Source organism: Vigna unguiculata, chromosome 10 (genome assembly GCF_004118075.2).
Source record: "Vigna unguiculata cultivar IT97K-499-35 chromosome 10, ASM411807v1, whole genome shotgun sequence".
Taxonomy (NCBI): domain Eukaryota; kingdom Viridiplantae; phylum Streptophyta; class Magnoliopsida; order Fabales; family Fabaceae; genus Vigna; species Vigna unguiculata.
Genome location: NC_040288.1, coordinates 4,649,710 through 4,706,520, shown reverse-complemented (window position 1 = coordinate 4,706,520; position 56,811 = coordinate 4,649,710). Strand labels below are relative to the sequence as shown.

The 56,811-nt window shown below is 35.8% G+C and overlaps 5 protein-coding genes across 9 annotated transcripts; 2 read left to right on the top strand and 3 right to left on the bottom strand.

Annotated features, from left to right (window-relative positions):
- Window positions 1-7,609: 7,609 nt before the first annotated feature.
- LOC114165124 (uncharacterized mitochondrial protein AtMg00860-like) lies at window positions 7,610-8,113 on the bottom strand. The gene has a single exon (XM_028049791.1). It carries the CDS (start codon window positions 8,111-8,113, stop codon window positions 7,610-7,612), a length of 504 nt encoding a protein of 167 aa, XP_027905592.1.
- Window positions 8,114-28,868: 20,755 nt separating this feature from the next.
- On the bottom strand, window positions 28,869-32,803 carry LOC114167222 (TMV resistance protein N-like). 4 transcript variants are annotated; one of them, XM_028052237.1, is made up of 5 exons: window positions 32,225-32,799; window positions 31,046-32,129; window positions 30,696-30,962; window positions 29,836-30,564; window positions 28,869-29,411 (listed from the first exon to the last, which is right to left on the bottom strand). In XM_028052237.1, exons 1-5 carry the CDS (start codon window positions 32,728-32,730, stop codon window positions 28,959-28,961), a joined length of 3,039 nt encoding a protein of 1,012 aa, XP_027908038.1. In that variant the 5' UTR covers window positions 32,731-32,799; the 3' UTR covers window positions 28,869-28,958. The 4 variants fall into 4 exon arrangements, with proteins under 4 accessions (XP_027908038.1, XP_027908039.1, XP_027908040.1 ...); XM_028052238.1 differs by having other exon boundaries at window positions 30,867-30,962; window positions 32,225-32,798; XM_028052240.1 differs by having other exon boundaries at window positions 29,050-29,371; window positions 32,225-32,803.
- A 9,866-nt stretch (window positions 32,804-42,669) lies between these two features.
- On the top strand, window positions 42,670-46,526 carry LOC114167008 (TMV resistance protein N-like). Of its 2 annotated transcripts, none has more exons than XM_028051903.1 (4): window positions 42,670-43,305; window positions 43,408-44,557; window positions 44,651-44,834; window positions 46,046-46,526. In XM_028051903.1, exons 1-4 carry the CDS (start codon window positions 42,719-42,721, stop codon window positions 46,060-46,062), a joined length of 1,938 nt encoding a protein of 645 aa, XP_027907704.1. In that variant the 5' UTR covers window positions 42,670-42,718; the 3' UTR covers window positions 46,063-46,526. The 2 variants fall into 2 exon arrangements, with proteins under 2 accessions (XP_027907704.1, XP_027907703.1); XM_028051902.1 differs by lacking the exon at window positions 46,046-46,526 and adding an exon at window positions 44,965-45,270.
- LOC114167011 (disease resistance protein RLM3-like) lies at window positions 45,437-48,082 on the bottom strand. The gene is made up of 3 exons (XM_028051905.1): window positions 47,540-48,082; window positions 47,322-47,433; window positions 45,437-45,726 (listed from the first exon to the last, which is right to left on the bottom strand). The coding sequence occupies exons 1-3, from the start codon at window positions 48,055-48,057 to the stop codon at window positions 45,676-45,678; spliced, it is 681 nt and encodes a 226-aa protein (XP_027907706.1). The 5' UTR covers window positions 48,058-48,082; the 3' UTR covers window positions 45,437-45,675.
- A 102-nt stretch (window positions 48,083-48,184) lies between these two features.
- Window positions 48,185-49,268, top strand: LOC114167010 (cilia- and flagella-associated protein 251-like). The gene has a single exon (XM_028051904.1). It carries the CDS (start codon window positions 48,209-48,211, stop codon window positions 49,136-49,138), a length of 930 nt encoding a protein of 309 aa, XP_027907705.1. The 5' UTR covers window positions 48,185-48,208; the 3' UTR covers window positions 49,139-49,268.
- Window positions 49,269-56,811: the final 7,543 nt, after the last annotated feature.

The window sequence follows — 56,811 nt, the reverse complement described above, 5'->3', positions numbered from 1 at the left end:
TCAACATAAACACAAACACTTTAACATGTAGTCTCCAAAATGTAGGAAATGGGAACATTGATTTATATATTAGATCATTATGTATTTACGTACTTAAAATCATCTATAAACAAGATTAATCAAATATAATAATTTAAACAGATTGTGAGTTAATTATTTATCTATTATTCAAAAGCGAAAAGTAGTAATTATATAAGATTTGATCTTTATTTCTATAATCATCATAGAAACTTATATAATAAATTTACAATAGTTTATGAACTTTTTAGCAAATTATTGTATTCATGGTTATTAACATTATGTTTGAACCATATCAAAATTATGTCAAAAACAAAAAAAATGTTTTTCAAATTGGACACTTTATCTATATGTATCGTACCAATGTCATATGTGTCGATGTCCGATCCGTACCAGACATAGGGACACACCCTTTATGACATATGTCCGAACTTCATAGCTTGTAGAGGCTTTGATGAAAAAGCAATTGCTTTTGTCACTCTGAGACATCTGTTTCTTGAATGGTGTGGGACTTCAACATCTCATCTAAAATGACATTAGGCATAAATTAAAAACTAAAGAAAAAAAACTTGTATTTCTATAAGTTTAACGTGAATTCTTATAAGAGAAGTATGCACACTGATCTGGGTTCACGAGCAAAAATATAAAACATATATGTGGGACTGTCATAACGCACTTCGAGATTATATAATAAATATTAATCTTTGCAGCACTAACCTTTTTTTTTTTAAATATTAGAGTCTGTTATCTGTACACCAACTATTCTAAGTACTAAAAAACATTTTACGATATTTGTTGTAAAAAAAATGTCTTTTGAATTGTTTTTTGAAATCCTATTGATCAATGCAGTCCTTAACCGACTTCATATATTAATAATGAGCTGGGTTAACGAGTAAAAACATAAACATATATGAGTCTTCATAACCGACTTCGAGATTAAGTATAAAAAATATCATTCTTTGCAACAGTAACCTGGATGTTTGAATATAATATTGTTTTATAATGACTTATAATTTGTCATGTATTTCATCCTTAAATTTCTTATGACACTCTGCGATGAGATGATAAGTCCATAAAAAAACTTTATCATTATTGCTTTATCCTTTGAAGACTTCGCTTCAATTCCCTTGATGGAGTTGGCTTCATCATCATCATCATCATCTTCATCCTTCTTAAAATCAGAACCCCATTTCATATACGATGTGTTCATCAACTTTTGTGGACGTGACATCAGTAGAAGGTTCATTCTCATCTCCATTTCGCCCTTTTACAAGCTCAAGTCAAAACATTGATTAACGAGGAGAATCTGCACGAGGGAATGAAGCTGGAAGAACACATGCAAGCAATAACAGCTCTAAGATTGCAATAATCGTTTTCTCCCAAACATACACTGAATCTACTTGCTGTTGCTGTTTCTTGAGCTTGAAAAAGTCATTTAATGTCTCGAAACTTTTGGCCAAATAGTTCTGCCCATATTTTATGAGATTGATCCATTGGATGTACGTGATCAGAAGAATGATTTTGGAAAAGCATTGGAAGAAGTTGCATAAAAAAGTTATTCACACTACAAGAAATCTACAAATCAGAGACGGACTAATATCGACAGATTAAAAACCGTCGATAAATATAATTTACCAACAGATTTAGCGATGGACCTTAAGCAGGAAAAATATTGATGGATATTTCTGTCGATAATAATACATAAGATTTTTTGCGACGAAATTATCTGTCGGTAAAGTGACCAGACAATTGTCAACGGTTGACCGACGGATACGCGAAATTAAACTTAAAAAATATAAGATTAAACACATTCCCCCAACATTGCAAAAACGTTCATCACTTCTTCTCCTCCAAATACCATCACTCAATTCGTCGCTACCATTGTCGACCATTACCGTTGCCACTGCCGTTGTTGTGCCACTGCCACTGTCACTGTCGCCACTACCAATCGTCGCCGTGACTGCCTCCATCTAGGAACATTAGCACTGACTCATGAGTTCGGCATCTCGTTCGGCATCTTGTTCTGACGTCGATAGAGAAGCAGGGTAAGGGGTTTTTTGTTTGAGCAATCATCAAACCTCTTAATTCATCCTTAACAATCATTCTTGTGTTGATAGTTGCTTCTATTTTTGTGGCGAGAGGAAATTCGAAGTGGGCATCCGCTTGAGTCGAGGAGGATCCCTAGTAGGCAAAGGTGGGGAAAGTTTGGTTTGAATAGTTGCAGCAGAGCGAGGAGGACGACCATGCAATGCATAACACCTGTCAATCTTGTGACCTGGCTTGCCACAATGTTCATACTCATGTAATGCATAACACTTATCAATCTTGTGACCGAGCTTGCCACAATGTTCACACTTAGGACGCCTTTTTCCCTATTTACGAGAGCGAGTCCGGTCATCACTGTGAGATGCCAACACAGAAGAATCATTAACAGAAGCAGGTGTATCAATGTTGGGTTGTTCTGGTACATGCAAAAGAATAGAGCAGGTTGAAGTCAAGGTGGAAACAATCGGGGAACCCAAAATTTGATCACGAATATGTGAATATTTATCAGCAAGCCTGTGTAATGCTCCGAGCATGAAGAACTTTGAGCGTTGCTCGATCTTCGTGGTAGGGTCGGGGAAAGGAGGCAATAACTCATTGAACTCATGAAAAAGAGCATGAATTTTGCCCATATAATCAGTCATAGAGTCTTGATGTTTAGAGGAAATAAGATCTGTGAATTTAGAACAGACATCATAGAGACGTTGAGTATCATTGGTGTATAATAACTTGGCATGCTCCCAGATTTGAGCACATGTTTCGTAGAAACAAAAAAGTTGCTTTAACGAAGGATTAAGAGTACCCTTGAGAACCACACATAATTGAGCATCAATGGTTTCCCAACGGTCGTCCTCAACAGGAGTGAGAGTGGGTGCTTTCGGGGCAAGATGATCAAGATACCTTTGACTCTTAGGCCATAATCAGGCATCTGATGATCAAGTGGCATAATTAGGGCTAGTTAATTTGTCAATGGATAAGTGTACATCAACATAGTTAGTGTACATGGACGGGTCAGACACACTAAAAGAGATTTCAGAACTGGAAGAGACAGCGGAAGACGCCATGGAGGAACTAGAAGAGGAATTGGAAGAGGCATGCCTTCGAATGGTGCGCGAGAGAGCGTTGTTGCTCTGATGGCGACGATTCTGGCAGCGTTAAGGTTGCTTGGCTAGGGCGATCAGAACCGTATCGTTACCGGTTGGAACTGACACTCCGGCGACGACGGCAACAACGGCTCCAACGACAGAGGCAGTGATGACAGCGACTCCGGTGGCAGCGGCTGTGGTGACGACGGTGACTCCGATGGTGGCAATGACAACGACGGCGGCGGCAACGATGGTGGTGGCAGCTCCAGGGGTGGCTTCGGCGAAATGGCAGTGACAGCGGTGGCGGCGGTGGTTGCAACGTCAGGAGCGACGAAAAAATGCCAAAAAATACCTTAAGCTCTAGATACCATGTTGAGAAGAAAGAAAATAGGTTTTTAGTTTAATCTCCCTTGTGTATTAACCACACATATGATAATCTATTTATAATAGAGAGAGGTACAATTAAAAAGAGTAACTAAAAATAAATAGAGTAAATAGAATATATTATTTGATATTGTGATTAACAATACCTAACAATATCTTAATAATATCAAACAATATCTAACAACACATGGTCACTACTAAGAAGAAATCCTCTCCATTAGAAGCATGTCTCATGTCAAAAGCATGTGTCTCACAAAAGATAGCAACTTGGATTAGCCAAGGGCTCACAAGCTTCTAGAAGGTTTGTGCCTAAGCTAGGGTTTTTACCCTAGACCCATGTATCTCCTTAGGTCTCATCTCCTCAAGGTCCAAAACCCTACACTACAACCCTAGGCCCAAATACAAGATGCAAAAGAAAACCTAGAGTACTTTTAAAAATATTTTGATAACTCATCTCTATCCTTCGGTCCAACTTTTATTTAGATAACAAAGCATTCCTCGAGGCCTTAGTTGATTATAATAGGAAGCTACCATGAAGTCTACAATACTCTCAACAATCTTTGCAATTTATTATAGTCATGGAATAATCTTGGGAAAAATATCTATAGGAGATCCGGTGCATGAAAGTTATCTTGTTTCAATAACTTGAAAGATCTGCATGACAAACCTATTGTTTGATACCATGAAAATATTGAGACTGTTTATCCTTAGCATCAAATGAGTAATTAGACTTTGAAATTAAGTAAGGGTTACTTGTTCAGTAAAAGTTTTAGGCTTCGAGTTAATGATTATTTTCTGCTTACTTAGTTATGATTACTTTTTCTACCTTCTCTTATTAGCGATTGAGATTTTTCTAGATATTTTAAGATCATATTTTATATTTTCTGTTTGGTGAGTTCTGTGAAGTTGAAATTAGTGATAATCTTATTTTATGGGAAAGTTGATCTAATAGTCAATGTCATGGTAGAATGGGATTGTTAGTCCTTATTTTGTGCTGATTTAAATCCTTTTGTAATATATATTACCTACTACACTTAGTAATGAAATCAATTTTTCTTCTTTTTTATTACTTGTGCACTTTTAATCGAAAGCTCTCTTCTCTGTTTTTCACATTTTCTTTCAGTGTGTTTGATTTTTGTAACATTGCATCAAAAGTTTAGTTGATCTTTAAGGACATGTAAGAGGGAATGAAAACTAATTAGAAATTCATATACAATGCATAAAGGGAATACCCAAAAGAAAGGATGGCATCCAACAACATCTTTCTTCCTCCAACTTTAATATTTGTTGGTGAAAATTATGACTAAGTGGACTGCAAAGTTGAAAACTTATTTGAGAGCTCAAATTTTAGGGAATGTGGTGGATGATGGAAGTAATCAAACTCCATTACAACACAATGCAGCAATGACTCTGATAAGTTTTCCTCCCTTTTACTTGTGCACCTAAAACCTAAAGCTCTCTTATTGTATTTTTTTTTTCTGTTTTTCATCCTTTGTTTCACTGTGTTTGATTTTGTAACACTACCCAATGAAGGGCTTTTTAGCCTTACCTATAAAAGTTAACTCTGTATCACTTTATAAATGTTTCATATATAAAGTTCATTGCTGGATAATTAGTTGACTATTCTTTATATGATGTGTCAATAAAATGGACCAAGTGAAAGGAAAAACAGAATAGTGCTAGAGTTTACTTCATGAAATATTGTACCAAATACATAACAAAAGTATAATCCGAATTGATTTCACTTAATTATCATGATTACCTAAAAAATCCTATTTATGAATTTGTTCTTTGTGTAATACATAAAGTTTTCCTTTCTGCATTTTTAATGATATACAGTAGCTGATAAGTCCATTTGAATAACTGATATACTACCAATTGGTCTTCTGACAAATTTAGTGATATGGTTTATCAATGAAGGGGTTAGAGGGTGGAACTTTCTTTTTTAGTAGCCATGACAGATGGAACGCTGCAGATATATACAGATTAATGATGATCTTGTTTTAACATCTGAGGTAATTTATCTGAGGTCTATTTTTTTATTCAGTTATGTGTAGTTTTAATATCTGTGGTAATATATTTTCACCCAGTTTTAAAACCATTTGAATCAGCAAGTTAGTCTTATGAAGACATGTTTTCACAGGATTTTAGGAACATTTTAAACAACAGTTATGAAAGTCATCTAGTGAAGTTGGACCTGTTTTGAAATAGAACAATTTCTTCCTTATGGTTTTTCATGAATGAGGTTTTCTAATACTTTTGTGTGTTATGTATACAAAAGATAAATGATTAAATATGTTTTTAGGTTCATAACATCCCGTTCCCCTTCCACAATTATTTAGGTCCATAAACTAGGGAACTCGGCGAGTAATTCTTGAATAGACTCCCAAGCTGAGTCTTCTGGATACAATCCTTGCCATTGAATTAAAGCTTGAGTGTTTCTAGAACCTTCTACCTCATGCCAATCCAAAATTCCTAATGGATGAATGTTAGGCTGGTTATTATGCACCTCTTCCGGTAACGAGAGACTAGGCTCTGTAACATCTCCATGACATGGTTTCAATTTGGAAACATGAAATATTGGATGAATTTTGTCTAGTAACGGTAAAAGGGCCATAATAACGTTTTGCCAACTTTTGAATTCACGAACCCCCCACTGATACATGTCGATAAGGCCTTAATTTAACAAATACTTGGTCACCCACCTTAAAAGAGTGTTGGAGGCACTTCTTATCAGCATAAAGCTTCATTGAATCTTGAGCTTTACGTAGTTTAGAACGCAACTTTGCTAGGAGCATTTCACGGTTGGACATTTCTGCGTCAACAACTTCATTTTGACTGGTTCCCGCAATATATTGAGGTAAAGTTGGTGCAGGTTTGTTTTAGACCACTTCAAAGGGAGTCATATCGATGGAACTATGTTTGGCAGTGTTGTAGTGCCATTTTTCCCAATGTAAGTATTTTCCCCATTGCTTGGGTCGATCATGAACAAAAGCTCGAAGGTACTGTTGCAAAACCTTATTCACGGCCTCTGTTTGGCCATCACTTTGAGGATGATAAGCCGTGGACATCCGTAATTTAGTGCCGCTGAGCCGAAATAGTTCTTGCCAAAATTTGCTCATGAAGATGGGGTCATGATCTGATACGATACTCTTAGGCATTCCATGAAGTTTGCACACCAGAACAACAAATAGTTCCGCAAGTATAATTGCAGTGAAGACGGTGGGAAGCATTCCAAAGTGGGTAGCCTTAGAGAAACGGTCAACCACAACCAAGATAACAGTGTAGTTTTGGAAAGAAGGGAGCCCTGTGATAAAGTCCAGAGAGATGTCCTCCCATACTGCCGTGGGTAGGGGTAGGGGTTGTAGCAACCCATAAGGCAATTGTGAGGGTGACTTTATTTGTTGACATGTAATACATTTCTTTACGTATTCTATGGCATCGTGTTTCATGCCCGTCCAATAAAAGTTTTCACTAAGTCTCCCATAAGTCTGGTGGTCTCCCGCATGACCCGCCATAGGTGTAGAATGGAATTCTTCGAGCAACATTTACTTGAGAGGAGAGTTGGCTGTGATGAAAATTCTGCCTTTGTAAAATAAGACTCCTTGGATGATCTTGTACTCCGGATGTTGAGTTGGGCAGCGAAGGACCGCTTGATACTGGTCTTTTAAGATAGGGTTGGAGGAATACTCAGTTTGTATTTTGGACACAAGGTCACATTGGGGTACTGTAAGTCCCAGCAATTGCGGTTCATCTTCCTACATTCTACTTAGGGCATCTGCCACACAATTTGTAACTCCAGGTTTATACACAATCTCATATGAAAAACCCATCAACTTGGATAAATAATATTGTTGTTCAGATGTTTGCACCACTTGAGTCATGAGTTCACGGAGACTTCGTTGATCTGTGTGAATGGTGAATTTTCTGCCCAACAAATATGTCCTCCATTTTTTAACTGCCGCCGTTATAGCATGTAATTCTCTAACATAGGTTGAAGCTGATAAAAGTTTTGGGCAAAACTTCTTACTAAAATAGCAAATGGGATGACCCTTTTGCAATAACATTGCACCCATACCTTATCCTGATGCATCGGTTTTCAAAACAAAGTCTTCCTGAAAATTTGGAAGGGCTAACACCGGAGCTTGAGACATAACAATCTTCAATTCGTCAAAAGCTAATTGAGCCTCGTTAGACCAAACAAAAGCATCTTTCTTGAGCAGATTTGTCAGAGGAGCAGTAATAGAGGCATAATGACGAATAAACTTGCGATAAAAACAAGTCAACCCGAGGAAACCCCGCAACTGCTTCAATGAAGAAGGTGTCAGCCAACCTTGCATTGCCCTGATTTTCTCTGGATTTGGTCCCACCCCATTCCTAGAAATGATGTACCCAAGATAATTGATGGAATGCTGTCCAAACAAACACTTGGACTTCTTGAGAAAGAATTGATTGGAAATCAAACATTGGAAAACAATATCCAAATGCGAACGATGCTCCTCCAGGGATTTACTGTAGATCAATATGTCATCAAAGAAGACTATAACAAATCTTCTCAAATGTGGGTGGAACAACATATTCATTGTTGACTAAAATGAGGCAGGGGCGTTGCACAATCCGAAGGGCATGACCAAGAATTCATAATGCCCTTCGAGTTCGGAAAGCAGTTTTTGGTATGTCAACTAGGCTCATGCGTCTCAATTGATGCGAGGAAGCCTTTTGCGGAGCTTCGCGAGTTTGGCCTTCCAACTGCACCATTTCGCCATCCTTAATAAACTTCATTGTCAGTTTTTCATAGTCTGTAAGTACCGGCCCCAAGGTAGTAAGCCATTGAACTCCCAATACCAGCTCTACTCCACTTAATGGCAAAACAAATAGGTCAACTAGAAATTTGTGTGTCCTTAGGGAACTTGCTTGCACATAGATTTACAAGAAAGCTCTTCACCGTTGCCAACAAGGACATGGAACCCTTGCTCTGGAACCGCTTGAAGACCTAAAAACTTAGCCTTTCGATCTTGTATGAAATTGTGAGTGCTGTCACTGTCCACCAAAACTGCAATGGATGAGGACTGGATGTGGCCCAAAACTCTCAGTGTCCGCAAAATGGAATGGCCCAATAAGGCATTGAAACTAATTTGGGCTGCAACATTATCTAGTGGATCGGGTGGGTCAAGTTGATCTTGGGTTTCAGCCTGCAATAAAAGGGTCAAATCCTCCTCTGCATCTTCCGATTCACCAATCAATAACAGAAATTGCTTCTTACATTTGTGTCAAGGTTTGTACTTGTCATCACAATAGTATCATAAACCCTTCTCTCTTCTATTTTGTAGTTCAGCGGCCGAGAGTCGTTTTATAGGAGGATTGTTTGTGTTTGGGCTTAATTTAGGAGGACAAGAATTGTTTGGGATGGATATTGGTTTTGATGAAGGAAAATCAGTGTTTACTATTGATCTTTGGGCTATTGGTGTGAAATGCTAGGAACGAATAGAGGTTGCAAGATCCGTAAATTTGTCCTCTTGCAACTTGGCTAGGCTAATAGCTTGTGACAATGAAATGGGTTGGAAAGCCTGCTCTTCTAATCTCGGGTTTTGACCCCGAAACAAAACAACTCAAAAAGAATGGAGGAGGTAATCCCACAATTCTATTGGCAAAGGGATTCAAACTGAGCCTAATATTCTCTCACGATGGTCGTTTGGCATAGCTTGAAAAGGGCCCCTTTAGGATCCTTATAGTGCGACGGCGCAAACTTGATTTCTAGACAATGGATGAAAGTTGCCCATGAGGTCAACTGATTATTAGCATGCATCCATTGAAACCCATTGAGAGCCTCTCCTTCCATGGAAAATGAAGTTATTTGAAGTCATTGCTCTTCCGGTATGTTATGTAAGTAAAAATATTGTGTAATTTGAAAAATCCAGCCCAACGGATTAGATCCATCAAAACGCGGAATGTCCAGCTTTACTGTGGTGCGGGAAAACGAAAGAATCCTGTTGTTAGAGGATTCCGGTCCGTTGTTGTGACGAGAGAGAACCTGTGCTTCGAGATTAGTCATGCGATTGCTCATTTGCTCCTGAAAGATTCGTTGATTTGCCAACAGCTGGTTCATAGTTGCTTCGAGCTTATCCTGATTTTTTGATGATCCTATCATGGTCGCTAAAAAAGAACTTTCAACGAGAGCACCAGAATGTAAGACCTTCTTCGAGGGAAGGCTGCCTCCAAGAAGATAAAAGACAAAATAATTGCAATATTCTTCACTTTCTTTATTCAATGAAATATTCACATACAAATAGCAAGGAAATGGTCTAACGGCACCAGGCACGTCACCACTAGGGATGGCAACGGGTCGGGTCGGGCATGGATAGTGTCTACCCGCAACCCAACCCGCCAAAAAAAATTCACCTGCTACCCGCCCGTTTATCCGCTGGGTATCCGCTTAAAAAATACCTGCAGATATTTTTAAAACCCGCGGGTACCCGTGGATACCCGATACCCGTAAATAATTAAGAATATATATTTTATAAATTTTCTAATATAAAATTATATTTATAAAATAAAATAAAATAAAATAAAATTAAAATTAAAATTAAATTTGTCATACTAAAATATACTGTTAAATTTAATTTTAATTAAATTTAACTTAATAAAATATAAATTAAATTTTAATTTTAATTTTTTGCGGGTAACGGGTACCCGCAGGTATGGATAGTATGATACCTATACCCGACCCGTTTATAAGCGAGTATTAAAATACCCGATACCCGTTGCCCGTGGGTAATAAATACCCATAGGTAGTAACTATCTGCCGCGGATATCCGCGGACACGAGTATTTTTGCCATCCCTAGTCACCATTGCTCAGAAAACAAATCTAGCATATATCCTAACAACCCAAGAGAAATAATACCCTGCACCCCAACTCACGTGCACCTCCTCACCCACTAATCAGTAACATAGTCTTCTAGATACTTGGGTTTGGCTCTATTACGCTTGGGCTTAACATGTGTAATTGGGTTGTCTATCTCACAGTCCTCTGAACTCACTGGTTCACCATTCTCATTTAGGTTCATAACACTAATCCAACAGGAAATTGGGTAATTAACAAGTCTTTATAGTCCAGTAACGTCTGAACGCGACCAATAATACGCTTTACAAGTTGAGCATCATGTCTTCAAGAAGAATGATAATGTGTTACCAAAATTAAAGAACAACCTTAACATATGCTTCATTCACCCTTAAACAAAAGAAAGTAGGAAGGTTCATTTGTTTACCTGAAATCTCTGAAATCCTAACCAGTCATACCTGCGACTTTGGTGAGTGCACGTCTCCATCTGGACAATGCATGTTCCACTTGTTCTCCTGAATAACTTTTGTGTGCAGCTTCTTCCAATGCTTTTCCAAAATCATTCTTCTGATCACGTACACCCAATGGGTCAATCTCATAAAATATGGGCATAACTATTTGATCAAAAGTTTTGAGACATGTAATGATGTTTCGGAGAAAACGATTATTGCAATCTTAAAGGCTGCTATTGCTCGCATGTGTTCTTCCAGCTTCATTCCCTCCTGCAGATTCTCCTCGTTAATCAATGTTTTGACTTGAGCTTGTAAAAGGGAGGAATGGAGATGAGAAATGAACCTTCTACTGATGTTGTTGACAAACAAGTCTAAATACTTTCTATATTCAGATTTGTTGTATTTTGAAATGAAGCATTACATGGTTCTTTTATAGGCCTCTAAACATGACCCTTCAACTACATTCATTAAATATAATCATTACCTAACCCACAATTAATGAACTCTATTACATGCTTAATCAATGCTAGACCCACTCTCAACCTTTTGCACTCTCCTAAACAATTATAACAACTTCCAACTACCCACATTTAAGTTTACCTAACAAAATCCCCATGTAAACTTAAATGTTCTTCTTGTCCTTCATTCCAAGTATCATCTTGTTGTTCTCGAACAAAGAGGATGGCAGCAGCTTTGTAAACATATCTGCAGCTTGTGCCTAACTTTTGACATTCTCCAACTCTACATTTCCTTCCTTCATTTGTTCTCGGATGAAGTGAAATCGAAAATCAATGTGCTTGCTTCTCTCATGATTGATCGGATTCTTTGCCAATTCAATGGTTGAATTGTTATCAACTCGGATCACAATCCCCTTTTCTTACTTCAATTCCAGTTTGCTTAGAAGGTTTCTAAGCCAAACTACATGGCAGAGACTCCAAGATGCTGCAACATACTCAGCTTCACATGTTGACAATGTTACAATGGGTTGTTTCTTTGAAAGCCAGGTGAATGTCATGCTCCCCATGAAGAATACATATCCAGACGTGTTTTTTTGATCATCGACATCTCCACACCAATCATTGTCCGAGTAGCCGACTAGTCGGTAGTCATCTGTCCTAGTATACATTAGGCCAAGTGACATTGTTCCTCTCACGTAGCTTAGAATTCTTTTTAGGACCTTCCAATGAGTATACCTTGGTTCCTCCATATACCGACTTGTTATTCTAACACTCAGCATTAAATCTAGTCTGGTATTTGTAAGATATCTGAGACTTTCAATCAGACTTCAGTATTTGCTCGCATCAACTCGGTCTCCATCTGCATACTTGGAAAGTTTTGTGCCCGGTTCCATAGGGGTGGAAACTGGGTTGCAACTCGTCATCTTGAACTCCTTTAAGACCTCCTCAGCATACCTTTCCTGCGAAACAAAGATATCGTCCTTCCCCTAAATGACTTCCAAACCAAGGAAATACTTTATAAAACCTAAGTCGGTCATCTCGAACTCCTTCTTCATCACTTCTTTAAATGCTTCAATTATCTTGACATTATTTCCTGTGAAGATAAGGTCATCAACATAGAGGGCAATGAACATCACATCTTTTCCTTTCTTCTTTATGTAAAGAACATGTTCATAAGGGCACTGCTCATACCAATTCTTCTTGAAGTAAGTGTTGATTCTTTCATTCCATGCTAGTGGAGCTTGCTTCAGGCCATAAAGTGCCTTCTTCAACCTCAACATTTTCTTCTCTTTGCCTCTTCGCATGTATTTGCATTGTTGTTCAACATATACTTCACTAGTGCAGTACCCCCTTTTAGCCCCGGTTATTTTTGAGATTCTGCCTCGGTTTAAGAACCGAGGCATATTAAAGCGAGGCCAAAAGGCACCCCTTTTGGCCTCGGTCATTACCCGAAGCCATAGATCTCTTTTCTGCCTCGGTTGCAGAGAAACCGAAGCCATAGATTCAATATTTAAAAAAAAAAATTCGCAAGACCGAACTTCATCTCGTCGGCAGCACCCATCGCGAATCCTTTGCACAGTTCACCAAGCAGTGACGAGAACTCCATCGTTCAGCCATTAACGTTGCAGCAGCAGCAGAAATCGTAACCACCTGCACCACCGTTTTATCGTTGCACTTCGCCTCATCTTCCAGCAACACCTGCACTTTTGTGAGCCACCGTGAATGCCAATACTGCACCGCTCACCATGGAAGCGTTTGGAACAGTTGCAGCAGTGAAATGCTATGTTGAAATCCTCTTCTCTATTTTGATATTTCATGATTGTGGCCTTTGAAGCGGGAGGGCTCCTGAGGGCTATAGTGTTGGTTCTTTTATACCCTTTTGTTTGCGTAGTAGGAAGCGAGATGGGGTTGAAGATAATGGTGATGACATGCTTCTTCGGGACAAAAGCATCAAGCTTCAGAGTGGGACGCTCCGTGTTGCCAAAATTCTTGTTGGAAGACGTTGGTGCTGAAATGTTTGAGACACTCAAAAAGGAGGGAAGCAAGTGGGTGTGACCAAACTCCCTCGGGTCATGGTGGAAAGCTTCTTGAGAGAATATCTGGAGATCGATTTCGTCGTAAGAAGAGAATTAGGGAAGAAGATGAATAGTGATTGGGGTTCACGATTTGGGAATTTTAACAGGCTTTATGGCCTCGGTTATTCAAAAAATCGAGGCCTAAAGTGGCTCAATGGCCTCGGTCGAAGGGGACCCGAAGCCAAAGGTGGCGGTGCTGATGAAATTTTTAAATTAGGGTTTCTGGGCAGAGTTATAGGCTTCGGTTCTATTTCAATCGAGGTCTAAAACTGTCCAATATCTCCTCGGGCGAAAAGCAACCGAGGCCAAATGTGTTCTCGCTGGCGCCAATTTTAAAATTTTCATTTCTGGGCTGCCTAATAGGCTTCGGTTCTTAAGGAACTGAGGCCTAAAGTTGCTTGCGGCACCGGTTGTTTGTAGAATCGAAGCAATATAGGTTGCTGAAATTGCAAAATTGCCACCGCCTCCTTATAGGCTTCGTTCCGCCATAACCGAGGCCTATAAGGCGAGGTAAAATATCACATTTGCACTAGTGCTTTCTCCTCCAAGGCTCCATTCAGAAATGTTGACTTCACATCCATCTGCAAGATTGTCCATCTGTGTTGAGCTGCTAAGGAAATCAACAACCTGATTGTTTCCATCCTCGTTACTGGAGCAAATACTTTGTAATAGTCTATTCCTTCCTTCTGCTTGTATCCTTTCACTACAAGCCGAGCTTTATATCGCTCGACTTCACCATCAACATTTGTTTTCTTCTTGTACACCCACTTTATGTCAATAGGCCGAGCTCCTTTGGGCAGATCAGTTAGCTCCCACGTGTTATTGTTTTTGATTGCTCCAATCTCCTCATTCATCACCTTTTGCCACTTCTCCTCCTGCACAGCCTCTTCAAAGCTCAAGTCTTCTAAATCTGCCAAAAAACATACAACATGTACTTCGTCAGTCGAGTTGTATATGTCTTGCAAGCTTCGTGCTCTAGGCTGTAGAGGTTCATCTTCTTCATCAGAAGTCTCATGATTTCTCACAACTGGTGGTGTATCTATTTCCAAGCTTTTAGACTCTGTCTCTAAGTTGTTCCACTTCCACTTGCTCTCTTCATCAACTTGAACATCTCGACTCATAATCACATTCTTTGTTATTGGGTTGAACAACCTATACGCCTTGGTTTTTTCATCGTACCCAATAAACACGTACTTCTTGCTCTAATCTTCAAGTTTGGTTCTTTGTTGAGCTGGAACATGACCATAAGCAATGTTGTCAAACACTTTGAGGTGAGACACACCAGACACACTCAGCTTTCTTCCACTCCAGACTTCTTGCGATGTCTTCTCGTTCAACTTAGCATGTGGACATCTATTTTGCACATAGATGGCACATTGCACTGCTTCCGCCCAAAACTCTTTAGGCACGTTCTTGCTATTCAACATTGTTCGAACCATGTCAAGTATGGTTCGATTTTTTCTCTCAACTACTCCATTTTGTTGGGGTGAGTATGGTGCTGTTAGAAATCTCCTTATTCCTTGCTCCTCACAATACTTCATGAGCTCGGGTGAGATGAACTTGCCTCCTCAGTCATACCTAACCGATTTGATAGGCATGTGGATCTCCTTTTCAACCATTGCTTTGAACTTTTTAAACACTTGGAACACCTCAGATTTCTCCTTCAAAAAATACACCCATGTTTTTCTTGAAAAATCATTTATGAAAGAAATGAAATACCTTTTCCCACTAAAAGATTCAGGGGTAATTGGTCCACAAATGTTTGTGTGAATTAATCTGAGTTGTTCCTTTACCTTGTACTCTTCACAAAATTTCTTTTCAAACTCCACATGCGGGAGTCCTCACACCATCTCCTTTTTCACCAACTCAGCCAACCCACCAAAATGCAAGTGGCCAAACCGGAAGTGCCACATCATAGCTTCATCCTTCACGTCAAGTTTCAAGCACCTTTCTTGGACTATTTTCAAGTCCAACTTGTACATCCTATTCTTCTTCATCTCTACTCAAGCAATCAATCGATCTGACTTGTCTTTCAAGTATAGTACTTAGTCTTTCATCAAAACCGAGTAACTTATCTCCATCAGCTGGCCCATGCTCAATATATTGCTCTTGAGATCGGGTACATAGTACACGTCTCTGATTTCTCCAACTCCATTGTTCTTCTACAGGTACCAGATTGTACCTCGGCCTTTTACTGCCACCTTTGATGCATCTCCAAATGATACGTGTCCAGTCTCAACTTTGGTGAGCTCCTTAAAAATATTCTTGTCCTTGTTGCTTGCTCCTGTATCAAGGTACCAAACTGATTTGTCAGAACAACTCAGACTTAGATCGGCACCTAATCTCCTGGACATCATTAATACTCCTTCTTCCTCAACATCCTTAGAAAGGAAGTTCGTTTCCTTCTTGCTTTTAGATCAGCAGTCCTTCACAAAATGTCCAACCTTCCCACAATTGTAACATTTAACTCCTAAGTAGCAGTCTTTGGCAAAATGACCGTACTTACCACATTTGAAGCACTCAACTCTTGAGTTGTTCGACTGACCTCCTCGACCTCTACCACAATGACCTCTACCTTATCCTCGGCCACGTCAGTTTTGTTGGCTAACCTGTTCTTGACCTCTTTCATATCCTCTTCTGCCTTTACCACCTCGGCCTCGAGTGTTCTGAGTATAAGGAACCTTCTTCTCCCTAATGGTTGCCTTTGCTTGGAGTGCTTGATCAAGGGATTCCTCCTTCTTCCTTCTTCGTGCTCATGTGCTTTAAGCGACCCGACAAGCTCTTCCCCCGAGAGCGTTGTTAAGTCCTTGGATTCCTCTATTGCGTAAATTATATTCTCAAAGTCGTCGGTTAACGACCTCAAGATTTTCTCCACCACTCGGTAAGCAGGCAGCGTCTCTCCATTTCTACTGAGCTGATTCACTACGGTCTCAACTCGGGAGACGTACTCGGTAACCCCTTCATCTTCCTTCATTTTCATCCTTTCAAGCTCGCATCTGATAGTTTGAAGTCAAACTTGCTTCACACCACGGTTATCCCCTTTGTATGCCTTCTCCAAAATATCCCACGCTTCTTTAGAAGACATAACATTTGCTATCTTCTCAAAGCTGGACTCATCAACAGCTCAATACAGCACATACAAAATTGTTTTGTTTTTTTGCTCGTGTTGCTTTTAACGTAGCAAGCTGGGCTATTGTCATTTCTCCAACGTCATCATTTGGTATCTAGAGCCTAGGTTATCTTGAATATGGTGTTTTTCATGTGCTAACCTTGTCTTGTTGTAGCTATCTTTGTATGGTTCAAATCCACTTCCATTGCACACAAAAACAATGCTGGCAGAAACTGTTCACGATTTTAAAAGATTAAACTGCACCTGCTCAGTGATCCAAAAATTACGTTCTTGATGTCAAAAGAAAGCTCTGTTAGTCTAGTTTCTAACAAAAAAAGAAAGCTCTGTTGAAAAACACCATATTCAAGATAACCTAGGCTCTAGATACCAAATGATGAAGGATTAACTTGTTCCTTTTTATGGAGAAATGACCTAGGCTCTAGATACCAAATGATGAAGGATTATCTTATTCTTTTTTAAGATTATTGAATATGGTGTGAGTTGATTAAGAAAGCTATGCAAAATCCCCACTGGACATTAAGATAGCAAGCTATCTAGATGTGAAGGTTCCTTTCACAAAGCTCAAGAGAAGAAGATGATGGATTGATTCAAAACAAAAAGGAAATGGAAAGCACATAAACCATAGAAAACCAAGAACAATTAAAGGAAGAAGAAAACATAAAATGGAAAGGAAAGAAATGGTAAAAATGTGAGAAGCACGCCACTACAAGGCTAGGCTAGAAGCCATGACAACCTTGAAGATGAGTGGATGTGTGCCGCCACTTGCTATGCAAGATAAGGCTTAAAAGTATTCACTCCCTAGGGAGGAAACTCTCACAAATGGTTGAGACACAAGAGTGTTTTTACTTCAAAATGTTCAACCCAAAATGTAACCCAAGTGTTTAGATCACTCTCCCAAAGTAATAAGGCAAGGCTACACTCAAAGCTCCTCCAAAGGAGTGAAGCAAACACTTTTAAAAACTTGTTCAAAACCTTTCAAATGCAAGACAAGTGATTCGGCCACAACATCCCAAGAGTTTCAAGAAAAGAAAACTACTAAGACAAAACAAAGAACACCTAGTGACAAGCAAGAAAAACACAAAAACAAGGAAAGCTAAACTCTAAAGAAGAAAAGTTTGAGACAAAACTTTTAACAAGACTAAAAAAGAAAAGCACATTTTAAAGACTCTATGGAAAGCACTTAACAAGCATCTTCAAGTCTTAAATTATGCATACACCAAGAAAGATCATAACCAAGTTAAAGCATGGAACTAATTAGCCAATATCACCCAATTCTCAAGTATGAAAACTAGTAGCATAACACCTAGTGAAAAACACACTTTTAGTTCACCAAGGAGCAAGGTTGCTCTCGGTTTCTAGGTAAAAATTGGTGCAAATTTTTCTTCTTTCACAACTAGTTTCATAAAATGGTGAGAAAGAGTTTTAGGCCAAAATAAATTTCATGGAGCATACATCAAGCAAGACATAAAGTGAAAGCAAGATTCAAATACTTGGAAAAACAAGAATAAGAAAACTTCAAGCTAACATATGACATATGACTCAAGCAAAAGTTAGGCACATTTAAAGACTCAAACATGTAGCTATCATGCATTTAAACTTTTGGAAATGAAGGTCAATGATTAAGCACACAAAGACATGTTATCCAACAACATTTAGGAGTAAGAAGAGTAACAAAAACAGTAGCCAAAACTGCCCAACATAACCTGAAAAATGTTGATTCGCGGTGATCTCGGCAGCTCTGACCTTTGCTCACTATTTCAATCATAACTCTCTCCAAAGAACTCCAAATGCATTGGTTCTATTTTTGTTAGAAACTAAACTAACAGAGCTTTCTTTTGACATCAAGAACGTAATTTTTGGATCACTGAGCAGGTGCAGTTTAATCTTTTGAAATCGTGAACAGTTTCTGCCAGCATTGTTTTTGTGTGCAATGGAAGTGGATTTGAACCATACAAAGATAGCTACAACAAGACAAGGTTAGCACATGAAAAACACCATATTCAAGATAACCTAGGCTCTAGATACCAAATGATGAAGGATTAACTTGTTCCTTTTTAAGATTATTGAATATGGTGTGAGTTGATTAAGAAAACCAAGGAAATCCCCACTGGACATTAAGATAGCAAGCTATCTAGATGTGAAGGTTCCTTTCCAAGATTCTAGAGAGGAGGAGAATGGATTGATGGGGAGTAAGAAATCAAAAGGAAAAACATATAATAGAAACAATATAAACCAGGAAGAGTAAAGAAACATAAAATGAAAAGCAAGGGAAATGGGACGAATGGAGGATTCACGCCACTACAAGGCTAGGCTAGAAGAAGCCATGGCAACCTTGAAGATGAGTGGTGTATGCCGCCACTTGCCAAGGCAAGATAAGGCTTGAAAGAACTCCACTCCCTAAGGAGGAATGCTCTCACAAAAGGTTGAAACACAAAGTGTATAATTTCTCCAAAATGTTCAACCCTTTTACATGTCTAGGAGCACCCCTTATATAGAAGAGTTTAGGGGCCTCTAAGCAAATAAAAGATACCAAGGATGTCTCTACAAAAACCTAACCCTAGCTTTTAGAAACTAGGTCAAATAAGGTTACAAAAATGAGAGACAAAAGAGCCAACTATGGTGTGTGCAAGGCTAATTTCGTTCTAGCACAAAAGGAGACAAAGAATGTGTCTCATATGTCTCCAAAAAGTGGCCAAAGTGTGCTAAAAATAAATGAGACCAAAGGTACATAGGTACACTTGTTTTATGCCTTTTACTTTATGCTTTATGCATTTGCTTTACTCTCTCATCCACATCATTTATGCTCCCCAATCACCATGCGCCACCTAGCATTGCTTTCTTACTCCTAATTAACCTACAAAGCAAATAAACATAGATTAGCATGTTGGCTTAAGTCAAGTCAACTATAGTCAACAAGTCAAACCTAGTCAAAGGTCAACAAGTCAACTAAAGTTGATTCAACTAAGTCAACTTAGGGAATCAAAAATAATAAACACAAATGAAAGGGATGAAGGATTAGTGAACTTCCTTTCTAAACATGCTAAGTCTTCTTAAGCATGTGCCTCCATCCTTGGTTGGGGTCAATCTTTCATCACTGGGCTATTGTCATTTCTCCAACGTCTCTCTTGCTGCCCATTTTCGACCACCTCCCATACTTCTTAGGAACCAAGGAGAGCCTTCATCTATAGACTCTAATTATCATAGTTCACCAGTGCAGCAAGGGCTTTCTGCCCCGGTTATTTTTCACATTTTGCCTCGGGTCTGCAACCGAGGCATATTGGGGCGAGGCCAAAAGGTACCTCTTTTGGCCTCGGTTATCACCCGGAGCCATATACCCAGTTTTATGCCTCGGTTATTTCATAATCGGTGCCATATACAGAGTTTTCTTCAACGCGTTTTGCACTTTTGAACTCGTTTCAGAGGATGAGTTTCACAGCTTTTGAGTTTCACAGCTTTAGATATTTTATTATACTCAGATGATGGGCTATTAGCCAACTATTTCCCCCATTAATATTTACCTTTGGATAATTTGTAAAATATTTTAAAAATTTCCAGCACCAGTATTATGTTATGGAAGTGCTTCCCATCAATGTAATCGGTGTTTTTTTGCAGCTTTGCAGGTACCTTTAGTGAGAAGGTAACAAGAACAGTAAGGCAATTTTCACCACATTGCACTTTTGAACTCGTTTCAGAGGATGAATTCCAACTCAAAAGTTCCATTCGCGGCCACAGAACCCAGCTTGGAATATCTCTCAACTTCTTCAACATAGAGATTTTGAGTGAATGTTGACCATTTCTCCCAATCCAAGTTTTCTATCATAAATCTCCCAAAAGAGAAAGATTCTCCAAGCGCAGGGATAGGGTTATCCTAAAATCAAAGAACAAAAACAATAAACACAAATATACATTTCACATGTCTCCAAACTCAACAACACAGCAAAATCGTAATATTGATACAAATTGTATCCACAACAGAGCAATAGCAATGGTGAATTTACCATTGACGTCGGAAACCATGGGTGGTCCGTTTCCTCGAGGCCATAGGCGACGCCGCGACAGTGGGTGCAGCGGAGAGAGAGAGAGAGACGTGCGAGAGAGAGAGAGAGATACGCGAAATGGAGGTGCAGCAAAGGGGGCTCGTTCGCGTGGTGGTTGCAATGGCCGGAGGTGGTCGACTGTGGCCGGTGGCCGGAGGGTGTGGTGGCAGTGGGTGCAGCGGAGAGAGAGAGAGAGAGGGGAAAGAGTTGTAGGCGCAGGCGCGGGGAAGAAGGGTTCGCGAAATTTGAACCCTAAATAAATCCTATGGCTTCGGTTGTTACGGGAACCGAAGCCATTGACCCCCTTTTGGCACCGGGTCTCCTTGGACCGAGGCCAAACAGCTAACGTCCAACAACTTTTTGGCTTCGGGTCTTACTGGACCGAGGCCTATACCGCTGTTTGGCACCGGTTTTGAGCAAACCGGGGCCTATACCCCTCTTTGGCTTCGGGTATTTGGAGAACCGAGGCCTAAAACTTGGGTCTAATTGCAAAAATGCCACCGTGCCATTATATGCTTCGGTTCCTGGCCAACCGAAGCATATCAGGCGAGGTAAAATGGAAATTCTGCACTAGTGGTTGATGCCTTTTGATAACTTCGGCAGGGGCATGTTGTTAGCTAAGTTGGCCATCTTGATCAAACTCTTTAACTCACTCAAACACTCAGGCTTTCGAGCTCTGATGCCAATTTGTTGACAAACAAGTCTCTTTGGATAAATACTCTCTATATTCAGATTTGTTGTGTTTTGAAATGAAGCACTACATGGTCCTTTTAAAGGCCTCTGGACATGACCCTTCAACTATATTCATTAAATATAACCACTACCTAACCCACAATTAATGAACTCTATTGCATGCTTAATCAATGCTAGACCCACTCTCAACTTTTTGCAATCTCCTAGACAATTATAACAATTTCCAGCTATTCACATTTAAGTTTACCTAACAGATGTCACATCTCGTATATGAAATGGGGTTCTGATTTTAAGAAGGATGAAAATGATGATGATGAAGCCAACTACATCAAAGGAATTGAAGTGAAGTCTTCAAAGGGTAAAGCAATAATGATAAAAGATGTCAAAATCCAGCTCATATATGTTTATACGTAATCTCGAAGTCGGTTGAAGACTCATATATATTTATATTTTTAATCGAGAACCCAGCTCATTGCGCATAATATTTAAAATAAAAAACCGGTTAGTGCTGCAAAGATTAATATTTATTATATAATCTCGAAGTGCGTTATGATAGACCCACATATATGTTTTATACTTTTGCTCGTGAACCCAGATCAGTGTGCATACTTCTCTTATAAGAATTCACGTTAAACTTATAGAAATACAAGTGTTTTTTCTTTGGTTTTTATTGATTAAAGTGCGTGGCTCAAGACTATGGTTTTGATATTATTTTATAAAGTGGATTTATGCCTAATGTCATTTTAGATGAGATATTGAAGTTCCACACCATTCAAGAAAGAGATGTTCTGATACTGATGCATAGTGACACAAGCAGTTGCTTTTTCATCAGAGCATCTACTAAACTATGAAGCTCGGCCACATTTGATAAAAGATGTGTATCTCTGATACATATCAGACACCGACATATATATGACATTGGTACGATACATATTCGTCGGTAAAGTACTCAATTTGAAAGATATTTTTTTGTCTTTGACATAATTTTGACATGATTTCAACACAATGCATGTTAATAACCATAAATATAACAATTTTCTAAAAAACTCCTGAACTTGTAAATTTATTATGATTATAGAAATAAAGATTAAATCTTACATGGTCACTACTTTTTACTTTTGGATATTAGATAAATAATTAATTGACAATATGTTTAGATTATTATATTTATTAATCTTTATAGATGATTTTGAATATGTAAATACATAATGATCTAATTTATATATATATATATATATATATATATATATATATATATATATATATATATATCTTCCTTACATTTTGGAAACTACACATGTCAAAATATTCGTGTGTGTATCGTGTTTAGTGTTCATGTCAATATTTGTGCTATATATCATTTCCTCCAATTTTACTTTAAAAAAAAATTAAGAAATAGACTACCCAACTCATGGATGTCATTGTCATAAGGATAGACAAAATATAAAAATTGTGAAATTAAATCCATTGAAAGTATATTTAAAAGGATTTATCCTAAATCCAAATTCATATTTTTAGGTTTTAAGTCTTCACTTAATTGGATGTGGATCATATTTAGATTACATCATTTTTGGATTTTGAAATTTTCAAATCAAGTTGTGTCTAAGCCCGACCAAGGTGGTGGGGTATCATGTCAAGCCTACGCGGTTGAGGAAAGTCGAGTCAAGTCGAAAAAGAGTCAAAGTGCCAACCCGAATCAGGTAGAGCTAAAGAATTGACCGAGTTAGCTCAGACTGAAGGGTTAAGTCAAGTTAGCCCACACTGAATATCGAGATGAGTTGGCATAGACCCAATGTCAAGACATATGTTTGAGTAAAGGTCGAGTCAAGTTTGCGGGTCAACACAAAAAAGCCTTTTAACGTCCGAGATTTTCGACCTTTGACGTCTGCCCAAACACCGACGTCGTATCGGGAGACGTCAAAATAACGTCAGAAAAAAGAGCAGACGTCACTTGACGTCGGCCTTTTAAGTGTCCGACGTTATCCAACGTCGGGGCTAGTAACACAAACGTCCATTTTCGCGCTAAAATGAGGGGAAAACCTAAGCAGTTTAACGTTTGTTAGAGCCCGTCAGACGTTAAATAACGTCGGCCCTGGTACGGTCAGACGTTAAATAACGTCTGTCAGGGCACACCAGACGTCAAACTGTTCCATTTTTTTAAAACAAATTTGACTGTTTTTAAACCATCCATACACCTGAAAATCAGAAAATTCCCAGAACAATTTCATAATACTTTCAGCACAATTCTAGAGTTACAGTTATATATAATAGAACTTAAGTTTCAACATATATTCTAAACTAATATAAATAACAACAAACTAAAAATTTCAACATGAAATTCTTGTACAATAAAGTTTTTGAAAGGAATTCTAATTCATGTGGTATCAACTCCATCTCTCCAATAGATATGCCGCCCATTCCTGTCTTAGTGTGTGGATAATGTCATCTGGCAGAGGTGATGGATTCTTGAATCACTGAAAAGGTAATACAATTTCCTTATGTATGAATATCATTCTTTAAAGTTTGATATGATTTATAATATGTGAAAGATATATATAATTACCTCTATCCATTCATCTTTAACTGTAGCTCGAATGATTGTTCTTATCCAAGACATGACATAATATCCACATTCCCATGAATCTTCTTGCTTGTTACACTGAACATTACAAATAAAATAAACACATCAAAGTCATAAGTTGACATACAGAAATTAATAACTTTAAAATGAATGAGTTCTAACCTTTGGATATATGACTTTAAGTTGTTGGCCTCTAGGCTTACCCACAATTCTAATGAAATTTTGGAAACATAAAACATATGTAAGTTTTTATAACTAAGTACATACATAAGTTAGGATTGAAAAAAAAAAATACTTACTCTTGTAACATGTTTTTAAAAGCTGGTGGAATCTTCCTATGGCATGAACAAAACCATACAACTAGGCATTGTCTTGGAATGATGAGACAAAGTTGCCAATGATACCTACCATCAATCACAAGTACTTAGCCAAAATAATTAATAATACTTCACAAAATATTATTAGCAAAAACACTTACGAATTAATGTATGGTGCAAAGTAGATCTCTCTATTTGACTCAACCATCCATGTTTGCAAATAAAGTTTGATTTGGTCAGGTGAGTTTCCCGAAGGTTGAATTGTTTGAGGTTCAATGAATCCATAGACGGAAGATCGACCTTGGTCCACAATGACTTTGTCCATGTACCTACAAGAAGACAGTTAGGTATAATATTAAAAGGTACCAATTCCTTGCTTTAAATATGAAATACAATAAAAAAAATCTTACATGCACCATAGTTGTATGACTAAAATATTTAACATCTTGTCTCCTGTAATGATCTCTAGTGCATCATTCAGGTTTATGTACAATGGGACATGACAATGGAGGCCAAATACTCTTAACTCCCACTCTAGCTCTACCGGTCCTCTTTTCAACTTGTGTAATTTCAAAAGCAGCTTTCCTAGAGGATCATCTTCTGCTTCTGCCATTTCATCATCTTCACGTATAACACGTGGACGTCGGACCGGTTGTTTTTCAGGACGAGTGGACTGAAATAAAGATTTAGAAAGGTTTGACGTTAAAAGTTTTATAAATTGTAAGATTGAACTACTAAAAACATGATGTCATAATACCTTTGGTGGGCTAAAGTATGGCATGATCAATGCTTTAGGCCAAGCAATAAATGTGCCTAAAGCTTCCCCAACAAATTGGATTTCTGAAGTTGGCACAGGCACTTGGGCATGGGGATCTCGAACTTCATCAATCATCACATTCGCGTAAAGTTAGTGCATCCTGGGTACAATTGTTTCTCTGCATCGGACTTAAGAGAATCATATAAATGAACTTTTCCAAAATTCTCCTCCCCAACATCACGTACCATATCTTCTAAATGATCATTCATCCAGTCGTCTACATAATCTGTTCCTCGTGACGTTGTAGGCTTGTCTATTACTTCTCCATGCCAAGTCCAAAGTGTATAACTTCTCATTATACCAAAGATGAATAGATGATCACGCATTGTTCCTAAGTCATGACGTATTTGATTAAGACAACGAACACAAGGACAAAAATATGTCCCGTTACTTGAGATTGCGTGTTCTTGAACATATTGCAAAAACTCAGAAACCCCCTTTTCATACTCTTCACTTATGCGACGCTCATTCATCCAACTTCGATCCATACTATGTTCGTAAAAAACTCAATCAATCTCAAACTTTTAACTCTCACAAGGTGAGGCCCTACCCATTCGAAAAAATTATTTTTCATAATTTGCTAACACATGTACAAATAAGTCAAACATCATAAATTTCACAAAATTTTGACAGCATTTCGCATTGGTCTCTGAAGTACACGAAATGAAAGTGATTAATCATGATCACAATCAAGTATGCATCCAGAGAACAACACAAATTAGCCTCAATCGAAATTTTATGAAATTTATGCGTAAACCTCAATGTACACATTGTAGCAAATTATGAAAAATATTTTTTTCAAACTGTCCAATCGGACAATTCAAGATTTAATACAAACGATTAAAAATTTAATCATTTGTATTAAATCTCAAACGGGAACTAAGTTTCGCTCACTGTATACTATAAGTATAATAAATCTACATATATAAAATAACATTGCAACAATAATATTCAAAAATAAAATGCAATGAGAATTATTTAAACATGCATATATCTAATAATAAATATAATTTTATTTCCTAATTTTACAAATATTATTATAAAATTTTAAATAAAATAAAAAATAGGCAAAAAAATTAACAAAAAAATAGTCTAAGACTAAAACTATAATGACATTTATAAATTAATACAAGTAATTCTATACATACAATGAACAAATATATACATACAATGAAAAACTAACCTCTTCTAATTGAAAGACGAACTTTGAGAGGAAGTCTAGGGTCTCCGCACACTGCTGGCCAAATGGGAACGAAGAGCAAGTGGGACGAATCTCAAAACGCTGCAAATGGAGATGAAAACGGAAAATAATCGGTTCAAAACGCGTAAAATCAACCCATAATCAAACCCCAACAAGTTTGATGGCGAAAACCTTTTGAAACTCACCTGGAGGGGGTCGGAAATGGCGTCGCCGGCGGGAATCTCGCGTAAACGATGAACAGCGCGAGGGTTTCTGCGTTTCGCGCAGAGATAAACTGAAACTTAACGTCGGGGTGTTATGTCCGACGTTAAGTGACGTCGGGGGTGGGAGGGGCCGACGTAAAGGGATGTCTGGCGCGCTCTGGTCCGACTTCAAGGGACGTCTGGCGCGCTCTGGTCCGACGTCCTTTTTTGAGTGACGTCGGGGTATTTTTTAACAGACGCTAAGTAACGTCTGCCCGCTCCACGTCAGACGTTAAAAAGGTCTCGTTATTTATAAAAATGTCACCGCACATTTTTAACGTTGGGCTTTTTTTAGGCAGACGTTATTGGGGTGACGTTAAAGGCATTTTTTGTGTTAGTGAGGCGACTAGACACAAGTCAAAAGTTGAGACAAGTCGACTTGAGCCAAAGAGTAGAGCTAGGTCATCACATGCCCAAAGTATAGCCAAATTGGTCTAGATCGAAGAATCGAGTCAAGTCGGTCCAAACCAAAGAATCAAGTTGAGTTGACTATGTCTAAAGGTAGAAAGTCGAGCCGACTTGGCCCATGGTGAAATGTCAAGCCATGTCGAAACAAGCCAAAAAATCGAACCAATTCGTCTTGGGATGAAAAGTCGTGCGGAGCCAATTCGAGCCAAAGAATCCAACTGAGTTGACCTGGTAAGAAGGTTAAGATAATTTGGCCTAGGCCAAAGAATTGAGACGAGTCGACATTGGCTGAAGAATTGAGTTGACTCATCCTAGACCAAAAGTCAAGACAAGTTGGCCTAGCCCAAAGATCAACTCAAGCTCATTCCGACCAAAGGTCGACTTAAGTCAACCTTGGTTGAAAGTTGAACCAAGTTAGTCAAGGCCAAAGATTAAGCCAAATCTCCCAGGACGAAAGGTTCAACTGAGTCAGCCTATCAACCAAGTCGACCCAAGATAGAAACTCGAGTTGAGTCATTTTAGACTGAAAATCGATTCAAAACAACTCGCACAAAAGGTAAAGACGTGTGTATTCATACCAAAGATTAAGCTAAGTCTCCCATGTAAGACATAAGAAAAAAATATTTAACTTTATAAAATGAATAAATGACGGGTTAGGTTCATATATATATATATATATATATATATATATATATATATATATATATGTATATATATATATGTATATATATACATATATATATATATATATATATATATATGTATATATATATATACATATATACATATATATATATACATATATATATATATACATATATATATATACATATATATATATATATATATATATATATATATATATGTATATGTATACATATGTATATATGTATATATATATACATATGTATACATATACATATATGTATATATATATATATATATATATATACATATATGTATATATCTATACATATACATATATGTATATATATATATATATATATATATATATATATATATATATATATATATATATATATATATATATATATATATATATATATATATATATATTTAAAGCTTTTAATTCTCTCTGTTTTTCTTTTACTGCTGTTAGATTTTTGTGGGGTTATATATGTACATAAACACTAAAGTTTTCCTGTTCTTCTCTTACTCTAATATTTGTTTCTTATATTCTTTATTTCTGATTTAATACAATTTCTTTAATTACATGCTTATACATATATCTTATATCTTACAAAACTCATAGTATTAGTCATCATAAAAAAGAGTGATTGTTAAGATCCGTATGATTTATACTTGTCAAGAACCACTAGACTTTCTTTGTATAAGGTTTTAGTGATAAAAAAGTATAAACACACTTTCTTATGTTATGCTTATAAGCCTTCTGATGTGTATTTTATGAAGTAAAAGTTGTTAGATCTACTAAAAGCATATAAATCAAGCAAGACACTGCCGTATATGGTAACCTTAATTGATTAACAAAACACGTGCTCATAAATATCCTTTTACCCATAAAATCAATTGTATAGAAAGTTTCAATTTGCTCAAATTAACTTAAACTTTGCACTTAAAGTTGAGGCGCAATTTTCTTTTATAAATGCAGAAACAACTTGTTTGAATAATGTTAAAAAATAAACCTATATAAAGAATCACTGGTTGTAAGAAACGTGAAGCAATCAATATTTGTACAATATCATAAACATATTATTCCAAATGTTCTTTCAATATTTCCTTATTTATAAGGAAGCGCAACATTTTACAAGACCATGTAGATGCAAACGATTGTGTTATCAATGACAAAACGATTGTATATTTCTTTATAGATACAAAAAAAACTTCAGCTATCTTTATTTCATAATGCAGCATCTTTTGCGAGGATTTCTCAATGAAATACTATATGCTAAAAGGTAAAAAATTGACAAAACCAACAAAGAGAAAATAAATACAATAAACAACTCAAGTAAAGCTAAGGAAGCACAATGCGAGGAGCAGAAACAAGGTAAAATAAACATGAATTTCTTAACTGTAAGCTAGCCTATACTGAAAGAAACACAAGGAAAGTATGAGGAAACATAAATTGCACTCATGGTCAAAAGGATTAATCCCAAGAGATCTTGCTGTTCTCAAAGAAGATAAATGACTTATCAGAGGTCACATTACAACTTTCTTTACAAATCTAACGAGGGAATTTTTCTTTGGCGCAGGCTCCTTTTGTAAGTCATTTAATTCATCACATATCAGATAGACAATTGTGTTCTTGACTACCAATTCATGAGCAGAAGTCACACAAATCTCCACCTTGTCTCCTGATTCTAAATTTGATATTATACCTTGCCAATCTATATCATTAAAGGAAATTACCGTTCCATGGTTGTGTATCTGAAATGTGCACTTTGTGTAATTAACAATTAAGACACTTCTAAGGCATACAGGGGCCACAATTTCAGGTGTTGATAAATAAAAAACACACAAAGCCATTCCCTTCAAGTCATGATCTCGAGGCACGGTGAAAAAAACAGAACGACCCTCACCCATGTGGCCGAACCAATAAGGATCATTATCACCTGGGAGAGAAACATCGCGTGACTCATTGCTTGCAAATACCTATATCATGAGATAATCATTTTTGATTAAACAAAAATTAATACTTGGTTAAAACAAATCAGGTTAATAGTTTTGTTGAATGTATATCATCACCATCATTTCTTTAGGGATTCAGAATTCGGTTCTGTTTTTTTCTCTCATAGTTTATATTTCTACGATCATTGGGAATAAAACAATCATGTACCAACTAAAGCAAGAAAGTGGGAATCAATTTGCTAGTACTTAGTACAAGCATCATCACTTGGGTAGTTGGTTATTAAAATCAAATACTTTTGGATGAAGTTGTCTGTCTATAGAAGTGTTGGGTGCTAAAAGTTTAGAATTGTAGTTTATGTCACATACTTTATTAGGATTATTGTGTTCTCTTAATTAATAGATAAAATGACTGTGAAGATAATGAACGAAGGGAAAGCTAGAGAAGAACCTTAGAAATGATATCACTGACAGCATTGAAGAAATCCTTGCATCTTCCAACACCAATCAAAGAATACTTGAAGTGCTGCTGTGAAATTTCTGATTTTGAAATATTTACTCCATATTCGATCAGAATAGTTTCAACAAGCTTAGATAATTGAAACTCGGTGTCACATTGTACCGAAACACTTCGAAGATTTGCGAGGGTGCTAAGCAATGGTGCAAAATCATTCCAACCATTATCCTCAATATCCATGCAAATTGAGTGAATATAAGATAAGGGATTCATTATTGGTGATATCCAAGACCGAATGATAGAAGGAAAAAGATTAAATGAAAATCCCTCACATCCACGTAGAAATATATATCCAATGTTTTTTGAGCTTACAATTGAAATGGGCACTTGTTTCACAGCTGCATTTTCAGCAATTAGAATTATCAAGGACTCCATTTGCACTATATATTTTTCCAATAGGTCGATCTTCGAACAACCAGAGAGAATGAGAGTGTTTAATGATTTTAACTTGTATAACTCTCTTGGGAGATTGCTTAGACTTGTACAGTCCTTCAAATTTAGCAATACAAGATTGTTGAGACATCCAATAGAATGGTGTACTTTACGCAAGCTTGGACAATCTTTGAGAATGAGCTGTTCAAGACGTGGTAGTCCGGAAAAGTCAGGAGTTTCTCTCAAGTACATGGAGTGACTAAGATTAAGGACTCTTAGCGACCTCAAAACCTTTACAAGGATAGTATTTGACAAAATATTAGAGAAGAAAATAAAAAATTGAAACAGTTATAAGTGGAAACAAATAGTATTTTTATTTTAATTAATCTAAGTTTTAAAAGAAAATGACACGTGATAAAAACCTGAGGTTCTTTCCAGACGAATCGGAGAAAACTGTTTTTTAAATCAATCGCTATTGCATCATGCAGATAAATGTCTTTAGGTAGGTTTTCTGAAGAAAACCCATGCAAACTGATCCATCTCAATTTACCAAAATCTCTACTGAGTCTCAGAAGCCTTGATGTGTCTCTTACCATTGAAGGATAACGTTCCAATAACTCTCTTGTGGCTATTAAAAACATTTTCAAAGACAATCTCTGAATGACTTTTGTCTGCTGTGATGAGAAGAGCTAAGAAAAACAAATATATTGCACATGAGAAAGCAAACACTTCCAAAAGAAGTTTCAAAACTATAGATAAAAAATGTTCTTACAGTGTTCTCTAACAGATCATTTTCTGCATCCTGACCAAACCATAGTCGAGCGTTCTTTCCAAGTTCCTTTCCTGAAATTTCACGAATAATTTTTCTTCCCATTTTTTGTAGCAACGGTTGCATTCCTAATTTGTTATTCTTTTTTACTTGTATGAGGTTACGCTCAATGAGAATTCTTATTCCACTATCAGCATCTACTCCACAATCATTTAGAATCTTTGTAACAAAGGTTCTGCCTTTACCAACAAAGAAACAACATACATCAAGGAATAAATCTTTTTCCGTTTGATTAAGTAAACCTTCGTAGCTTATTTTCAATGTCTGTGAAACTTCATGTTGGGGACTTTTGTCTAATTGTAACAATAATCTATTCCATTCTTCTTTCGTCCTTTCATACAAACAACTTCCAATGACTTCAAGAACTAGCGGTAGTCCTCCACAATAAACAACTACTCTTTTTGCAAGGTCATTGTATTCTTCTTTTGGTTTTTCTTCTCTAAATGCATGCCAACTAAGAAGCTCAAGGGACTCATTTGTGCTCAACAGATTCATCCGGAAAATAGAATCAACTTGATGTATCCTTAGTAGGTGTTCTTCTCTTGCTGTAATTAGTATGACAGTTCCTTTAGCGAACCAAACATGACTATCGTATAGGTCTAATAATGGATCGTATTTAGTATTGTCAAGTACGATGAGCAATTTTTTCCCGGAAAGTTTTACCCGAATCATTTTTTTTCCCATCTCAACGCTGCGTATCTCCATCTTTGTGTTTAGGACATCCGAAAGTAGTTGTTCTTGTAAATGAACATGCCCTCTTGTTTGAATAACTTGTGCAATATCTTCAATAAAACTTTTCTGTGTGAATGTACCATGAAGTTGATGGTAGATAGCTTTGGCAAGGGTGGTTTTACCCGATCCTCCCTCTCCCCATATTCCTATTATACAAACTTCCCTGGATTTATTTTTTATAATTTGAATCACATCTTTCACGCAGGATTGTAATCCAACTGGAAATTTAGTAGCAGAGAAGACTGGTAAATTAAGAACGCCCTTAACAATTTTGTCCACAAGTTCAGCATCACTCCTTCAAGTTGAATAGCAATTACAGAAGAAGTCACATATTACCAAAATTATATTCCTAGCCCAAAATATGGTTGATTGATTGAGTGAGTGATTTACCTGTAATTGCTCTCATCCCATCCAAATAAATTTGCTGCTTTGGTGAGTGCGTGGCTCCACCTGGACATGCCATGCTCCAGTTGTTGTCCTGAAAATGTTTTTTGTGCAGTTGCTTTGAATGTTTCTCCAAAATCACCCTTCTGAAAACGTACATCGGATGGCTGAATTTCGTAATATACAGGAAAAACATGTCGGGAATAAGTTTCTTGCCATTTGATGATTTGTTGGAGCTGATGAAGACACCAAGCAGATTGAGAATAGGTTTTGGTGAAAACAACTATTGCTACCCGACACAGATTGAGAATAGGTTGTTGGATGTGCATGTCATTCACTGCATTCTCCTCATGAAGGAAAGTAGTGAGCCCAACAGTAGAGAGAGCATAATCGAGATGAGAAACAAATTTCCTGCGGATGTCTTCTCCTGTGAAGTTGATGAGCACATCGTACTTCCGTGGGAGTTTGGAAGTTGAAGAGGCGAATTCTGTGGGAGGAATTGAAGACGCCATGAAGTGTTAGAAGCGAAAGCTATAATGCAACACAGTGAAAGAGATGATATCTGTACCGACACAAAAGCATTCAAAGTAGATAAAGATAGTAACTTTTTTATATTAGTGGAAGCGCATTATGACTACTACAAAACACTTTTTACTTTACCCATTTAAGAAATTAGACCAACACACCACTTTGAACCACAGACAAAAAATATAATATTAAAATAATAAGTATGAAAACTTTTATAATTATATTCTGTTTTTGTAAATTTACATATTAACTACTTTTTATTGTAAAAGCGTTATAGTATCTCTATTTTTATGTTAAGAATATATCTCTTTAAATTTTAAAAAAATAACAAATGCACATTAACGTATATCTATGGAGGCCATTGTAATATGAAAAAAAAAAAGAAATTATAAATACAATTTAGAGAGATATATCTATTCCTGAATTTACTTTTAAAATAAAATCGAATCAAAAGAGATGTGTCATCATTCCTTTTATTAAAAACCCAAAGTAATGTAATTTTTCCTCCTATTTGAAATACAAAATTATATGGTACACATAACGTTATTTCAATATCATTTTTTGTTGTAATTATTAAACAAATATTTTATTTTTTTTCATTTATATTTATTATGAATTCTAGTTTTCTGGTCTATATCTCAATTTAAGAATTTAATCAGTTCTTGATTTACTAATTTAATCTGTTTTGGATTTACTAAAGCAATCATACCCTTAGCGGTAAAAAATTGCTTATGATTTTTACATGTGAAGTCAAAGGTTAAGGCTTCTAAATTCTGGTAATGACAATGATTCTTGGATTGAAATAATATGACCAATGGCAAATAACTTTTCAAAGATTTAAAGCCAACCAATATCACCAAAGTTCTGATAGGAATTGTGATTATATTTCGGTCAAAAGTAAGGGAATTGATGCAATAACAAGTTGCTCACTTACAAAGTTCATTTTTGACGTGGTTTTTGTACCCTAAATTCAACAAAATCTATTGAGTGTCGGCCAATTGATGGAAAGGGCTTTCAAAGTTGCTTTTGAAGACAATTTTCGCTTGATTAGAGATACAACGAATAAGAATATTTTTAATGTGAAAATGAAAGGGAAAAGTTTTGCTCTAAATCATCGGAGGAGGAGCGAGCTGTTTTCCCAGCCAAGGAAAACATTACAAAAGTTTGGCACAAGTGGCTTGGGCATTATATATCGCCGCAAGGGATCATAGAAATGAAGTCCAAGAAAATGGCAATTGATTTTCTAGAACTTGACGATCACATACCAACATGTCAACTAAACTAAAGAGGATGAATCCAATAACTACCAATAACTACCGTTGATTACCAACTTGAACAAATACTTATGAAAAGATATTTTTAAGATATTATTTTTTAGTTGCACTTCAAATTTGTAAGGTCATCTGTTTGTCTTTAATTTTTTTATATACACATCTATTTAATTATTTTAGTTTATCTAAAAATTCTAATGTAAAATCAGGATTGTATAAAGGTTGAGACACCCCTAAAGTATATATATATATATATATATATATATATATATATATATATATATATATATATATATATATATATATATATATATATATATATATATATATTATTTTGTTGATAAAAAAAACATACCACCATGCCATGCTTTATTTGGAAAGAAAAGAAAAAAAAAAAAAAAAACCACTTTCCGGTCAATACATTTGAGTTTCTAAGACAGATCGGTGTTTGCATATCCTAAAACAAGGAAGTGTCAATGAGATGCTTTAGGACGGTCTACATTCAGAATTTTAGTTGTTATTGCTTTCCTAGTTTTAAAAAATTAATTTTAATTTATTTATTATCTCTATTTTCATGACTTATTTCTAGAATCACATTATTAGTGTAAGTTCTTCTTAAGTTCTATAAATTATAATATTTTTATTTCAAATAATATGATCAGATATCCTTTGTTTTAATTAAATTCTGCTTTTTCATAAATATTCCAACAAGTTCACAAAGATTCCAATGACCATCAATACATCTTTGGAATATCATAGATTTATCCGAATAAAAAAACGTATTTATAAGTTGAAAATAATTGCAAAAATAATGAAATAACGACATACCTCTGAATAGTATACATTAACACAGTTATACAACCACGTGGAATATACCTCTATATCTTAATATAATAGTATTCATCGATAAACCTTAACATCCTAATCTTACAAGAAATTAAAATCTTCCTGCAACTCTTTTTAGAGGCCAAATTTCTTATTACTGACGAATTTAATGATAAGGTTTATCAATAAAGTGGGTATCGAGCAAAGTATAAGGCCCACTTTTTCGTTATACCCTTTATTTAAAAGGTTGTTCCAAACTATTGGGCCTTATGGCTGGTCAAAAGGAGAAAACAAACTTAAGTCTGCTCTAACTCTCTTGTCTCTCGTCACTTTCATAAAAATCAGCTGTCACCTTTCCTTGCACCTAAAACAGTGCTCTGCTAGGGTTTAGTTCCCGCTCGTTCGTACTAGCTCAAGAGTTCACTCCATCTCACGTAAGTTGATTCCCTAACCACACCTTCCTTATTTCTGATTCCATAATCGTGATTGTAGCGAGGATTCACCGTAGTAACACGCTTTGAATCGGTTCTGCCATATTTTTTTCCAATTCGCGAATCTGCTCCGAGGTCTGTCGTGTTCACTAGCTTGAGGATCGGGGTTTTCTGCTAGCTATTCTAGGTAAGGGAAGCTAGGGTTTCGAGTTTTAAGTTATGCTTGGCTTGTTCTTGAGCTTGCTTGATGTTTGTATGGATTGATCATTTTTTTTTGGTACGTGAAATGTTTTGTATGATTGCTTAGACATGAAAATGCGTATGCTGCAGGTGAGATCAGGGGCAAGAACTGGTAATCTCGCCCAGGCGTGTCAAACTCGCCTAAGCGAGTCTGGCGGAGACTCGCCCATGTCTTCTGCGCGAGTTGTCGCTCAGGCAGGTGGTTCTGGTTTCGAGAGAGAGACTGCCTCGCTCAGGCGAGGAGAGCTCGCCTAAGCGAGCTAGCGCGTTTGGTCCTGCCCAGATTTATCGAGCTCTCGCTTAGGCGAAGGGGAGCTCGCTTGAGCGAGGGTACGCTCTAGTTTGGTGTTTCCTTTCCTGTCCTTTAATGTTTGGCATGTAATTGATGGGGATATTGTATAATGGCATGAAAGGTATAAATATGCATGAATGGGAGGGTGTATGAGTTATGAATGACAAACTTGAATAAATCCTTGGCATGAAATGAGCATGAAATGGTTGGTTGTGAAAGTGGCATGGTAGTGAGATGGGTTGAGATTCTAATTCATGGATGGAGCATGATGAGTTGGTATTGGTTTGACCTGGAATATAAAAGAGGTTGGTTATAAGAGTTGACATATATGCACTGGTGCAGGAAGGCCAAAAGAGCATAGCTTTTGGCCTCGGTTAAGAACCGAAGCCATAGAGCCCCCTTCTGCCTCGGTTCAATGGAACCCGAGGCCATAGAGCCCGGCCTTTTGGCCTCGGTTTTGGTTCCACCCGAGGCCATATGTCCTTTTTTTTTTAATAAATTCGGTCCCCTTTTGGCCTCAGTTTTCGCTGCACCCGAGGCCATATGTGCTTTTTTTTTTTTAAATTCGATCTCCTTTTGGCCTCGGTTTTGGTTGCACCCGAGGCCAAAAATACGCTTTTTGCTTCAGTTCTGGTATGAACCGAGGCCTAATATGTTGTTTTTTTTAATGCAGTTTTTGTTTTGGTGTTATTCCCACATTTAAACCTGCAAATTTTGTTCAGCATCCAGCACAGACCAGAATAGACCAGAACAGAATATTTTATAACACATCCACAATTCAAATTCATTTAAAAGACAATTGCAAATCATTTACAATCAAGATACATGTCCTAATCAATAGTATTGTACATTTCAATTATATATTTGGCACATGCTATCCTACCAAACTTGATGGACTTTGCGGGAATTGCTGCAGGACTCTTGAATGTCTACAAAATAATAGATTAAGTTAAGTTAGTATGTAAAAAGGAAATATTGCAAAGTATTCGTTTTAATTCAAATATATATTACCGTTTTCCAATTTGTTGTAATACGAGCATGCACAGTGGTTGTCATCCATTGCATTATATAGTAACCGCACTCATATGAGCCGGTTTGTCTATTACACTACATTATATTAACAACGTTACAATTAATTAAGGAAGAAAATCAAGCAAACAATTATGAAGATATGAATAGAAATATCAAACCTAGAGAGAACACCATACAAGACCTTTTGCCTTAGCCGTTGATCTCCCTAACAACATGTTATGTGCAGCAATTGAACTATGATATAGGGAATAAGTTAGGATATTTTTATATAACATGTCATATTCATAAGATTGATATTGAGGTTCTTACCAATCTATCACTTGTCTAAGATGGTTGGGGGGAGGGCGATGCAAAGAGCAAAACCACACAGCAAGGTTCTCCCTTACGGAAACCACAAGTAACTGCCAATGTCGCCTGATAAGAAAATAAATTCATTGTTATGCATTAAAATGACTGATTATATTCATAAGTTAACAAAAATGACTTACCTAGCAACATAAGGGACAAAATAAATTTCTTTTCCACGTTGAAAGCATTTGGTCACATATGCTTGGATGTCATCAAACTTGTTGCCTTCATGGGTGAATTGGGGGTCTATAAACCCATATAGATCATTCAGCCCCATAGTTTGAGTGACACCAGACAGATACCTAAACCAAAAATTGATTTGATATAAGTAAATAGATAAATATATGAAATAACTATATATAATGACTAAAAGACTTACATCATTCATAACTGAATAATGGTAATATTGAGTTCCTCTTGTCCCCGTGCAAGCTCCAAGACATATTGGGAATGCAAGTAAAGTGGGATGTCAAATAGTTGACACAAGGACATCTGAACTTCACCTCATCATCACTTCTCCCCTCATAACGTTGCGCAAATTTTATAAATTCCTCTACTCCATTCTCATACTCAGCGCTAATACGTGGTAAATTAATCCAATCTCGATCCATACTGAAATTGCGTGAACAATTTCAGTAATCTTTGAATCAATGCTCACGTCGTAATCAAGGTGTGACCCTATCCCATTTAAGAAGATTCACTTTCTTTATTTTATTGGTACATATTACTTTTAAAATACATATCTTAAATTTCACGAAATTTTGCCAGCATTTCGCATTGGCCTTCAGGATACACGAAATAAAAGTGATTATACACCACAATCAAATATGCACCCGAAGATCAATACAAAACACAATTGACAAATATTCATGAATTTTAAGATATGTATTTTAAAATATATATATATATATATATATATATATATATATATATATTGCACTAATAAATTACTAGAAAGTGATTAATCTTCTTAAACTGTCCAATCGGACAATTCAAGATTCAATATATTTAAATTATTAGTATTGTATCCCCTTATATCTAATTTAAAAAAAATGTAGTTTTTTCAAAATGAAAACTCGGGGACGATACATAATTTACGTATTGAATCTCAAACGGGAAACTAAGGCTAACTCACATATAAGAAAAACAAACAACATGTTTTAACAAATAATTAATAAACTATATAAAGCAAACAACATATTGGCATCATAGGAAAATATTAGAATTAGGAACCTGGGTAAGCGTAAAAAGAGCAGATGACAGCGGAAGATGATGCAATTCAACGCGTTCGAAAGCTACAAGAGATAACAAAAAACACAAGAGAAAGTCATAACAAATAAAAGCAAAAACAACAATTTCCTTAACATCATATATTACCTATTTAATTATAGTGTTTTTACAATTCTCTTAAATTCAGACTTAATGCTCTACATTTGAAGACACAATGCTTTTAAATTGGGACTCAATCCTTTCACAAAATTAATCAAAACACTCCAAACAATTTCAATCTCAATCCAAATTAACACTCACAATAACTAAAATTTAAAATTAACATACACAAAATCGAAAACCAAACAAAAACGCGTTGGAAATTTACCTTAAAGAAACCGCGACGCGACAATTGCGGCAAAAGAACGAAGATGTTCGCGTGGTGGTGGAGGGACGCTGGAACACTTGCAGAGAGACAGAGAGAGGGACGACTGACCAGAGCAGCGTGGCCGGATGCGAGACGAGACGGCGGCAGGGGGCTCGCGTGGTGGTGGCCAGACGCGAGACGAGACGGCGGTGGCAGGGGGCTTGCGTGGTGGTCTCGCGTAGTGGTAGGAGACAGCGACGACGGCAGCGCAACGGTGGCAGTGGCAGCACGGAGCTCGCGTTGTTGGAGTGGCCGGAATTTGTAGAGAGAAATGAAGGAGCAGCTGGCGCACGCGAGGAAGAAAGGGGTTCTGTTTTTGAGCCCTAATTAAACCATATGGCCTCGATTCAATTTAGAACCGAGGCATATAACCCCTATTTGGCCCCGCTTCCCTAACACCCAAGGCCTAAAACACCTTTGGCACCGACTTTTCCACAACCGAAGCCTATAGGTCCCAACGTCAATGACATTTTTGAAATTTCTGGCAACGTTTTTGGCTTTGGGCCTCCTTAACCGAGGCCTATAACTGCTTTTGGCACCGGTTTTTTTTGAACCGAGGCCAATAACTGCTTTTGGCCTCGGGTTTTGTGTGAACCGAGGCATAAAAGTTGCCTTTAATTTCAAAATTGCCATCGCACCGTTATATGCTTCGGTTCCTCGCCAACCGAGGCCTATAAGGCGAGGTAAAAACGCAATTCTGCACTAGTGATGTATGTATATATGCGTGATAATTATTAATTGGTTGTTTGAATATGTTTGGTTTGTGGTCAGTGCGTAATTCCTTGAAATCTCTAGGTGAGATTTCGGGGTCGTGCTTTAGTGGTCGGGACGTAATTCCATGGCCCCTGTTAGTGGGTGTCAATGGTGGTGCCCCATCTATATAACTTGGTAAGGATTCAAGGTAAGGATTGCATCCTAACGCTCTAAGGAGTCAGTTAGTCTCACTTAGAGCAGACTGACTCTTGTGGTGAGAGTAGCAGGAGGCCTGAAATTCATTAAAGGCTAACCTTGTGTGTGAGGGAAATTGATTCATTGTAACACTTGTAACACATAGCTCGGGGGTGAGCAGAGGTATCCACCACAAGTGTAAGCATCCGCTGAATCCGACCAGGTTATATGTATCCGAATGAGTCGAGTCGAGTTAGTGTATTGTTTGAGAAGTCATAACATGCTTGGTTGATATATGTATATCAAACTGTGAAAATATATTTGATTGTATTGATGAAATCTTCTTGGCTCTAGCTTACCCTTTCTTGTTTGAATGTCTTGTATGTTATCCTTCTACTTTTGCGATGATCATCAAATTATTGATGGGAGCAGATGCGAGAGGTACTCGTGGCCAACAAGGGAGAGAGGATTCCGCTGCATAGTCCACTCGGGCTGGGCTTGATGTTTTCTTGTTGGGTTTTTCTTTAGGGTTATGGCCCATGTATCAGTTGGCTTTTGATTTCTTTATGTTCCTCTTAAACTTTATAACTTGTTTTCCTATGACACCGTGGTATGCCTTGAGTCTTAAGGAGTTAATTTAAAACACCAGGACTACGCTATTATGTTATCTTGTACGACGTTTCCGTTAATTATGTTTGTTGATTAAATGGGACGTTGCACAAAGACAAATTAAGAGTTTATGAAATTTAAAACAAATTTAAAAATAAAATATTTTATTTAGAATTTATTTTTTGAGCTTTATGTTTATACAAAATTATTTATTAAATTGTCATAATTAATTTTGTTTAATATTTCTTTTTGAATAGATCTTAAAGTTAATCCATTTAATATTTCTTGAGACATTGATGGTCTTAAATATATTTTTATTATCTTTAACTTTTAGAAACTCCTTATTTATTAGAAAAATTCACACTAAAATTGTTAACATTATTGGATAAGTTTTATATGCATTTGGAAAAGAATATATATTTTTTATATAATTAAGAATGTAAATTAGTTTATCATTTTTCAAACCTATAATTTTCCTTAAGATATTTAATTATGAAAATAAAAAATTCATCAATATCTAATAAAAATTATAATGTTTTAAAGATTTTTCAAGATTTAAACATTTTTCTTTCAAAAATGTACAATCTAGAGACTTTGATTTTTTAATACTAAATAAAAACCCAAAACTAGCTTCATATATTTTAAATTGTTCCAATCTACTATGAAGCATGGTAATTGTTTTATCTACAATATACAAAAAGTAGTCAATTCTAAATTATTCTTGAAGAGATTTTACAATTTCATTCTTAACATTTTCATTAAATACGTTTTTCACGAAATTTAGGTTCTATATTCATTTCAAAAGAAATTTCCTTGATAGAAATGAATGCATCTTCAAATCTATTTTCTCCATACCTTTCAAAAAAATGAAAGAAGATATTTTAATTGTTCAATAGCTTCATCAATGAATGAGATAAAACAATAAAACTTGGTTCTGCTCGTTAAGAAATCAACTCGATAGTAGACTTATCTTGAAGTGTCAAGTCTCTTTCTCTTTCTCTTTTTCTCAAGTTTCAACTTTTTCACAAACCTGCAGAGTTTATTTTAAGATTAATCATTATTAAAAATAATTAAAAAAATATTTTTCTTCAACTCAATAGTAAGTCTTTTTTTCCTTAAACTTGAATCATCTTCAACAGAAAACCCAGCTTTGAATTATGTTCAAATTAATCTTATCCACCAAAACACTAAACTCTAATCTAATTAATAGTTTTGTAGAAAAAAATGAGTTCCTCGTCAAAATATATGTAGAAAAAAAAACTCTCAAAACTCGAAAATCGAAAAGTACCGAAATACATAATTGGGCAAAAGAAACACATTTCTAATTCTAATACAAATCCAAAACAGAATAACATCTAGCGTAACATAAATAGAAAGAAAAAACATACTAATCAGAAATGAGGATGAAAAAATTGGTACACACAAACAATATGAGATTCAAGGAATATAATATGCTAAAACCCTAAGAAAATGATACTTAGAAGAGAAGGAAATAAGGAGGTAAGAGAAGTGACATAAAAATAAAAAAATAAAATAAAATCCAGAGTATTATAAGAGAATAAAGATAACTAATCATTATTTTTTTTTAAACAAAATTATAATTTTCTAAGAAAAAGTTCTAACTTATTATAATTATCATTTTTAATACCAATAAAAATTAGAAGACACTAATAATAATTAAATTAAATTTTATTCTCAAACATAAATTTATAATTAATTTAATAGAATTATATTAATAATAAAATACTTTTTTAGTTTTTTTCTTAAACATAATTTTCTAATTAATTTAGTAGAGATATATTAGTACTAAATTTCTTTTTAGTATGAAATATCTAAGATAGCTTTTAAGTAAACGAGATAAAAAAAAAAGCCATCAATGTCATAATCCAAAATGTAAAAGCTATATTTTAAACTATGACCAACAAAGAAAATGAAATATCAAGCAATAAACTGTCACTCATATAATGCTTGAGCAGAATCAGACAAAGTCTTAATTCTTGTCACACCATTTTTTATCAATCAAACTTAAAGCTAAGTAATTTTTTACCGCTAAAAGTATGATTGCATTAGTAAACTAGGACCTGATTAAATTAAATTAGTAAATCAAGAATTGATTATATTGTTCAAATGAGATATAGACTAACAAGCTAGAACTAAAAATAAATATAAATGATAAAAAATAAAATGTTTGTTTAATAATTACAACAATGTATTGAAATAATGTTACAAGTATGTGTATCATATAGTTTTGCATTTCAAATAAAAGAAAGATTACATTTACTTTGCGTTTTTTTATAGAAGTTTTCATATTTATTATTTTAATCTTTTTTTCATTTCAGTGGTTCAAAGTGAATCTTGGTCTATAACTTCTTAGATGACTAAAGTAAGAAGGGTTCTGTAATGGTATTAACGCGCTTCCACTACTATAAAACAAATATTAAAGCTTCGGCTACTTTGAATGCTTTTGTGTCTGTACCCAGATCATCTCTTCCAATTCCTTCCATGGATTTCGCCTCTTCAACTTCCGAACTCCCAAAGACGTACGATGTGCTCATCCACTTCACCGGAGAAGACATCCGCAGAAAATTTGTTTCCCATCTCGATTCTGCCCTCTCTGCTGTTGGGTTCTCCACTTTCCTTCTTCACCAGAATGCAGTGAACCCAATGCACATCGAAGAACATAATCTGAATCTGTGCAGAGTAGCAATTGTTGTTTTCACCGAAACCTATTCTGAATCTGCTTGGTGTCTTCATCAACTTCAACAAATCATTCAATGGCACCAAACTTATTGCCGACCTGTTCTGCCCGTGTATTACGAAAGTCAGCCATCTGATGTGCGCCTTCAGAACGGTGATTTTGGAAAAGCCTTCGAAGCAACTGCACACCAAACATTCTCGGAACAACAACTGGAGCATGGCATGTCCAGGTGGAGCCACGCACTTACCAAAGCTGCACATTTCTATGGATGGGATGAGAGCAATTACAGGTAAATCACTCACTCACTCACTCACTCTGTAAGCATATTATAAGCTTGTGTTTTAATTTTGATAATACATGACTCTTTCCATAATTGTTATTGAACTTAAAGGAGTGATGCTGAACTAGTGGACACAATTGTTAAGGGCGTTCTTAATTTACCACTCTTGTCTGCTACTGAATTTCCAGTTGGATTACAATCCTACGTGGAAGATGTGATTCGCACTATCGAAAATAAATCCACCGGAGTTTGTATGATAGGGATATATGGAATGGAAGGATCTGGTAAAACCACCGTAGCCAAAGCCGTTTACAATCAAATTCATGATAGATTCGTGGAGAAAAGTTTCATTGAAGATAATGCAGAAGTTAGTCGAACAAAAGGTCATGTTTATTTACCGGAAAAACTTCTTTCAGATCTCCTGAAAACAAAGGTGGAGATACATAGCGTTGAGATGGGAAGAAGTATGATTTGGGGAAGACTTTATGGTAAGAGGGTACTCATTGTACTTGACAATGTGAATGAGTATGAGTATGGTGCATTATCCGACCTATGGGAATGTCGTGGATGGTCAGGCAAAGGAAGTGTTATAATAATTACATCAACACATGAAAGCGTATTAAGGACACGTCAAGTTGATGCTGTTTTTAGGATAAATCCAATGAACGCGAACGAGTCCCTCGAGCTTCTTAGTTGGCACGCATTTAAAGAAGCAAAACCCAAAGAAGAATACTGTGACCTTGCCAAAGCATTAGTTACTCATTGTGAAGGACTACCTCTAGCCCTTGAAGTCATTGGAAGTTATTTATATGAAAGGACGAAAAAAGAATGGCATGGAGTATTGTCCAAATTAGTGAGAATTCCTCAGCTTGCAGTTCTACAGAAATTGAAAATAAGCTTCAACGGTTTACATAATCAAATGGAAAAAGATTTATTTCTTGATATATGTTGTTTCTTTGTTGGTAAAGGCAGAGCTTATGTAACGAAGATCCTAAATGGCGGTGGAATAGACGCTGATTGTGGAATAAGAGTTCTCATAGAACGTAGCCTCATAAAAGTAAAAAAGAACAATAAATTTGGAATGCATCCTTTACTAGGAGATATGGGAAGAGAAATTATTCGTGAAATTTCAAAAAAGGAACCTGAAAACAGTAGGCGGTGGTTTGATGAGGGTATGAAACATGCAATGCCAAAAACTACTGTAAGAACATTCTTAATCTACGGTTTTGAAACATCTTTTTGGAAGGGTTTGCTTTCTCAGGTTCAATATATTTGTTTTTCTTACCTCTTTTTATAACAGCGGACAAAAGTCATTCAGACATTAACAGATTTCTTCAAACCTTATCCTTTATAGGTAAGAGACACATCAAGAATGCTGAAACTCGCTCGACATTCTGAGTACCTCTCTAAGAAATTAAGATGTATCAGTTTGCAAGGGTTTTCTTCAGAATACCTACCTAACGACTTTTATCTGCATGAAGCAATAGTGATTGATTTTAAAACACAGTCTTCTTCGACTTATCTGGAAAGAACCCCAGGTTTTTATTACTTGCCATTTTCGTTTAAAACTTAGCTGAAAATAAATATAGTATTTATTTCCACTTATAACTATTTTATTTCATCATTTTCTTTTCTAATATATCTTATCAAAAAACTGTCTTCTTGAAGGTTTTGGCATCGGTAAAAGTCCTTAATCTAAGTCACTCCAAATACTTGACAAAAGCCCTTGACTTTTCAAGACTACCAAGTCTTGAACAACTCATTCTCAAAGATTGCCCGAGATTGCATGAAGTGCACCAATCCATTGGATGTCTGTGCAATCTTACTTTGCTAAATTTGAAAGACTGTACAAGTCTAAGCGATCTCCCTAGAGAGATATTTATGTTGAAATCATTAAAAAAACTCATTCTTTCTGGTTGTTCGAAAATTAATCTATTGGAAAAAGATATAGTGCAAAAATGGAATCATTGATAACTCTAATTGATGAAAATACAGCTTTCAAACAAGTGCCTTTTTCAATTGTTGGCTCAAAAGGTATTGGATATATATCCTTACGAGAACTTGAGGGATTATCACATAATCTTTTTCCTTCTTTCATTCGGTCTTGGATGTCACCAACAATGAATACCCTATCTTATAAACATTCGTTTTGCATGGATATGGAAGATAATAGTTGGGATGATTTTGCACCAAAGCCTAGCAACCTTGCAAATCTTCGAAGTGTTTTGGTGCAATGTGACACTGAGTTTCAACTATCTAAGCAAGTAGTAACTATTATGACTGAATATGGAACAAATAGTACAAAATTAGGAACTTCAAAGCAGCACTTCAAGTCTTCTTTGATTGGTGTTGGAAGATGCAAAGATTTCTTCAATGCTGTCAGCAATAGCATTTCTCAGGCTCTTCTCTATCTTTTCCTTTGTTCATTACCTTCACCATCAATTTAGTTATAAATTAACAGAACACAACAATCCTAATTACAAATTATGTAGTATAAACTACAATACCAAACTTTTAGCACCCAGCGCTTCTCCAGGCACACAAGTTCATCCAAAATTATATAATTTTAATAACCAAGTGATTATGCTTATACTAAGTACTAGCAAATTGATTTCCACTTTCTTGCTTTGCTAGATTCATGATTGGTTTATTCCCAATTATCGTTGAAATAAGAGAGATAAAAACAGAACCTTACTCAACAAAATTATTAACCAGATTTGTTTTAAACATGTTTTATCTCATGATACAGGTATTTGCCAGCAGTGAGTCATGTTATGCTTCTCTCCCGGGTGACAATGATCCTTATTGGTTGGCCCACATGGGTGACGAACATTCTGTTTCTTTTATTGTGCCTCAGAATCGTGTCCTGAAGGGAATGGCTTTATGTGTCGTTTATTTATCAATCCCTGAAATTGTGGCTACTGAATTTCTTAGAAGTGTGTTAATTGTTAATTATACAAAGTGCACATTGCATATACACAACCATGGCACGTTAATTTTCTTTAACGATATAGATTGGCATGGTATAATACCAAATTTAGGATCAGGAGACAAGGTGGAGATTTTCTTGATGTTTGGTCATGGATTGATAGTCAAGAAAACAGTTGTGTATCTGATATTTGGTGAATCAAGTGACTTAGAAAAGGAGCTCGTGCCAAAGAATAATTCCTTCATTAGAATTATAAAAAACTTGTAATGACTTCTGGTAAGTCATTTATCCTCTTTGAGAATACCAGCATCCCTTGAGTTATAGAATTAATCATTATCTCCTTCAGTGTCTCATACTCTCGTCGTATTTCTCCGAGTTTAGCTTACAGTTAGGAAATTCATGTTTCTTGATCTTCGCATTGTGCTTCCTTGGTTTTATTTGAGCTGTTTATTGTATTTACTTTCTGGTTGTTGCTTTTGTCAATTCTTTTACCATTTAGCATATAATATTTCATTAAGAAATCCTTGAAAGCATGAGCTTTGAAGCAATCTCTCCTAGTTGAATGCAGTTTCAGGGACAATTCCTGGGTAGATTTTCATGGTTTTGGTTCTCTAAAGCCAGGCTGACTAAAAAGCTAAAGTGACTCAATTTCGTTTATAGCATCCATTTTATAAAAATAATTAACTTTGAGTTCGTTCAGCACTTGAACATCTCTGGTTGTAATGATTATCACAGTTCCTTGACCGAACCATTCACGACTCTCGCATAGGTTTTGTAGTTGGCCTAACTCGTTCACATCATCAAGCACAATGAGCAACTTTCTTCGAGAAAGTTGTTTCTCGAAGTCCCTCCAAGTGTTTTTCAACCCGAACTTCAATTTTAGGACATCATAAAGAATGTATTCTTGCAAATCAACATTTCTTTTAATTACTGGATCCCAAACTTCTCTAATATTTTCAACAAAACTCTTACCAATGAATAGACGATGAATTCGATTATAGATGGCTTTGGCTAAGGTAGTTTTACCCGATCCTCCCATTCCCCATATCCCTATCATACACACTTTGGTGGAATTATTTTCAATGTATCCAATCACCTTTTCCACGTGGGACTCCAACTCAACAGGAAATCGTGTAATAGACAACTCTGCATAGTCTAGCTTAGTCTGAACACGACTAACAATTACCTCCACAAGTTCAGCATCATGCCTTCAAGATGAATGGTAATGTATTGAAAAAAAATTGAATGACAACCTTAACATACGCTTCATTCACTCTCAAACAAAAAGAAAGTATGAAGGATTCATTTGCTTACATGAAATGTCTGATATCCAGACCATTGATACCTGCAGCTTTGTTGAGTGCACGACTCCATCTCAACAACGCATGTTCCGTTTGTTCTCCTGAATAGCTTTTGTGTGCAGTTTCTTCCAACGCTTTTCCAAAATCATCCTTCAGATGACGTACATCCAATAGGTCAATCTCGTAAAATACGGGCAGAACAATCTGGTCAAAAGTTTGGTGGCATTCAATGATTTTCTCAAGCTCAATAAGACAGCAGGTAGATTCAGTGTATGATTTGGAGAAAACGATTATTGCGATCTTAGAGCCTGCAATTGCTCGCATGCGTTCTTCCTGCTTCATTCCCTCCTGCAGATTCTCCTCGTTAATCAGTGTTTTTACTTGAGATTGTGAAAGGGCCGAATGAAGATGGGAAACAAACTTTCTACGAATGTCTTCTCCCCAAAAGTTGATGAAAACATCGTATATGAACTGAGGTTCTGATTTTAAGAAGGATGAAGACGAAGATGATGATGAGGAAGAGAACTCCATTTGAGGAATTGAAGTCAACTCTTCAAACCTAAAGCACAAATGCTAAAAGATGATAGAATAAGAGTTGCTAATGGAATCTGATAAGACATTTCAGGATTAAAAAACTATATTAATATTTTGTATCAAAATTTACGCGACGAATTATAACTTGATGGAGGAAGAAATGGAGGATGGAAGAGAGAGAGGTGAGAGGAGCCGCAGCCAGAGGAGGCATGTGTTTGAGGACATTGATGTTGATTTGGTGGTAGGAGAGGAAGAAGAGAAGAAGAATGATGAGGTGGTGGGAGAGGAAGAAGAGAAAGCAAGAGTTAGCATATGTATTCCTCCCAAAAATGCTCTTTTATTGATGAGATGCAGATCTGATCCAGTCAAAATGGCAGCTCTGGCTAACCGTTTTTGGGAATCACCTGTTCACAAAACCAAATGTCAAGAAGAAGAAAAAGAAGGGGAAGAACATGATGAAGAAGACATTGTGGATGAAGATGAACAAGAAGTAGAAGATGATGACACACAGCAACCCATCAAAGTGAAAGAGGATGAGCAACAAGTAGAAGTAGAAGAAGAAGAAGAAGAAGAAGTTGAAAGAGAAACCATAGAAGATACCATTTGCCAAAGAGAAACAGAAACTATGGTGGTGGTCAGTGAAGAAGAAGAAGAAGAAGCCGGGAAGGAAAGCTATGAAGTTGAAAGCGTAGGAAACATAGAAAGCAGAGAGTTTCATGAAGTAAAAGAAGAGGAAGAAAAGAGTGACCAAGAAGCAAATGAAAATGCCATCGAAAAAGGTGAAACTTTAACACATTCTGAAGCTCATTCAGATCTCCACAACCTTAAAACCGAAGGAAAAGAGGTTAATCTCCAAGAGGCTATAGAAGTGAGAGAAAACAACGAAAGCTCAGAAATTTCTTCCACCCCAGAAACGTTCACAGCTTCAGAACCCACCCCAGAAACGTTCACAGCTTCAGAACCGGAAAACGACGACGGAGAGCCAGAAACGGAAGCAGTGACGACCGAAACTTCAGAAGGGTCAACGGAGGAGGAAGAAGAGAAAGTGACTACGGAGACCGAAACGCAAGAACTCTGAACCCCTCTCTCTCTCTTAACCCTTCTCTCTCTACCTCTGCCTTCTCTCTACTTGTGTCCCGCTTGTTTCTCCTCACCTTTCCTCTCTTGTATACTTGCAATCATAAATAAACGAGGAATTTCAGATCTCTCTCCCCTCCCTCTGGAATCGAAGTAAGTTTGTATGGAGTAGTTTCTTTCTAGGCATCTACGGATGCCTTGAGTAATATTTATTAAAAGATGCAATAATCATTTAAAGGCTTAAAAACATTTTATGTACAGAATTTTATCTTTCTGTCTTTATTTTTGTTATCCTAAGATGTAAATTTATGAGAGAATATCAAACCGGCTCTGCCAGATTTATATTCTCATAAGCTTACATTTCCCCTTTTCCATTTTTATTTTCCTCCTTATTTCCTTAAGATGTAAATTTATGAGAGAATATCTAACCGGCTCTCCCAGATTTATATTCTCATAAGCTTACATTTCCCCTTTTCCATTTTTATTTTCCTCCTTATTTCCTGGTATCAGAGCGAGAAATCCTTGGATACCTTTTGAATATTTATGTGATTGAAGTGGCTTGTATTCGCTAGGATACCCTTTGTAGATCGGGCAGGTTATGGCCAGAAGAGCCAATAGAGCCATAAGTCCCATCTGATCTGCCTCTGAGGGTTGAGGAATACTTTGCATATTGCGACACTCTTTGCATATATATTTTCTTGTTAATATGTTTAAAAAAAAAAGAGTTGTTGAGTCTTATGATTATTTATATTCTTTTATAAATATTACTCTACAGTGTATTCCGTAGATTCCTGACTCTTATCTCCTATTACTGCTTTTCCGCTTTGCCTACTTACTATTGTTTTGCTGCCACTACACTGCTTTCTTATTTTTCTGTTTAAAATTTTCTTTAATGGATAACATACAGCCATTCCTAGGCTCCGACTACAAATCAGCTCTAACCGCTGTTGAAAAAATTACAAACTCTCCTCCTGTAGGTTATAAAAAACCTACTTCAGAAGTAGACCCCGTACACACAGTCCTTATAGGACAAAATAACACTATAATAGCTCTTTTAGAAGAAGTTTCTAGAAAATTGAATCATATGATTGATTCTACTAAAGAGACGAACTTGTCCAAAGACATAGATGGTCTTATAAAGCAAGTATCAAAACTATCTTTAGGGACACATACACCTATAAAAACAACTTTTAAAAATTCACAGAAATTTATCAAAGTTATAACTAAAAAAGATTCAAAAGCTGCAAGTACCAACGCAACACCCTCTTCAAACAATGATAATAGTTTGTAATGATAACACAAACCAATACCTCTACACAAACACAAACTGATAATATTAATATGAATAGTACAACAGAACCTAGTAGCACACAAAGATTCTCTGGAACCCCCAGAAGACTAAGGGAACGTCAGACTAGAAGTCAAAATCTTATACAACATCCAGGAATCTTAGATAGATTCTTAAACAGACAAAGAACTACTAACATTAGAAGATTAGAAGATTTAGTAGATATACAACAAAGTACAGATATAGGATCTAACTCAAGGATAGATTCTCTAAATCTTAGACAATTATACAACATAGGGTGGCTAAGTTCGGAACGAACAAGCCTCTATCGATATAGGAGAATAGAAGATTTTCATCTCCCTGACAACACCTATGAGATAATCCCTCTAATATCTCCACAAACAGGAAGACAATTACAAAACCAATAAGGAAGATATGTCCACATGGGATTAATTACCATTGGAGTCAGATCCTTAGCCAGACATATGATTGGAGCTAGAGCTTTGATAGTTCTACACGATTCAAGATTTCAGAATAATGATTCACAAAGTGTAATAGGGATTTTAGAAGTAGATTTAAATCAACCCTTTTCTCTTATTTATCTTGCTCCAAATTTCACATTAACTTTACAAGATTTTATAAATCATATAAACTTAGAAGTACAAACGATAGGTTTTGGACCCAATTGGATTGGTGAAAATCTACATTTAGACATAACCTTCATAGGAAGAATAAGCAACCACATTTCTTCTATGTATAGAATAAACACTAGACCATTAGAAGAAGCCATTAGCTCTTATGGTACACAATTCTTACCAGCCCAAGCTTTCACAAGAAGAAATGAAGGACATTTATGGCAAACACACTTACCCAGAGAAGAAAATAATCCAATTATAACCCCTTCTTCTGCTATTTTACATAACAGGTCTAGAGGACTTAGTCTAAGTTTTGTAGACTACACAAATATACCATGACTGGACTTAGAACAAGATAGGTTAGCTGAAAATAGACATAGCACTTCAGCCATTCCTGATAACGAACACATTTCCATGATGAATATAATACAATACGAAGAAGATGAAAATGATGAAATGACTGATGAAGAATGGAATCATCATCAGGCAATTATAGCCATGTATAGACAAGGATCTTTGAATCCCTCTACAAACACAAATATTGAAAATATTTACGATGAAACAGACGATATCATAAATAATTTTCTTGATAACCTGCATTTAGACAAAGAAGACAGCTCTTCAGTAATCATTTTAAAAAGAAACCTGTAACTTATTGAACCGGTTTTTAAGTGACCGGTTACCTAGAGTCTAAGTCATTTAGTGACGTGGTCTGTATTTGGATGCTGTGTGTTTTTACCCTTCAGTCTATTACCCAGTTATGAGTAAAATTACTGTGTCACAGGTAAGAACACTTTACTGTCCTCTTTTGGAGACTACCGTAGAAATCATGTCTTTGGAATCTTCCTAAAGTATTTGGTCTGAGTCTTCATTGTCAGAAGGGAAAGAAGATCCAGGAGTTCCTTGTCCGTGGCTTCCTGTTTCTTCATAAATTTCTCTATATATCCTTTCTTTTTCGAATCTTTTAACCAGTATTGGACTGGCTTCTATAGGGAAAGGATGAAATTTGTTTCCCATAAACTTTTTCCAGTATATTTTGGTATTTATGGTTTCTTTTAAAAGGATATATTCGGTATTATCCTTTCTGGAGAAATTCCAATTTGACCCTTCAACATAAGCTTTCCAAAGTTGGTACTGGTATAGCTTTTCTTTGTTGAGTGATAAACCTTTTAAGGGACCGTGTTCTAGATGGACATGGGCCTCTGGGTTTGATTCTGTGAATAGTTTTATGACATGTGTTGCTACACTATCAGGGGTTGTGGCGCTTTTTGGGGATGAGGTGATTTGTAAACAGATATTAGTCATATATTCTGCCTGTATTTCATTTACTACCGAGTTTATCTCCTGGGTTAGAGAGTTGAATTTTTCGGTAGGTGGGATAAGAAGTGTTTGGAGACATCCTGCCTCTAATAATAGTGAGGGACATATGACTATGTCTCTATATAATTGATTTTTAAAAGTTTTTAAATCAATTTGAGCCTTTCTAAAAATGAATTTTATTTGGCACGTGCATTTTGTGGTTACTGTTTTGCAATAGTCCGAAGACTCTTGGCATGGTGTTTTTGTGTCAAAATAAGTTTGGGGTTTTACAAATAATCCATTGTAATTTTGTGTTTCTGCATGAACTTCAAACAAGAACTCTTGTATGACTTCGAATTTTGCAAGAAAAATGTTTGGGTTCATTTGTGGTGAGAGGCTACAAGAGGCAGCATAGGTATGTGTTTGGGTTCTTGGTTCAAATGTCAACCCTGTTTTTATTTTTTCTTCATCAATAGTTCCCAACTTTAAAGCCATTTGGGCTTCTTCTAAAGAATTAAAGCCTTTGTAAGTAGACCAGAATTGGTCTTGTTTTGCCTCAGAAAGGTCTTTGAAAGAAGTATAAACTCCTTTATTTGGCCCTGTAATTAGGGCATAATGTGTAAATCCTTTCCCAGAAGGAGAGGCTGGTGAAGTTAACAGAACTCCTTTGTTATCTGCATTGCAGAAATTGTATAGTGCACTAATGATGCTTTGTTTCACCTTAGTGACTTGGTGTTCATTTTGAACTGTGTATTTTGGAATATTCCATATGTTGTCAATTAAAACATTTAATTTGACATTTGTGTTATCTCTACCAGGAAAATGGTAGGTATTTGTGAGTATTGGCAATTCTTGTTTGCCATACTTTGTGTATTGTTCCACAACAAAAGAGGACTTGACTTGTTTAGGACCTAAAGATCCTTTCTTTGTGCTTTGTATAAATTCCATTTTGGAATATTTGTACCTGCAATATAGAAGCAAATATGTTAAGCAATAAAATGTCTGAGCATTTGTAGCTGATACTCCAAAACCCTGATGTTAGCTTTGTAGGAGATAAGTGTAGAATAATATTGGAAGGGATTTTGTTGGCATATTTCTGTTTTTCGTAACCTTAGGTAAAATATCCTTCTTTTAAACCTTTTTATTTGTTTAGCTATTCTGATGACAGGATTAGGACTACAGACAGGACCAATCCCTAGTGATTGTATTGGTATTCTGGCCCGAAATCCAGGAGGGATTTCAGGATCTTGAATTTGAAAACGCAAGATATTCATATATTATGATTGTATAGTCTCACTTTTGTATGATGTACCTGGAAAGGATATCAGCAAACATATTGTCAGATCCTTTGATATGTTCAAAATTTATTATTTTTCCAGAATTTATGTAATCTCTAAAAAGTAACAATCGTCTATGAGGTTTTTTGTCATTATTTATTTGGTTATTTCTGGTTTATTTATCAAAAATAATTTAAATGCTTCTAAGGCGTGTATAATTGCATTGACCTCATAATCAGTGCTGGTCTGATAAACTTGTGGTTTCACAGTATATTTTCCAGAAGCATATCTGCATATTTGTTCATTATCTTTTGACAGATATTTATTTTTCTTCCTTTTTAGGATAGCTCCCCATCCTGATTCACATCCATCGCATTCAAGTACTAAATAATCTGAATCTAATGGTAATTGTAGGGTAGGTAATTTATTTACCTTTTGTTTTATGTTTTGAACCAATTTTATATCTTCAGAATTAAACTTTCTTTCTCCTTTTAGAGAAGTTTTATTGTATAAAGGGGCAGTGTATTTTCCCAAATCTGGGATAAAACTCCTGGCATAATTTAAAAGTCCTAAAAAAGATCTTAGGGTTTTTATGTCTTCCATTTTATCAGGAAAGTCTTGAATTTTCTTAGAAATGTGAGGTTGGAGTTTTATGGTTCCATTACCTATTTCTGTTCCAAGGAATTCTATGAAATTTTTACAAATTTCCATTTTTCCTTTTGATATAATTAAGCCATATTTTTCAAGTTTGTATAATACTTGTTTCAGGTGGAGATAATGATCTTCTTTTGTTTTGGAAAAAAACTAGTATATCGTCTATATAGACACATGTAAAAGTTTTTAAGTCATTGAAAATGTTATCAATTTTTCTTTGAAAAATTGCAGGAGCATTTTTAAGACCAAAAGGCATCACATGCCATTCGTATAATCCTTCAGAACAGGAGAAGGCTGTCCATTTTATAGATTCTGGTTCCATTTTTACTTGATGGAATCCACTTTTGAGATCAAATTTTGAAAACCATTTTGCATTTTGAATACGATTTATAAGAATTTCTTTAGATGGAATTGTATATCCATCTTCAACTGTATTATCGTTTAAACGTTTATAATTGTAAACCATTCTAGATTTACCTCTTTTTTGTTCAGAAGATTTATTTACTATGAAAGCAGGACTCCTGTGAGGACTTTCACTTGGAGCTATTACTTTTAGTTTCAGAAGGTGGTCAATATGCATTCGACATTCTTGCTGTTCCCAATTATTGAACTGTATATCTTTAGTTTTTATAATTAAATCAGGGTTGATTATGTTTAGTTTACAAGTAACAGGATCACGATCCCAAAATTTGGTGGGATCTTCTCCTATTATGCTAGTTTTATTTAACCTATCCAGAATCTGTTGGATATTATCAAAAGTGATTGTTTTAGATATTTTTATGGATGAAAAAGAGTCCATAGTGTCATCTGGACAGTAATCTATGGATTCTAAATCTTCTTTCATACAATCACATTTTTCTGAGGATTTAGTGTTTGTACATGAACATTCATCAGAGGATGGTTTTGTATAGCTGTCTCCACTAATTATGGGTGACATTTGTGTTTTATCACTGATAATGACATAATCCTTGTTTATAGTGATAGTTCTATTATGGCCTAAAATAAAATCTAAACCAATAATCATGCTTTGTTTTGAAGGGACTAAATTTTCTACACGCATGGTTTTAAGATGTATTTTTTGGCCAAATAGGTCACAATTTGTACTAAATTGAAGAGAAATATTGTTTATTTCTTCGTCGTTTATCATTACTATTCCAGACATAGTTCTTGTTTTTTGTATATGTTTACTTTTAATGATGATAAAAAAATATTAAAATACCATAAAACCTTCCCTTTTTTAAGAATAAAAAAAGGAATTAATGTAAACATTATAGGCTTAATCAAATTTAAAAAACATAAAAAGGTTTCAGTATTTAATAAATAAAAACATTAATAAAAATTCAATTGAAAATATCGAAATTAATAGTAGCTTAAAATTTAATTAAATCTACTTTTTATATTCTTCTTATCCTAAACCCAACGTGCATACTATTTTTTCTGTGACCTTCACGTTAAACTTTTAGAATGACATTTTAAACGCCGCAATTATTCACATAGAATTTAAGAAGTTTTTCAATTAATTTATTTTATTTTTAAATATCGATCCCATTTTTGTTCAAAATCTTAAATAGGTTCATTTTCTTTTTTTATCTCAATTAGGTCTTTATTTTGAAAGATTTGTTACAATTAGGTCATCTCCGTTAGTAATGCACTAAGAGTATGTATACATGTCAGCATGTGTTTTTTTTTGTAATTTTTTATAATTTTCTTATAATTTAAAAAAAAAATTGTCATGTGTTAAGTTGACATTGTGCCATGTGACAGAGACAGTGTATTGTGACAATGACAGTATCACGTGTCACTATTGGATGTAAAAATTCTCAATGTAGTCCTTGTATTTGTTATTTTGTCTCAATGTGGTCCCAATTTTTTTAAAATCGAAACATAATGTCACCTTGACACGTAGTATTTTTTAATTAAACAAAAAAAACACGAGCTGACACGTGACACATAATTATCGTTGTTAGTGCACTATTGGTTTTTTGATGTTGTCCTCTGGGCATTAAAAATACATTGTATTAGTATTTTAAATATCTTTTTAATATATTTTAAAACGTTGAAATTAGTGGTAATAAATGTAATATGAAAACACAGTAGAAAAAACAACAGACAAAAAACCAACAAAGAATCCAAATTCCTAACCTAATTGCAATAAATTTTTTAAAATAGGAACCTAACTGAAAAAAAAAAAGTAAAAAAGGAGATCCACTTGAGATTTTGCCAAAAAAATAAGGGTTAATTATGTTTTTCATCCATAAAGTATTGGTAATTTTTTGTTTTCGTCCCCCACCTAACGTTTGCTCTATTTTAGTCCTCCACGTTTTGAATCTCATGGAATTCGTCCTCAATTTTAAATGTTGTTAGTTTTAATTGACACTTGTCTCACGGATGGCCACGTCAGGATCTCGTTTTCAGCTCAGATGATTTTTTAAACAACACGTGGTTTTGAATTTTTATTACTATTTTAAAAGAGGGATTTAGGTTATTTTGGAAACCCTAAAATTTGTGGAGGCTAGTGCAG

Excerpts from the sequence above, each read along its gene's own strand:
- LOC114167222 (XM_028052237.1), bottom strand. The coding sequence starts at position 32,730 with ATGGCGTCTTCAATTCCTCCCACAGAATTCGCCTCTTCAACTTCCAAA. Across the intron at positions 30,565-30,695 it reads TCGTCTGGAAAGAACCTCAG|GTTTTGAGGTCGCTAAGAGT; the intron begins GTTTTTATCACG and ends ATCCTTGTAAAG. Across the intron at positions 29,412-29,835 it reads TCAGTGATATCATTTCTAAG|GTATTTGCAAGCAATGAGTC; the intron begins GTTCTTCTCTAG and ends CTCATGATATAG.
- LOC114165124 (XM_028049791.1), bottom strand. The coding sequence starts at position 8,113 with ATGAATATGTTGTTCCACCCACATTTGAGAAGATTTGTTATAGTCTTC.
- LOC114167011 (XM_028051905.1), bottom strand. The coding sequence starts at position 48,057 with ATGGAGTTCTCTTCCTCATCATCATCTTCGTCTTCATCCTTCTTAAAA. Across the intron at positions 47,434-47,539 it reads CTGGATATCAGACATTTCAT|GCATGATGCTGAACTTGTGG; the intron begins GTAAGCAAATGA and ends TTCATCTTGAAG. Across the intron at positions 45,727-47,321 it reads TGGAGTCCCACGTGGAAAAG|GTAATGAACAAAGGAAAAGA; the intron begins GTGATTGGATAC and ends TTGATGGTGAAG.
- LOC114167010 (XM_028051904.1), top strand. The coding sequence starts at position 48,209 with ATGGAGGAAGAAATGGAGGATGGAAGAGAGAGAGGTGAGAGGAGCCGC.
- LOC114167008 (XM_028051902.1), top strand. The coding sequence starts at position 42,719 with ATGGTATTAACGCGCTTCCACTACTATAAAACAAATATTAAAGCTTCG. Across the intron at positions 44,558-44,650 it reads GGAAGGGTTTGCTTTCTCAG|GTAAGAGACACATCAAGAAT; the intron begins GTTCAATATATT and ends TATCCTTTATAG. Across the intron at positions 44,835-44,964 it reads TTATCTGGAAAGAACCCCAG|GTTTTGGCATCGGTAAAAGT; the intron begins GTTTTTATTACT and ends GTCTTCTTGAAG.